General features: G+C 44.6%; 2 protein-coding genes across 3 annotated transcripts in view; both read left to right on the forward strand.

Moving 5' to 3' along the window:
* The first annotated feature begins 11,603 nt into the window (after positions 1 to 11,603).
* LOC138959549 (retinoblastoma-like protein 1) lies at positions 11,604 to 54,435 on the forward strand. The gene is made up of 23 exons (XM_070331073.1): positions 11,604 to 12,043; positions 12,222 to 12,355; positions 14,375 to 14,575; positions 15,664 to 15,728; positions 28,228 to 28,353; positions 29,264 to 29,424; positions 29,697 to 29,761; positions 30,561 to 30,732; positions 38,991 to 39,160; positions 39,644 to 39,725; positions 40,331 to 40,489; positions 41,258 to 41,340; positions 41,767 to 41,887; positions 43,439 to 43,534; positions 43,766 to 43,901; positions 44,361 to 44,596; positions 45,328 to 45,456; positions 45,819 to 46,070; positions 46,898 to 47,021; positions 48,046 to 48,203; positions 51,923 to 51,982; positions 52,506 to 52,667; positions 53,809 to 54,435. Exons 1-23 carry the CDS (start codon positions 11,906 to 11,908, stop codon positions 54,004 to 54,006), a joined length of 3,228 nt encoding a protein of 1,075 aa, XP_070187174.1. The 5' UTR covers positions 11,604 to 11,905; the 3' UTR covers positions 54,007 to 54,435.
* A 16,954-nt stretch (positions 54,436 to 71,389) lies between these two features.
* LOC138959557 (RING finger protein 151-like) overlaps positions 71,390 to 71,844 on the forward strand; it is a 28,944-nt gene continuing 28,489 nt past the window's right edge. The window contains exon 1 of one of the 2 annotated variants that reach the window (XM_070331086.1): positions 71,390 to 71,844. This exon is cut by the window's right edge and continues 2,067 nt beyond it. The gene's annotated coding sequence lies outside the window, so the exon portion shown is untranslated. The other variant, XM_070331096.1, reaches the window with a different exon arrangement.

The raw sequence follows: 71,844 nt of genomic DNA on the forward strand, positions 1-71,844 counted from the left end.
GAGCTTGTTTTTAATCCAAATATAACATGTTTATATGTTTTTGGAATCAGAAAATGACGAAGAATAAGATGAAATTGTTTTTGGATCATTTAATAAAAAATAATTTTAATTACAAGTTTCCGACTTTTAATGACCAAACTCACTCATTAGTTTTTAAGCCACCAAGCTGAAATGCAATACCAAACCCCGGCCTTCGTCGAAGATTGCTTGGCCAAAATTTCAATCAATTTGATTGAAAAATGAGGGTGTGACAGTGCCGCCTCAACTTTTACAAAAAGCCGGATATGACGTCATCAAAGGTATTTATCGAAAAAAGGAAAAAATATTCCGGGGATATCATTCCCAGGAACTCTCATGTCAAATTTCATAAAGATCGGTCCAGTAGTTTAGTCTGAATCGCTCTACACACACACACGCACAGACACACACACACACACACACACACACACACACACACACACACACACACACACACACACACACACACACATACACCACGACCCTCGTCTCGATTCCCCCTCTATGTTAAAACATTTAGTCAAAACTTGACTAAATGTAACAAGTCGCGTAAGGCGAAAATACAATATTTAGTCAAGTAGCTGTCGAACTCACAGAATGAAACACAATGCCATTTTACTCGTAGCATCGTCAGGCCACCGCTCATGGCAAAGGCAGTGCAGTGAAATTGACAAGAAGAGCGGGGTAGTAGTTGCGCTAAGAAGGATAGCACGCTTTTCTGTACCTCTCTTTGTTTTAACTTTCTGAGCGTGTTTTTAATCCAAACATATCATATCTATATGTTTTTGGAATCAGGAACCGACAAGGAATAAGATGAAAGTGGTTTTAAATTGATTTCGAAAAAAAAAAATTGATAATAATTTTTATATATTTAATTTTCAGAGCTTGTTTTTAATCCGAATATAACATATGTATATGTTTTTGGAATCAGCAAATGATGGAGAATAAGATAAACGTAAATTTGGATCGTTTTATACATTTTTATTTTTTTTTTACAATTTTCAGATTTTTAATGACCAAAGTCATTAATTAATTTTTAAGCCACCAAGCTGAAATGCAATACCGAACCCCGGGCTTCGTCGAAGAGTACTTGACCAAAATTTCAACCAATTTGGTTGAAAAATGAGGGCGTGACAGTGCCGCCTCAACTTTCACGAAAAGCCGGATATGACGTCATCAAAGACATTTATCAAAAAAATGAAAAAAACGTTCGGGGATATCATACCCAGGAACTCTCATGTCAAATTTCATAAAGATCGGTCCAGTAGTTTAGTCTGAATCGCTCTACACACACACACACACACACACACAGACACACAGACACACACACACACACACGCACATACACCACGACCCTCGTTTCGATTCCCCCTCGATGTTAAAATATTTAGTCAAAACTTGACTAAATGTAAAAAGAGAAAAAGCCTAACGGTTTTGAGGTTTGTGTTTCTGCAACTGTTTTGACATGTGAAAGTTATCTAGAGAGGGTGAATACAGCCAATGCAATTGTTCTGAGCGCTCTAGCGCCGCCGTTAGTTTGTCAGAACAGGAGGTGGTCCATATTTGGAGCCGGTCCATATTAGGAGCCCTTCCACTACACCTTTCCATAGCAACCACCTGTCCATAACGACCACTTTTGGTATGTCCCTTTGGTGTTCGTTATAGACAGATTTTGGTATGTCCCTTTGGTGTTCGTTATAGACAGCTTTTGGTATGTCCCGTTGGTGTTCGTTATAGACAGCTTTTGGTATGTCCCTTTGGTGTTCGTTATAGACAGCTTTTGGTATGTCCCTTTGGTGTTCGTTATAGACAGCTTTTGGTATGTCCCTTTGGTGTTCGTTATAGACAGCTTTTGGTATGTCCCTTTGGTGTTCGTTATAGACAGCTTTTGGTATTCCCTTTGGTGTTCGTTATAGACAGATTTTGGTATGTCCCTTTGGTGTTCGTTATAGACAGCTTTTGGTATGTCCCGTTGGTGTTCGTTATAGACAGCTTTTGGTATGTCCCTTTGGTGTTCGTTATAGACAGCTTTTGGTATGTCCCTTTGGTTTTCGTTATATACAGCTTTTGGTATGTCCCTTTGGTGTTCGTTATAGACAGCTTTTGGTATGTCCCTTTGGTGTTCGTTATAGACAGCTTTTGGTATGTCCCTTTGGTGTTCGTTATAGACAGCTTTTGGTATGTCCCTTTGGTGTTCGTTATAGACAGCTTTTGGTATGTCCCTTTGGTGTTCGTTATAGACAGCTTTTGGTATGTCTCTTTGGTGTTCGTTATAGACAGGTTTGACTGTCATTTCATAACTGATACCTATGTCAATCTGGAAAAAAATGTGAATTCCGCCCAAAAAAAACTCCAGTTCCCCCTCAACACAGGCAGCACCCGGGCTGCATATATTTGGTATTTGACCAGGGACTATCGGCGTGGAATGATTCATGCCATGGCCGGGTGGTTTACATTTTCGAACGAAGGCTTTTTTATCTGTAGTCTGTCTACCCCTTACAACTAACCACCGGCACCACCTCGTCACATCCCACAATACTCATGTTATGACCTATCCCATCCTACCCCTTACAACCAACCACCAGCACCACCTCGTCGCATGCCACAATACTCATGTTATGACCTATCCCATCCTACCCCTTACAACCAACCACCCGCACCACCTCGTCACATGCCACAATACTCATGTTATGACCTATCCCATCCTACCCCTTACAACCAACCACCACCACCACCTCGTCGCATCCCACAATACTCATGTTTTGACCTATCCCATCCTACCCCTAATTACAACCAACCACCACCACCACCTCGTCACATCCCACAATACTCATGTTATGACCTATCCCATCCTACCCCTTACAACCAACCACCACCACCACCTCGTCACATCCCACAATACTCATGTTATGACCTATCCCATCCTACCCCTTACAACCAACCACCAGCACCACCTCGTCACATGCCACAATACTCATGTTATGACCTATCCCATCCTACCCCTTACAACCAACCACCACCACCACCTCGTCACATCCCACAATACTCATGTTATGACCTATCCCATCCTACTCCTTACAACCAACCACCACCACCACCTCGTCGCATCCCACAATACTCATGTTATGACCTATCCCATCCTACCCCTTACAACCAACCACCACCACCACCTCGTCGCATCCCACAATACTCATGTTATGGCCTATCCCATCCTACCCCCACCCTTACGGTACACCTTCCAAATCCGCACCACCGTTTTTGTTTTGCTCTCATTCACTTTGTCTTATCTGTATGTTGTCGGCCCGCTTCTTCCTTCTTTTTCTGATTACCTCCCTTGACTTCGGTGTCTATTCCCACTTGGGGCAGATAAACACGTGCTGTGTTCCCTGGCAAAATGCCCACATCACGAGAGTTGCCGCATCTTGCAATCTCTGGTTTAGTTTTTTGTTTCATGCAGATTGTCATAAACAAACACTTGTGTTAAAGTTCACTGAGCTAGCGGTGAACTTTCAGTGCTGAGAGGATTGATGGCTTGACTTTTTTCTCGCAGCATTTAGTCATACAACGCTCATTTAAAACAAATAGCTTAAAACGAAATTTCTGCATAATACGATCTTTGTCATAACACACTTTGTCATAGCACACTTTGTCATAACACACTTTGTCATAGCACACTTTGTCATAACACATTTGGTCATAACACACTTTGCGATCACACACATTGTCATAACACATTTTGTCATAACATACTTTGCAATCACACACATTGTCATAACACACTTTGTCACAACACACTTTGTCATAACACACTTTGTCATAACACACTTTGCCATCACACACATTGTCATAACACATTTTGTCATAACATACTTTGCCATCACACACATTGTCATAACACACTTTGTCATAACACACTTTGTCATAACACACTTTGCCATCACACACTTTGTCATAACACACTTTTTCATAACACACTTTGCCATCACACACATTGTCATAACACACTTTGTCATAACACACTTTGTCATAACACACTTTGCCATCACACACATTGTCATAACACACTTTGTCATAACACACTTTGCCATCACACACATTGTCATAACACACTTTGTCATAACACACTTTGCCATCACATACATTGTCAAAACACACTTTGTCATAACACACTTTGTCATAACACACTTTGCCATCACACACTTTGTCATAACACACTTTGTCATAACATACTTTGCCATCACACACATTGTCATAACACACTTTGTCATAACACACTTTGCCATCACACACATTGTCATAACACACTTTGTCATAACACACTTTGCCATAACACACTTTGCCATAACACACTTTGCCATAACACACTTTGCCATAACACACTTTGCCATAACACACTTTGCCATAACACACTTTGCCATAACACACTTTGCCATAACACACTTTTGTTGAGCACACGGCTGATGCACTGTCTTCCTGACACAAGAGCAACGGCCGATCAGTGATTACTCTTCATCAGTGCCAGGGCGGAATTAAAGAGAGAGAGAGAGAGAGAGAGAGAGAGAGAGAGAGAGAGAGAGAGAGAGAGAGAGAGAGAGAGAGAGATTAGTCTTCGTCAGTTAGGGTTAGGGTTAGGGCGAAGAGAGACAGAGAAACAGAGAGACAGAGAAAGAGAGAGAATCCGAGAGATGGACAGTCAGAGAAAGAGACACTGGAGAGAGAGAGAGAAAGAGAGACAGATAGACAGACAGAGAAAGAGAGACAGAAAGACAAAGAGAGAGACAGACACTGAGAGAGAGAGTCTGAGAGATAGACAGCCACAAAAAAGGACATTGAGAGAAAAAGAGAGAGAGAGAGAGAGAGAGAGAGAGAGAGAGAGACAGACAGACAGACAGACAGACAGACAGACAGAGAACAGACGGACACAAACAGGCAGACAGTCCTTTTCAGTTTCCAATTCATATCAATAAACCTTGTTAACAATGTTAACCCCCCCCCTCCCTCAATCCATTATATTACTGCAACTCCCCCCCCCCCCCCCCCCCCTCAAAGCCTGTCGTTTGAGTCCCACATTTTGTCCCATACTCCTGCACTGACACGGTAGACCCGGTTTTACGCTTCATTGGTCTGATAACTTCGTTATTCATGTTCTCTCTGTTTCACGCTAGGTTGGTTTCATTGAAGCCCCGCGTTCGTGTGTCAAGTACATTCGATTCCCAGCGATATCTGAGACGTCCGGTTTTAGTTACGATGGAGATTTATCTGCTTCTATCTATATATATATACGACTAGTGTCTGTGTGTCTGTGTGTCTGTGTGTGTGTCTGTCTGTGCGCGATGCACGGCCAAAGTTCTCGATGGATCTGCTTCAAATTTGGTGGGCTTATTCAGAGAGACCCCGGACACAACCTCATCGATGAGATATTTCAACACGTGCTCTCAGCGCGCAGCGCTGAACCGATTTTGGTTCCACCTCAGCTATTTTGGTTCCACCTCAGCTACCCGGGCCCCCATACCGACACACCATAGCCGCTACACCACATCACAACGCCAAAGTTCTCGGTGGATCTTTTTCAAATTTGGACACCGTATTCAGCTACACCCCGGACACAATATCATCGATGAGATATTTCAACACGTGCTCTCAGCGCGCAGCGCTGAACTGATTTGGGTTTTTGTGTTCATTTCACCATTATAAGTAACTCTTCCTTATCTTCTCCAGTGTTTGGCGTTTATCTCCCTTCCTTCGTGTGGCTTTCCCGTTCAGTTGTAAGTTACTACTATTTTTAGAATGTCACTGCGCTGTCCACTGCGCTGAGCGTCTTCGGATATTCCCGGCGTTCTGTTACTGTTACTATTTTTAGAAGGTCAACGCAGTGTACAGAACGTAAATTGGACCCGTAAATTATCCTCACTGTAAAAGTGCAAAGGTCGAATCCATTTATAGCCACGCGAAAAATACACTGTCATCTATCTCTCTATAGATACGGCTTCTCTGTGTTTTTGTGTGTGTGTGTGTGTGTTTGTGTGTGTGTCTCTATGTGAGCAACACCTGTGCATTGTTCAGTTCTGTTTGTGATGTGGTCTGGCGGCTTTTGTGTCATTTTATGTACTGGCCTTCCTTTGAGAAGCCATAACTTGCTCAGTCCTGTTTGAGTGGAGTTCGCCTCCAAAGGTGATTAACACGGTTACATTCGTCGACAAGGATGGGACTCGATATGGTCAGGAATGGCATAATGGCCACTGAATCATTTTCGTGCTGTTCCCATTCCACGAATCTGGGAGGGACCTAAGCTTGGCGGGTCCATTGTTCGGACCCGGCGAAGCCGGCGTACGGCTCTAAGTACTTCTTCCCGGCGAAGCCGGCTACCCGGCGAAGCGGGTATTCATTCTAGTCTATATATATATACGACTAGTGTCTGTCTGTCTGTCTGTCTGTCTGTTCGCGATGCACGGCCAAAGTTCTCGGTGGATCTTTTTCAAATTTGGACACCGTATTCAGCTACACCCCGGACACAACCTCATCGATGAGATATTTCAACACGTGCTCTCAGCGCGCAGCGCTGTGCGCGCTGAACCGATTTTTTTTTTTCGGGATCCACTACCAGTAACTCTTCCTTATCTTCTCCAGTGTTTTCAGCCGCGATTATCTCCCTTCCTCCGTGTGGCGTCAATCCATATTCCCGTTACTACGTTACTATTTTTAGAAGGTCACTGCACGTTACTATTTTTAGAAGGTCTCCAGTGTTTTGCGCGTTTATCTCCTTTCCTTTGTGCGCCGGCGAAGCCGGCGTACACCCGGCAAAGCCGGGTCCCAGGCGCAGCCTGGTATTCGGCTCTACTTCTTCCCGGCGAAGCCGGTACCCGGCGAAGCGGGTAATCATCTAGTTGTGTATATATATATACGACTAGTGTCTGTCTGTGTGTCTGCCTGTCTGTTCGCGTTGCACGGCCAAAGTTCTCGGTGGATCTTTTTCAAATTTGGACATCGTATTCAGCTACAGCCCGGACACAACCTCATCGATGAGATATTTCAACACGTGCTCTCAGCGCGCAGCGCTGTGCGCGCTGAACCGATTTTTGGCTCACGTAAGTGTAGCCTATGCGATGATAAACTTTGTCTGTCTGTGCGTGCGTGCGTGCGTGCGTGCGTGTGTGTGTGTGTGATAGAAACTTTAACATTTCCGAGTCTATGGATTACGTCAGTCTCGGTCAAAAGTGTTTGAGGTGTGTGATAGAAACCATTTGAAGACGTCACATTATGACGTAAGAGGGTTAGACGTCACGCAAAGGAATTACTGAACGTCTCGGTCATTGTTATTGTGAGCGGGCAGAGACTACTTGGCAGATCCAGGGTCTCGCTTTCTTGCACAGTTTCACCTATGCTTACTGTGTGTGTGTGTGTGTGTGTGTGTGTGTATGTGTGACGGAGTGATTGAGTTTGTGTTACTGTTTGTCGATTTCTTACGTGAGCCTTGAAGGCTTCGCCTCTTGTTTTTATTGTCGGGATCCACTACCAGTAACTCTTCCTTATCTTCTCCAGTGTTTTCAGCCGCGATTATCTCCCTTCCTCCGTGTGGCGTCAATCCATATTCCCGTTAGAAGGTCACTGCACGTCACTATTTTTCGAAGGTCTCCAGTGTTTTGCGCGTTTATCTCCTTTCCTTCGTGCGCCGGCAAAGCCGGCGTACACCCGGCTTTGCCGGGTCCCAGGCGCAGCCTGGTATTCGGCTCTACTTCTTCCCGGCGAAGCCGTTACCCAGCGAAGCGGGTAATCATCTAGTCGAGTATAAATGGGTTATGTCACTGTCAGGAGAAGCTGTTTTGCATGTCATGTATTCTAATGTACGCACACTCAGCGTATCATGTTCTCCCTGTCTGCCTGTCTGTGTCAGTGTGTGTGTGTGAGTGTGAGTTGTGTTGTGTTGTGTGGTGTGGTGGTGTGGTGTGGTGTGGTGTGGTGTGGTGTGTGTTGTGTTGTGTTGTGTTTTGTTTTGTTGGGAGATAAGATATTAGCAGGTCTGCACATAATTTGACCTTGGAGATCGGAATAAGCACCACCATCAACCCATCAGCCGCGGTCGGGATTCGAACCCCGAACATTCCACACGGAAAAGCGACATCCTAATCACTAGGCCACGTGCCCGTCAATGTATTTCAGACACCCGCCAACGAGCAATCATGGACTGGACAGACTTGCAAATGAAACGACAAGGTATAGGCTACATTAATTGTTGATGCAAGCAGAATACTGTTACAGGCTGCTTTTCGCCGTCGACATTAAATTTCTACAAGCAAGAGATGGAGCTTTCAATTCACCCCGAAGTGGAGCGTGTAAATGTATGAAGCATTATGTGGCCCGGGGAGTGTTTATTTTCCCTGTTGTGACAACGACGCACCACTCCCCCCCCCCCCTCCCCTCCCCTCCCCTCCCCTCCCCCTCTGCGCTGGGACTTTCCTGGTTTGATTAAGCCATCGATATCAAGTGCTTGGTGCAAACCGAGTTGAAATCACCGTCTGATTTGTCGGCTCTGGTTTATCGCAGTCTCCAGAGCATGGGCAGTGGTTGCAATAAGAACTTACTTGTACTTTGACGCTCTCACGTGCGCAAGCACGCGCGCCGGAACATATATATGAATAGACACACCGTGTACAAACACACAGGCAGACCCGTCTATAGCCAACCACCCCCTCCCCACCCCGCCACACACACACCTCTCTCTCGTCTCTCTCACACACTCACACACCACAGGCCAACAGACAGACAGATGCACGCGCGCGCACACTCACTTACACACACACACACACACAGGCTGACACACACACACTGACACACACAAACGTACCAGAGAGAGAGAGAGAGAGAGAGAGAGAGGGGGGGGTGATGACATCATAGGTCCAAGAGTAACAGTGGTCGACCAGACAGCCAAAATGGCCCGGAGAAGGCCCAATCGCACCCCCACCCCTCCCCACCCACATTCCCACCTCCCGAAGACTAGTCTGCTCTGGCACTATAAGTATTATTGTCTCGACCAACCACAGCAAACACATCACAAAACCTCTCACAAAAGAGTCTTATTGTCTCTCACCTATAAGGGAAACGATCACGCCTTGAGCGAAAAAAAGTCCATGGGAAATTCGATCTGTATCTGCTCAGCAGAGAAACGGGTATATAAGAACGAGTGAGGTTAAACAAATCCATGGAAAATCCGATAGATCTGTATCTGATCAACGGAGAAACTCGTACCAGTAGGCTGTAATGGTCTGTCAGCGAGATAGCATGACACGGCTTGGGCCTATTAGTTCCGCCACGCACAGTATGAAACCAAAATTGTTTCTATTCTTTTTTTCTATTTTGTTACCTGATGGCTGATATGAAACAGTGCCACCAGGGATTTAAAGAAGATGTCACTTTCACACTTGCTATACTTACGAGTTTTTCTCCACTGAGATAGAATGACGTCGCTGCCTGATCAGCCGACGTGTCAGAACGTGGGCTTGCTAAAGAAACAAGCGACAATGAAAAGACAAGGTCACTATCAAACACACATGATATACACACAAATAGACAGACGCACTGTCTTCAGAAATCGATTGTCAGAGCCATTAAATGTCACACACACACACACTCTCTCTCTCTGTGCTGACAAGGGACAGAAGGAGAAGGAGAGGATAGTATCAGACAATGAAAAGTAAACGGAAATAGCAACAACAACAAAAAGAAAGAATAAAAAGCACGAACCAAAAATTTAACAATAATTCGGGCAGCCCCTTTAAAGACAAGGCTGGCAAATGCAAGGGGTAAGTAAATAGACTGCTGAAAATGTTCGTGTCAGGTTTTACTGTCTTCGCTTCGAAGGTGTCAGCGGGGAGTCGGTCTTGTTGATAAACTTCACACACTGAAATGGGATAGGCGGCCTAAGACCAATTTCCATTCAGTGTATCCTATGCCAACCTTGACCCGTGACTCTATAAGTAGAGTATCCGACGAAGTAGCTGGCATTAAACGTGATCATGGACGTTTCAAATCACGTTGGTTTGACTGAAAAGTTGTGTTTTCAACGTAACACCAGATTCATGTCTATGCAATAAAATTTTACGTTATCAAAGAGAAAAGGGCTGCACGTGGGGCTAGTCAAAGTTGCAGTGTACGGTCATCTATTATAGTGTATGATCCCGCGACACCCCCCCCCCCCCCCCCCGAAAAAAACAACAAAAAAACCAACCAGTACCGGTGCCCACAGGCCGAAAGACCGACTGAAAAAAACTCGGAAACAGACTGACTGAGTCAGTCGTATTCTGTAGAGTCTCTGATCTGACTGAGATATAGCCGCTTGTTCTGTTGCTCTAAAAAAAAAAATCAAAACAATCATGACTTAGTGCGTGTCAGTGTGCGTAAGAGGGGGGGGGGGGGGGGGCACACGCATAGTTATCATGTGTTGGCCAGAACCTGAACTCCGCGTATCTTGACAAACTTGCTCCGGTCGATGCCGTAGACCACACGAGATAGTTGATACTTTCAGATGAGCCTGAGTGTTTTTGTCATTGTGCACAAACTTTAAACGATATGAAAAACGTGGTCCACCTTAATTTTCATCCTCCGTCTGTTCTGTCAAACTCAATTAAAGCTTTGTAATCATTTTTCAGATGAATATCTTGTCACGTATAAAATGGGGGAAAACGTTTTTTTCAGGTCAGCCCGTCACGGTGGAGTGAACGAGGGCCGATCACCGGCAAAAGACTGACTGACAGGCCCGGTGTGACGCCGTCATCTTGGCCCCGCCGTCATATTACCCCCTCGATTTATACTCGAGACTAAAATGTTGTTTCCTGGTAAAATTAATGAAGTGAAATTATTTAAGGACGAAAAGCATGTCAGTTTCTTGCATGTGAAGAAAATTGGTGGTGAAATTTAATCGATTTTACAAAAAAAATCGATTTCTTCGAAAACGCGTGTACCTGGAGTGGTTACGTCCCTTGAATGAGAAGGGAAACATTTTAGGATGAATCCAATTTCCAACACAACATTGGTGGGACAGATTTGGCCCCATGAATGTAAGGTACGAAGGTCGCTCATCAGTAGGCCTACTATCGAAGTGTGTGTTTTTTGGTTCAGTGTGGAGTTTATACAAGATCAACCGGAGGCCGAGAATCGAAATATATAACCACGGGGAAAGATCAGTGTCATCGTCACACTGTGACCGGCACGTGAAAACGGTTTGGCAGGAGCTGACCAGTCTGTATCACTGCCGGTGTGCCTGGGCTGAAACAGATCCAGGTACTGAGGCGGGCCGTGCCAGCCGCAGTAAAGTCAGTGTCAGTCACAACAAAATAGTCAGTTTCACTCTCAAAGCACGGAACACGCCGCACCGCGGCGATACAAATATTGGAAAACTGACCGATGAGCACCGAATCAGTCGGCAGAACGTTTGCAAAACGGCTCGAGACTCTTCATGTTTGCAGCAGTTTGATATGGTGCAGTCACGATGCTCAAACAGAGCACAGCAAAAACGAATCGCTTTCAGTTTGCCGCTGTCAATCATCCAACTCGCTGAAACTGACTGACTAACTAGCGGCGCTATCCCCTGATGTCAGTCAATGCCCGATATTCAACCGCAAAACTTTACTACCACGTAAAACAAAAACTCTGTTTCCTTTTGCAAGTGATTACAACGCTATTGTTCTAGGGTTGTAACTGTAGTCCCGTTTAAAAGAAGTTTAGCGGCTGCCGCCCTCTGTAGCAGTCTACTGGGAACATGTCGCTGAGTTTCCCGCCACTGCCGCTTCGTTCAATCAGTGCGATTTGTGTGTGTGGAGTGCGCACGCGGCTAGCGTAGTGGCAGCCATTGGCGAGAATCTAGACCTCGCTTTGTTGTGAAAATCGCCTCAAAATGGGGTTGTCGGAGGAGGGAGAGGAGAGTATTCTCCACAGATTTGAGGAATTATGTCTCGACTTGAACATGGATACCAACGCGAAAGAGGAAGCATTGCAGAATTACCAGAGGATCCAGACAAACTTCACTCTGGAGGTGGGTTTTTGTTTGCTTCCTCTATTTTGGATGGACGCAGCCATGTTGGGGAGTTAAATCGCCTGTTAGCACTCAGTTTCCGCTGGTTTTTGCGAGCTCGTAGCTCGTTTGATCCTTGACATTTTGGTGTAATAAAAGCATGGACAGGTAGATGAATATCTTGTTTTTGTATTTTCAGGGCGATCAGCTTCACTGGTTGGCATGCGCGCTCTACGAAGCGTGTCGAAGGAGTATGGTGCCGACAGTGGGAAGAGGAACGTTAGAAGGCAACTGCGTCTCCCTCACACGATTGCTGCGATCAGCAAAATTTAGGTGAGGAACCCTTGCTTGAAATTGGAGTATTTGAAAACCTTGGCCTTGCATGAGAAACTTTTAAGGTTTGAGAGACTGATTCGTTTTCCGATCGAGGCAACTTGACACAGCTGTGCGCATCTACTGTTGGGCAATGTCAGTTTCGTATTGTTTATCAATATCAGAGATCGAATGTAAACAAACACTGGGGAGGGGGGGGGGGGGGGGGGAGGGGTCGAGATGTCGATCGGCCGGTGCTCTCTCACTCTCTCTCTTCTTTCTCCGCGACTTTTTTTATGTGGAATCAATAGCACTACTGAACAGATGATTAAATGGCGAAGTTTTGGATGGTTGATTTGTTGTATGAATTGAATCAGTCGCGCTCCCAGTCCTATAGAACAGTGAATAACCTCACAACATAAACTGTTGAGAGCCAGTTAATTACTATAGCCGTCAGTCTTCAGTGTCTGGAAAAAGTCGGTTTGTAAATGATTTGTAATATTTTGTAGGACTGTGATTGTCGCCTGTCAATGTGTCATGCTTTTTTCTCCAAAGCAAAGCGTGTCAGTTTCTTACAACTTACTCAAGCATCAGCACTTTGTTTCCTGTCTCAGTGTCTGTTATTTATAGTGTGTGACACTGACACAGAGTGAAACTGTCTTTTTAAAAATAGAACAGTTCTTCTTCCGAATCATGAACTGCGTCCTTTTGGACGTTTTAAGTTCAGTTACTTTAGTTATGCTTTGGGCGTGGTGGTAAGACGTCGGCCTCCTTATCGGGAGGTCGTGAGTTGAAATCTCGGTCGCTGCCGCCTGGTGGCTTAAGAGTGGAGATTTTTCCGATCTTCTAGGTCTGTGCAGACCTGCTAGTGACTAAACCCCCTTCGTGTGTACACGCAAGCACAAGACCAAGTGCGCACGGAAAAGATCCTGTTATCCATGTCAGAGTTCGGTGGGTTATAGAAACACGAAAATACCCAGCATGCCTCCCCCGAAATCGGCGTATGCTGCCTGAATGGCGGGGTAAAAACGGTCATACATGTCACAGTAAAAATCCACTCGTGCTAATAAACACATGAGTGAACGTGGGAGTCTAAGCCCATGAACGAAGAAGAAGAAGTTATGCTTTGTGTTATTGCAAACCCACATGTATGATTTTATTTTGTAACCTGTGTATACATGTATTGATGTAACTTTTACACCAAAATTAACAAAGTCTAAAACCCACTTTTGTCTTAGGCCAAAAAAAATAATAGGTGTGGTTACGGTAACATAGCCAAAAAAAATAGGGTACGAAGGTAGGCAATCTTTTTATTTTTACTTTTTTTTCTAATGTGTACAAATTAAACCTACTTGACAGGGAAATAAGTGTGCGACTCGGGCGCTTTCGCTTTCATTGCGTTTTCTGCACTCGTTTTTTGTTTTTTTGTTTTGACAAATGTACTAAAATGTTATAGGGTCGGCCCCTAAAAATAGGGTAGGTCGGGTTACCGTAACCACACATATTATTTTTTTTAGGCCTTACCTATTTGGTTTAAACAAGTTTATTTAGTAAATTTCATTAGAATATTGCCGCATACATGAAATAAGGAACATGGAGCACAACAAGCTAGGCTTATGAGCGTACTCTTAAAAGCAAATGAAATTACCTTGGTTTGAATCAGTCAGGTGGGTTAAGGGTGGAGATTTTTCTGATCTCCCAACTTATGTGCAGACCTGCTAGTGCCTTATCCCCCTTTGTGTGTACACGCAAGACCAAATGCGCATGGAAAAGATTCTGTAATCCATGTCATAGTTTGGTGGGTTATAGAAACACGAATTATATATACCAAACATGCATTCTCTGAAATCAGTGTATGGCTGCCTAAACGGCGGGGTATAAATGGTCGTAGACTCATACGCGTAAAATTACTTTTAAAAAAACACGAGTGAACGTGGGCGTTTCAGCGCAGAAACAAAGAACTCGAAGGAGAAGATACTGTAACATCTGGAAACATCAAGTCTTCCCACTCATCATACTCGATTGCATGTGTGTTCCCAGTCTGATCCAGTTCTTCAACAAGATGCGCAAATGGTCGGACATGGCCAACCTCAACCAGGAGTTCAGGGACAAGGTTGACCGGCTGGAGCGAAACTTTGCTGTGTCCACCGTCATCTTCAAGAAGTTTGAGCCCATCTTTCTCGACATCTTCAGGGATCCCGCCACAGACATGCCCAGGCAACAGCGCAACAAGAAGCAGAGGTAGGTTGCAAAGACAATCAGTACAATGGAACCCCTCAATTAAGACTCCCTCCCTTTTAAGACCCTGTTTTCTCAGATTTTGTGTTCAAAACCTCTGTAAATTTACCCCCATTTTTAGACTGCCTCCCTTGTTAAGACCTGATTTACTCAGATTTGTGGAGGTCTTTAAAGGGGGGTTCCACTGTACTGGTGACAGTTGAAGCACTTGAAGTGACGGGCGCAGTGGCGTGGTGGTAAGACGTCGGCCTCGTAATCGAGAGGTCGGGAGTTCGAATCCCGGTCGCTGCCGCCTGGTGGGTTAAGAGTGGAGATTTTTCCGATCTCCCAGGTCAACTTATGTGCAGACCTGCTAGTGACTTAACCCCCTTCGTGTGTACACACAAGACCAAGTGTGCACGGAAAAGATCCTGTAATCCATGTCAGAGTTCGGTGGGTTATGGAAACACGAAAATACCCAGCATGCCTACTCAACGAAATCGGAGTGAAGCTGACTATGCTCTCACTCTCAGAGTATAGTGTGGGGAACCCAAATGGGCAAACGAGCTCACACGTAACCAGACAATTCTGGAACGCTGAAGAAGAAGAAGAAGAAGCACTTGAGGTAACTGGTATGAATGCTAGATTGGTGGAGGGATGCTGGGTTTGACTGTACTGAGTAATTGTTGAGTTGAACATCTTGTCAATGTCATTCTTGGTGTTGATTTGAACAGAACAGGCTATCTTGCGCTGCATCCAGTTTCAACTTTCATCTGTTGAGTTTGTTATTATTCATTAAGAATGAGATGATTTCTTCTTTGATTTATCAAGTAATAATCAGTTATACTTTGTAACTTAGATGAAAAACAACAATTGGTAGTAGGACTGTGATTTACTGGTCAGGAAATGGTGAAAGAATATACTTGATATTAAATACATACATGTACAACACAGACCTGCTATGGAAACATTTAGTTTCATGTGAATTATGGGACTCTGAATTGACATGGTTGATTATTACATAAAATATATGTATTCTGACTTCAGATTAGTATGGTAGTGCTACTGCTAGTGTACTGATCTAGACTCTGTAGATCTTCTTTTTCCTCCAGGCGCCTGCCGTGCACAGTGACTGAGGTCTTCAACTTTGCCTGGACCATGTTCGTCCAAGTCAAAGGTCAGTGTGCTGTAGTTAGTCCTTGTCTTGTTCACAAGTCAAAGGTCAGTGTGCTGTAGTTAGTCATTGTCTTGTTCACAAGTCAAAGGTCAGTGTGCTGTAGTTAGTCATTGTCTTGTTCACAAGTCAAAGGTCGGTGTGCTGTAGTTAGTCATTGTCTTGTTCACAAGTCAAAGGTCAGTGTGCTGTAGTTAGTCCTTGTCTTGTTCACAAGTCAAAGGTCAGTGTGCTGTAGTTAGTCATTGTCTTGTTCACAAGTCAAAGGTCAGTGTGCTGTAGTTAGTCATTGTCTTGTTCACAAATAGTTTCAACTTCACAATTTCTTTTCATTTACTCGATTATCCCAATGCTGGGGAATTTGGATGGCTTCCTCCCAGTGGAAAGCTCTGTTTGTTTGTTTGTTTGCTTAACGCCCAGCCGACCACGAAGGGCCATATCAGGGCGGTGCTGCTTTGACATTTAACGTGCGCCACACACAAGACAGAAGTCGCAGCACAGGCTTCATGTCTCACCCAGTCACATTATTCTGACACCGGACCAACCAGTCCTAGCACTAACCCCATAATGCCAGACGCCAGGCGGAGCAGCCACTAGATTGCCAATTTTAAAGTCTTAGGTATGACCCGGCCGGGGTTCGAACTCACGATCACGGGGCGGACGCCTTACCACTAGGCCAACCGTGCCGGTCAGTGGAAAGCTAGCAATACTAGCAGCAACAAGAGTGGCGCTACCCAGGTGTGTGTGTGTGTTTAGGTGTAATCAGCCACGTACACTTATGGCAGAATGGCCGAGGTCTTTTACGTGATACGGGTGTAGGACATGGATACCATCTCTGAGTCTTCACATCAAGTTGAGCCGTGTGACGGTGTCCGTCCCGGTCTGGATTCAAACCCGTGACCCCAGGATCACAAGTCAAGTGCTGTCCTAGTTGAGCTACCCGGGCCCCTAGGATCACAAGTCAAGTGCTGTCCTAGTTGAGCTACCCGGGCCCCTAAGATCACAAGTCAAGTGCTGTCCTCGTTGAGCTACCTGGGCCCCTAGGATCACAAGTCAAGTGCTGTCCTCGTTGAGCTACCCGGGCCCTCAGGATCACAAGTCAAGTGCTGTCCTAGTTGAGCTACCTGGCCCCCCAGGATCACAAGTCAAGTACTGTCCTAGTTGAGCTACCCGGGCCCCCAGGATCACAAGTCAAGTGCTGTCCTAGTTGAGCTACCCGGGCCCCCAGGATCACAAGTCAAGTGCTGTCCTAGTTGAGCTACCCGGGCCCCTAGGATCACAAGTCAAGTGCTGTCCTAGTTGAGCTACCCGGGCCCCTAGAATCACAAGTCAAGTGCTGTCCTAGTTGAGCTACCCGGGCCCCCAGGATCACAAGTCAAGTGCTGTCCTCGTTGAGCTACCCGGGCCCCTAGGATCACAAGTCAAGTGCTGTCCTCGTTGAGCTACCCGGGCCCCTAGGATCACAAGTCAAGTGCTGTCCTCGTTGAGCTACCCGGGCCCCAGGATCACAAGTCAAGTGCTGTCCTCGTTGAGCTACCCGGGCCCCAGGATCACAAGTCAAGTGCTGTCCTCGTTGAGCTACCCGGGCCCCAGGATCACAAGTCAAGTGCTGTCCTAGTTGAGCTACCCGGGCCCCCAGGATCACAAGTCAAGTGCTGTCCTAGTTGAGCTACCCGGGCCCCCAGGATCACAAGTCAAGTGCTGTCCTAGTTGAGCTACCCGGGCCCCTAGGATCACAAGTCAAGTGCTGTCCTAGTTGAGCTACCCGGGCCCCTAGAATCACAAGTCAAGTGCTGTCCTAGTTGAGCTACCCGGGCCCCCAGGATCACAAGTCAAGTGCTGTCCTCGTTGAGCTACCCGGGCCCCTAGGATCACAAGTCAAGTGCTGTCCTAGTTGAGCTACCCGGGCCCCTAGGATCACAAGTCAAGTGCTGTCCTCGTTGAGCTACCCGGGCCCCAGGATCACAAGTCAAGTGCTGTCCTCGTTGAGCTACCCGGGCCCCAGGATCACAAGTCAAGTGCTGTCCTCGTTGAGCTACCCGGGCCCCAGGATCACAGGTCAAGTGCTGTCCTCGTTGAGCTACCCGGGCCCCAGGATCACAAGTCAAGTGCTGTCCTAGTTGAGCTACCCGGGCCCCAGGATCACAAGTCAAGTGCTGTCCTCGTTGAGCTACCCGGGCCCCTAGGATCACAAGTCAAGTGCTGTCCTAGTTGAGCTACCCGTGACCCTAGGATCACAAGTCAAGTGCTGTCCTCGTTGAGCTACCCGGGCCCCTAGGATCACAAGTCAAGTGCTGTCCTCGTTGAGCTACCCAGCCCCCAGGATCACAAGTCAAGTGCTGTCCTCGTTGAGCTACCCGGGCCCCCAGGATCACAAGTCAAGTGCTGTCCTAGTTGAGCTACCCGGGCCCCTAGAATCACAAGTCAAGTGCTGTCCTAGTTGAGCTACCCGGGCCCCTAGGATCACAAGTCAAGTGCTGTCCTAGTTGAGCTACCCGGGCCCCTAGAATCACAAGTCAAGTGCTGTCCTAGTTGAGCTACCCGGGCCCCCAGGATCACAAGTCAAGTGCTGTCCTCGTTGAGCTACCCGGGCCCCCAGGATCACAAGTCAAGTGCTGTCCTCGTTGAGCTACCCGGGCCCCCAGGATCACAAGTCAAGTGCTGTCCTCGTTGAGCTACCCGGGCCCCCAGGATCACAAGTCAAGTGCTGTCCTCGTTGAGCTACCCGGGCCCCAGGATCACAGGTCAAGTGCTGTCCTCGTTGAGCTACCCGGGCCCCAGGATCACAAGTCAAGTGCTGTCCTCGTTGAGCTACCCGGGCCCCAGGATCACAAGTCAAGTGCTGTCCTCATTGAGCTACCCGGGCCCCAGGATCACAGGTCAAGTGCTGTCCTCGTTGAGCTACCCGGGCCCCCAGGATCACAAGTCAAGTGCTGTCCTCGTTGAGCTACCCGGGCCCCAGGATCACAGGTCAAGTGCTGTCCTCGTTGAGCTACCCGGGCCCCAGGATCACAAGTCAAGTGCTGTCCTAGTTGAGCTACCCGTGACCCTAGGATCACAAGTCAAGTGCTGTCCTCGTTGAGCTACCCGGGCCCCTAGGATCACAAGTCAAGTGCTGTCCTCGTTGAGCTACCCGGCCCCCAGGATCACAAGTCAAGTGCTGTCCTAGTTGAGCTACCCGGGCCCCTAGGATCACAAGTCAAGTGCTGTCCTAGTTGAGCTACCCGGGCCCCTAGGATCACAAGTCAAGTGCTGTCCTCGTTGAGCTACCCGGGCCCCTAGGATCACAAGTCAAGTGCTGTCCTCGTTGAGCTACCCGTGACCCAAGGATCACAAGTCAAGTGCTGTCCTAGTTGACCTACCCGTGACCCTAGGATCACAAGTCAAGTGCTGTCCTAGTTGAGCTACCCGGGCCCCTAAGATCACAAGTCAAGTGCTGTCCTCGTTGAGCTACCCGGGCCCCTAGGATCACAAGTCAAGTGCTGTCCTCGTTGAGCTACCCGGGCCCCTAGGATCACAAGTCAAGTGCTGTCCTAGTTGAGCTACCCGGGATCACAAGTCAAGTGCTGTCCTGGTTGGGCTACCCGGGCCCCAGGATCACAAGTCAAGTGCTGTCCTCGTTGAGCTACCCGGGCCCCAGGATCACAAGTCAAGTGCTGTCCTAGTTGAACTACCCGGGCCCCCAGGATCACAAGTCAAGTGCTGTCCTAGTTGAGCTACCCGTGACCCAAGGATCACAAGTCAAGTGCTGTCCTAGTTGACCTACCCGTGACCCTAGGATCACAAGTCAAGTGCTGTCCTAGTTGAGCTACCCGGGCCCCTAGAATCACAAGTCAAGTGCTGTCCTAGTTGAGCTACCCGGGCCCCCAGGATCACAAGTCAAGTGCTGACCTCGTTGAGCTACCCGGGCCCCTAGGATCACAAGTCAAGTGCTGTCCTAGTTGAGCTACCCGGGCCCCTAGGATCACAAGTCAAGTGCTGTCCTCGTTGAGCTACCCGGGCCCCAGGATCACAAGTCAAGTGCTGTCCTCGTTGAGCTACCCGGGCCCCAGGATCACAAGTCAAGTGCTGTCCTCGTTGAGCTACCCGGGCCCCAGGATCACAGGTCAAGTGCTGTCCTCGTTGAGCTACCCGGGCCCCAGGATCACAAGTCAAGTGCTGTCCTAGTTGAGCTACCCGGGCCCCAGGATCACAAGTCAAGTGCTGTCCTCGTTGAGCTACCCGGGCCCCTAGGATCACAAGTCAAGTGCTGTCCTAGTTGACCTACCCGTGACCCTAGGATCACAAGTCAAGTGCTGTCCTAGTTGAGCTACCCGGGCCCCTAGGATCACAAGTCAAGTGCTGTCCTCGTTGAGCTACCCAGCCCCCAGGATCACAAGTCAAGTGCTGTCCTCGTTGAGCTACCCGGGCCCCCAGGATCACAAGTCAAGTGCTGTCCTAGTTGAGCTACCCGGGCCCCTAGAATCACAAGTCAAGTGCTGTCCTAGTTGAGCTACCCGGGCCCCTAGGATCACAAGTCAAGTGCTGTCCTAGTTGAGCTACCCGGGCCCCTAGAATCACAAGTCAAGTGCTGTCCTAGTTGAGCTACCCGGGCCCCCAGGATCACAAGTCAAGTGCTGTCCTCGTTGAGCTACCCGGGCCCCCAGGATCACAAGTCAAGTGCTGTCCTCGTTGAGCTACCCGGGCCCCCAGGATCACAAGTCAAGTGCTGTCCTCGTTGAGCTACCCGGGCCCCCAGGATCACAAGTCAAGTGCTGTCCTCGTTGAGCTACCCGGGCCCCAGGATCACAGGTCAAGTGCTGTCCTCGTTGAGCTACCCGGGCCCCAGGATCACAAGTCAAGTGCTGTCCTCGTTGAGCTACCCGGGCCCCAGGATCACAAGTCAAGTGCTGTCCTCGTTGAGCTACCCGGGCCCCAGGATCACAGGTCAAGTGCTGTCCTCGTTGAGCTACCCGGGCCCCCAGGATCACAAGTCAAGTGCTGTCCTCGTTGAGCTACCCGGGCCCCAGGATCACAGGTCAAGTGCTGTCCTAGTTGAGCTACCCGGGCCCCAGGATCACAAGTCAAGTGCTGTCCTAGTTGAGCTACCCATGACCCTAGGATCACAAGTCAAGTGCTGTCCTAGTTGAGCTACCCGGGCCCCTAGGATCACAAGTCAAGTGCTGTCCTCGTTGAGCTACCCGGCCCCCAGGATCACAAGTCAAGTGCTGTCCTAGTTGAGCTACCCGGGCCCCTAAGATCACAAGTCAAGTGCTGTCCTAGTTGAGCTACCCGGGCCCCTAAGATCACAAGTCAAGTGCTGTCCTCGTTGAGCTACCCGGGCCCCTAGGATCACAAGTCAAGTGCTGTCCTCGTTGAGCTACCCGTGACCCTAGGATCACAAGTCAAGTGCTGTCCTAGTTGAGCTACCCGGGCCCCTAGAATCACAAGTCAAGTGCTGTCCTAGTTGAGCTACCCGGGCCCCTAGAATCACAAGTCAAGTGCTGTCCTAGTTGAGCTACCCGGGCCCCCAGGATCACAAGTCAAGTGCTGTCCTCGTTGAGCTACCCGGGCCCCTAAGATCACAAGTCAAGTGCTGTCCTAGTTGAGCTACCCGGGCCCCTAAGATCACAAGTCAAGTGCTGTCCTCGTTGAGCTACCCGGGCCCCAGGATCACAAGTCAAGTGCTGTCCTCGTTGAGCTACCCGGGCCCCAGGATCACAAGTCAAGTGCTGTCCTCGTTGAGCTACCCGGGCCCCAGGATCACAGGTCAAGTGCTGTCCTCGTTGAGCTACCCGGGCCCCAGGATCACAAGTCAAGTGCTGTCCTAGTTGAGCTACCCGGGCCCCAGGATCACAAGTCAAGTGCTGTCCTCGTTGAGCTACCCGGGCCCCAGGATCACAAGTCAAGTGCTGTCCTAGTTGAGCTACCCGGGCCCCAGGATCACAAGTCAAGTGCTGTCCTCGTTGAGCTACCCGGGCCCCTAGGATCACAAGTCAAGTGCTGTCCTCGTTGAGCTACCCAGCCCCCAGGATCACAAGTCAAGTGCTGTCCTCGTTGAGCTACCCGGGCCCCCAGGATCACAAGTCAAGTGCTGTCCTAGTTGAGCTACCCGGGCCCCTAGAATCACAAGTCAAGTGCTGTCCTAGTTGAGCTACCCGGGCCCCTAGGATCACAAGTCAAGTGCTGTCCTAGTTGAGCTACCCGGGCCCCTAGAATCACAAGTCAAGTGCTGTCCTAGTTGAGCTACCCGGGCCCCCAGGATCACAAGTCAAGTGCTGTCCTCGTTGAGCTACCCGGGCCCCCAGGATCACAAGTCAAGTGCTGTCCTCGTTGAGCTACCCGGGCCCCCAGGATCACAAGTCAAGTGCTGTCCTCGTTGAGCTACCCGGGCCCCCAGGATCACAAGTCAAGTGCTGTCCTCGTTGAGCTACCCGGCCCCCAGGATCACAAGTCAAGTGCTGTCCTAGTTGAGCTACCCGGGCCCCTAGAATCACAAGTCAAGTGCTGTCCTAGTTGAGCTACCCGGGCCCCCAGGATCACAAGTCAAGTGCTGTCCTCGTTGAGCTACCCGGGCCCCTAGAATCACAAGTCAAGTGCTGTCCTAGTTGAGCTACCCGGGCCCCTAGGATCACAAGTCAAGTGCTGTCCTAGTTGAGCTACCCGGCCCCCAGGATCACAAGTCGAGTGCTGTCCTCGTTGAGCTACCCGGGCCCCCAGGATCACAAGTCAAGTGCTGTCCTCGTTGAGCTACCCGGGCCCCTAGAATCACAAGTCAAGTGCTGTCCTCGTTGAGCTACCCGGCCCCCAGGATCACAAGTCAAGTGCTGTCCTAGTTGAGCTACCCGGGCCCCTAGAATCACAAGTCAAGTGCTGTCCTAGTTGAGCTACCCGGGCCCCCAGGATCACAAGTCAAGTGCTGTCCTCGTTGAGCTACCCGGGCCCCTAGAATCACAAGTCAAGTGCTGTCCTCGTTGAGCTACCCGGGCCCCTAGAATCACAAGTCAAGTGCTGTCCTAGTTGAGCTACCCGGGCCCCTAGGATCACAAGTCAAGTGCTGTCCTAGTTGAGCTACCCGGGCCCCTAGAATCACAAGTCAAGTGCTGTCCTAGTTGAGCTACCCGGGCCCCCAGGATCACAAGTCAAGTGCTGTCCTCGTTGAGCTACCCGGGCCCCCAGGATCACAAGTCAAGTGCTGTCCTCGTTGAGCTACCCGGGCCCCCAGGATCACAAGTCAAGTGCTGTCCTCGTTGAGCTACCCGGGCCCCCAGGATCACAAGTCAAGTGCTGTCCTAGTTGAGCTACCCGGCCCCCAGGATCACAAGTCAAGTGCTGTCCTCGTTGAGCTACCCGGGCCCCCAGGATCACAAGTCAAGTGCTGTCCTCGTTGAGCTACCCGGGCCCCAGGATCACAGGTCAAGTGCTGTCCTCGTTGAGCTACCCGGGCCCCAGGATCACAAGTCAAGTGCTGTCCTAGTTGAGCTACCCGTGACCCTAGGATCACAAGTCAAGTGCTGTCCTCGTTGAGCTACCCGGGCCCCTAGGATCACAAGTCAAGTGCTGTCCTAGTTGAGCTACCCGGGCCCCCAGGATCACAAGTCAAGTGCTGTCCTCGTTGAGCTACCCGGGCCCCTAGAATCACAAGTCAAGTGCTGTCCTAGTTGAGCTACCCGGGCCCCTAGGATCACAAGTCAAGTGCTATCCTAGTTGAGCTACCCGGCCCCCAGGATCACAAGTCAAGTGCTGTCCTCGTTGAGCTACCCGGGCCCCCAGGATCACAAGTCAAGTGCTGTCCTCGTTGAGCTACCCGGGCCCCTAGAATCACAAGTCAAGTGCTGTCCTAGTTGAGCTACCCGGGCCCCTAGGATCACAAGTCAAGTGCTGTCCTAGTTGAGCTACCCGGGCCCCTAGAATCACAAGTCAAGTGCTGTCCTAGTTGAGCTACCCGGGCCCCCAGGATCACAAGTCAAGTGCTGTCCTCGTTGAGCTACCCGGGCCCCCAGGATCACAAGTCAAGTGCTGTCCTCGTTGAGCTACCCGGGCCCCCAGGATCACAAGTCAAGTTCTGTCCTCGTTGAGCTACCCGGGCCCCCAGGATCACAAGTCAAGTGCTGTCCTAGTTGAGCTACCCGGCCCCCAGGATCACAAGTCAAGTGCTGTCCTCGTTGAGCTACCCGGGCCCCCAGGATCACAAGTCAAGTGCTGTCCTCGTTGAGCTACCCGGGCCCCAGGATCACAGGTCAAGTGCTGTCCTCGTTGAGCTACCCGGGCCCCAGGATCACAAGTCAAGTGCTGTCCTAGTTGAGCTACCCGTGACCCTAGGATCACAAGTCAAGTGCTGTCCTCGTTGAGCTACCCGGGCCCCTAGGATCACAAGTCAAGTGCTGTCCTCGTTGAGCTACCCGGCCCCCAGGATCACAAGTCAAGTGCTGTCCTAGTTGAGCTACCCGGGCCCCTAGAATCACAAGTCAAGTGCTGTCCTAGTTGAGCTACCCGGGCCCCTAGGATCACAAGTCAAGTGCTGTCCTCGTTGAGCTACCCGGGCCCCTAGGATCACAAGTCAAGTGCTGTCCTCGTTGAGCTACCCGGGCCCCCAGGATCACAAGTCAAGTGCTGTCCTAGTTGAGCTACCCGGGCCCCTAGAATCACAAGTCAAGTGCTGTCCTAGTTGAGCTACCCGGGCCCCCAGGATCACAAGTCAAGTGCTGTCCTAGTTGAGCTACCCGGGCCCCCAGAATCACAAGTCAAGTGCTGTCCTAGTTGAGCTACCCGGGCCCCTAAGATCACAAGTCAAGTGCTGTCCTAGTTGAGCTACCCGGGCCCCTAAGATCACAAGTCAAGTGCTGTCCTCGTTGAGCTACCCGGGCCCCTAGGATCACAAGTCAAGTGCTGTCCTAGTTGAGCTACCCGGGCCCCTAGGATCACAAGTCAAGTGCTGTCCTAGTTGACCTACCCGTGACCCTAGGATCACAAGTCAAGTGCTGTCCTAGTTGAGCTACCCGGGCCCCTAAGATCACAAGTCAAGTGCTGTCCTAGTTGAGCTACCCGGGCCCCTAAGATCACAAGTCAAGTGCTGTCCTCGTTGAGCTACCCGGGCCCCCAGGATCACAAGTCAAGTGCTGTCCTAGTTGAGCTACCCGGGATCACAAGTCAAGTGCTGTCCTGGTTGGGCTACCCGGGCCCCAGGATCACAAGTCAAGTGCTGTCCTCGTTGAGCTACCCGGGCCCCAGGATCACAAGTCAAGTGCTGTCCTAGTTGGGCTACCCGGGCCCCAGGATCACAAGTCAAGTGCTGTCCTAGTTGAGCTACCCGGCCCCCACATTGTCCTTTCATTACTGTCATTTGATCTTCACATGTCACAGTGACATTCTTTTGACTTGGGAGCCATAATGAGGCATACGTTTCATGGGTGACTAGAATATTTATGAACAGTATCCCTTTCTGTAAGTTGTTAATGTGTTGGGGATCTGGCAGCTCAGTTGTTTGAGCACTAGAAATCCTCAGGTCACAGGTTCGAATCCATGCCGGGTTGGATACATGTCAACTTTATGTGTTGTGTCCAAGATAGTAGCCATCATTCCATGTCCCACCACCACAGTAATGGTGGCTGATTACAACCGAGTTGTGCAACTCTTTTTGGCTCACGTAAGTGTAGCCTATGCGATGCTAACTTTTGTCTGTCTGTGCGTATGTATGTATGTGGTAGAAACTCTAACATTTGAAGACGTCACATTACATTGACGTCACATTATGACGTAAGGGGGTTTGACGTCACGCGAAGGAATTACTGAAAGTCTCGGTCATTGTTTTTTTGAGCGGGCCGAAACTAGTTGGCAGTCGTGTCCCTGTAAGTAGGCTACATGCAGACAGACAGATCTCGATCTAGTGTCTCGCTTTCTTGCACAGTTTCACCTATGCTCTTTCTGTGTGTGTGTGTGTGTGTGTGTGTGTGTGACGGAGTGATTGAGTTTGTGTTACTGTTTGTCGATTTCTTACGTGAGCCTTGAAGGCTTCGCCTCTTGTTCCTGCTAGCTTTCCAATAGGAGCAAGTGACACACATTTCCCAGCAATGAAGAACAAGTCGCGTAAGGCGAAATTACTACATTTAGTCAAGCTGTGGAACTCACAGAATGAAACTGAACGCACTGCATTTTTTCACAATGACCGTAGTCCGCCGCTTGTGCAAAACGGAGTGAAACTGACGAGCCTGTTTAGCGCGGTAGTGGTTTCGCTGTGCTGCATAGCACGCTTTTCTGTGCCTCTCTTCGTTTGAACTTTCTGAGCGTGTTTTTATTCCAAACATATATCTATATGTTTTTGGAATCAAGAACCGACAAGGAATAAGATGAAATTGTTTTTAAATGGATTTCGGAAATTTAATTTTGATCATAATTTTTATATTTTTAATTTTCAGAGCTTGTTTTTAATCCAAATATAATATATTTATATGTTTTTGGAATCAGGAAATGATGTAGAATAAGATGAACGTAAATTTGGATCGTTTTATATTAATAAAAAAAATTATTACAATTTTCAGATTTTTAATGAGCAAAGTCATAAATCAATTTTTAAGCCACCAAGCTGAAATGCAATACCGAAGTCCGGCCTTCGTCGAAGATTGCTTTACAAAAATTTCAATCAATTTGATTGAAAAATGAGGGTGTGACAGTGCCGCCTCAACTTTTACAAAAAGCTGGATATGACGTCATCAAACACATATATATCGAAAAAATTAAAAAAACGTCTGGGGATATCTTACCCAGGAACTCTCATGTAAAATTTCATAAAGATCGGTCCAGTAGTTTACTCTCAATCGCTCTACACACAGACACAGACACACACACAGACAGACAGACAGACACACATACACCATGACCCTCGTCTCGATTCCCCCTCTATGTTAAAACATTCAGTCAAAATTTGACTAAATGTAAAAAAGAGAGAAAAAATGTTGGGTTTTCCCCAGCACTCTTCAACACCTTCAAGCTGTTACATGCCATAACACTTTGCATTGTCAGTAGGGAGCCCGTTCAACTAATGAAGTCATGCCTGGTGCTCTGTTGAAAGTCTGTGTAAAGTAAACGTCACTTCAAGCTGTGGATATATTCAATGTTTTCACAAAATTTTATTTTTCTTTGTGCTGTGGTTATTGGTAAATTTTGTGTTCACAGAGATGTGTCTTTCTTTTGTTTGTGGCTGTAATATGTTAATAATTGAAGCCTTGAGCGGTGTATATGTGTCACTGTGGGGGGGTAACCTTGGCAGCTTGTAATATTATTAGCACACGTGTGTTGCAAGGTTTTGTTGCTGTTGGTTTTCTTTCTTTTGTGTGGCTGCAGTAGGGTAGCAACTGAAGCTTTTTACATTTAGTCAAATTTTGACTAAATGTTTTAACGTAGAGGGGGGAATCGAGACGAGGGTCGTGGTGTGTGTGTGTGTAGAGCGATTCAGAGTAAACTACTGGACCGATCTTCATGAAATTTTACATGAGAGTTCCTGGGTATGATATCCCCAGACGTTTTTTTCATTTTTTTGATAAATGTCTTTGATGACGTCATATCCGGCTTTTTGTGAAAGTTGAGGCGGCACTGTCACGCTCTCATTTTTCAACCAAATTGGTTGAAATTTTGGTCAAGTAATCTTCGACGGAGCCCGGACTTTGGTATTGCATTTCAGTCTTGGAGGCTTAAAATTTAATCAATGAGTTTGCTCATTAAAGTTGTCATTAAAATCGATTTTTCGCAAACAGACTTAAAATTGATTGCATCGTATTCTTCATCACATTCTGAATCTAAAAATATATACATATGTCATGTTTACTCTTAAAATGTGATCACAATTAACGAAAATAGAATAATTAGTCTTACGATTAAAATGTAAGAAATCGATCCAAAAATGATGTCATCTTATTCGTGATCATTTCCTGATTCCAAAAACATAGATATGATAGGTTGTATTCAAAACAAGCTCAGAAAGTTAACAAGAATACAGAAAAGCGCGCTTTTCTGCTTAGCACAATACGCTACCGCGCTTATCTGGCGTGTCAATATCACTACGTTTTGCACGTGGAAGGTGAGCGATTTCCTTCACGCGGGGATTGACGAAGCTGTACTGTCTTGGTGAAAAAATACAGTGCGTTCAGTTTCATCCCGTGACTGAGTTCGACAGCTTGACTAAATGTAGTAATTTCGCCTTACGCGACTTGTTTTTTAATGTGATTGTGAATGTTGGCAGGTAACGTTCCTGACAGTGATGACCAGTTTTCACAAAATTATGTTTTTCTTGTGTTGCAAGGTTTTGTTGCTGTCGGTTTGTGTGTGTGTGTGGCTGCTGTAGGGTAACAAGTACAGCTACACTCTCGACACTGACCTGTCAGTTCACTCAAGCTTTTAATTAGATGTGTGTGTGACTGTTGACAGGTAACTTTCCTGCGATCAGCGATGACCTGGTCAACTCCTACCACCTGTTGCTGTGCTGTGTCGACTGGTTCTTTTAATTAGATGTGTGTGTGGCTGTTGACAGGTAACTTCCCTGCGATCAGCGATGACCTGGTCAACTCCTACCACCTGTTGCTGTGCTGTGTAGACTGGTTCTTCGCTAACGCTCTGCTGGGGGCCAGGAAGGATCTTCTCAAGCCAGACTTTGCAGGTATGTGCTCAATGCAGTGGAACACCCCTTTTAACCGCCTAATTTAAGACCCCCTCACTTTTAAAACCCTGATTTTCAGGCCATCTGTCAGAACTTCTGTACATGTAGCCCCATTTTAAGACCCCCTCCTTTTTAAGACCTGATTTTCTCAGATTGTGGAGGTCTTAAACTGGAGTTCCACTGTAGAAGAGCTTTGTCTTGGTCGCTGTCTAGGTTCATGGAAAGACAGCCTTTTTTCTGAAAATGTGTTCAAATAGGTTTAGTGGTTGTTTTGTTTGAATAACTGCGTGTGTGGGGCTGGGAAAAGCTGAAAGTGAAGTAGAATAGTGGACGGTTACAAGGTTTAGTATGGGGACAAGTCTGAAAGTCTTCTTTCTGTAAATTCTGAATCCCTATTCCTGCTGTCCGTAAACACCTGTTGTTTTGTTGTCAGAAGTCTTGTGAATTGAGATGAATGTGTTGAGAGTGTGGGTGCATGTATCTATCATCATCCCAGTGCTGTTTCCACACTCTCACTCATGGGATAATAGGTCATGTAGACCTGGACGAAAATATTTAGAGGTCCAATAGCCCTGGCTTTGTTTAGTAGATAAAATTGGTGGTCAGAAGTTTGGGACGGTTGACCTGCAAGAGTTGGAGCAACACGACAGATTAAGATAGTGTGCGTCAGTGGCCCAGGACCCAGGTCTGACAACAACACTCCATCAGTGGCCCAAGACCCAGGTCTGACAACAACACTCTGTCAGTGGCCCAAGACCCAGGTTTACAACAACACTCCGTCAGTGGCCCAAGATCCAGGTCTGACAACAACACTCCAAAGAACTTTGTACATTTTTGTGAGTACTTGACTGAGCAATCTCTACAAAAAGAGAAGAAAATGGATCCTGAATTTGTGTATGTTTGTGACCAGGTCTGCCAGAGAACTATAACAGTCGCGAGTGGAAAGCGCCGGCGGAGGCCCCGTGTTTGATGGACCTGCTGTGTGCCAAGCACGACGGCCTTGTGGTGGAGGCCAAGACCATCAAGGAACACTGGTGGAAGCCGCACATCAAGAGACTCTTTGAGAAGAAGGTTGGTACACATTGGACAATTTCTCAACAGAAAAACTGAAAGACAGCTAACGTTCCAGAATCAAGAATTTAAAAAAACAAACAATATGAAACGTTTCTCAGATTGGCAGTAGATTGGGTCTTAAAAATGGGGTTCCACTGTAATGAAACTGGATTTTGCACAAGGCTGTCTTGATTCACAAGGTGGAGTGCTTTAGCTCTTCTCTGTGTGTTACAGTCCAAACTGAGAGTTCTGATGGTTTTCTGATGGTTGCCCCGTCTCTATGTTGACAGGGGCTGAAGGGAAAGGCAGACACACTGTCATCCATCCTGGAGATTGGAAACTTTGAAGCCAACGTGTAAGTCTGTCGTACATAGTGTGTGTGTCACTGCAAACTGGGTGTGAGCATCTGTGTTTAGATTTGAGAACAAGTGTATCATATGTTCTGTTCACCTTGTTTTTCCACAGTGCTTATGTCACCAAGAGGACCCCCCGCAGGTTAGGGGGAAGAATTTACCCGATGCTCCCCAGCATGTCGTAAGAGGCGACTAACGGATTCTGTTTCTCTTTTTACCCTTGTTAAGTGTTTCTTGTATAGAATATAGTCAATTTTTGTACAGATTTTAGTCAAGCAGTATGTAAGAAATGTTAAGTCCTTTGTACTGGAAACTTGCATTCTCCCAGTAAGGTAATACATTGTACTACGTTGCAAGCCCCTGGAGCAAATTTTTGATTAGTGCTTTTGTGAACAAGAAACAATTGACAAGTGGCTCTATCCCATCTCCCCCCTTTCCCCGTCGCGACATAACCTTCGTGGTTGAAAACGACGTTAAACACCAAATAAAGAAAGAAAAGAAAGAAATGTCACCAAGTGATTTGTGGTTGTTCTTTTGTTTGCATGTCCATGTTGGAATAAGAGTGCATACTTGTGAGGAGTCTCCTTCTTCTTCTTTCTTTCTTCTCGTTCATCGTGTTACAAGTCAGACATTCAAGGGTATCAGAGTAAATGTTTTAGCTGTGTCATATTCCGTGCACATGTTTTTGTCAACTTCCATCCGTTTCAGTGTATTTCCTATCATCTTTCCTTCTCAAGACATCATAATCCATTCTTCAAGTGGAAGTTCATCCCACCGTTCCATGATTGATTTGTCTCACAGGAAAGCCATCAATAACGCCTACGAGGAGTACGTTTTAAGTGTGGGGGATTTTGACGAGCGCATTTTCCTGGGTGAGGATGCAGAAGAGGAGATTGGAACACCTGGGGGGCAGCGGGTGGCCAACTTGTCGGACGAAATGCATCGCCGGTCGCTCAAGCAACATGTGGAGGAGGTGAGTTGAGTGAGAGAGGGTGTGTGTTGCTGTTTTGTTATCACATAGGGTGTGTGTCATTATAAGATGTTTGGTGGCTTGTTGACAGACCAGCTTTTTTGTTGGTCCAAGGGGACCATGTCGTCTTTTGTTTCATCTTTATCGACCAAGGCCGAAGGCCGCGGTTGATAAATATGAGACAAAAGGCGATATGCTCCCCGAGGACCAACAACAAAATGCTGGTCTGACAACAAGCAACCAAACATCGTTTTTGTCATCGTTTTGGTTGTGCAACAAAATGCACAATAACCCACAGGAATACGAATTTTTAGAATCCAACTTTTTAGAATCCAACTCCGGGCCACAAAGCATCATCACAGTAGCACGAGATAACACGTCAAACTTGTATGTGACGTCAAACGTAGCTTGTTGACGCTTTTCTTCCAGTCTGAAAATGTACAGAGCTGCGATCATACCTGTGAGTTCAGTAAGTGTTGAGCATAGTTCTTTTCTTTTAAGTGTTTATGACATTTCGTTGTGGATTTTGCGATTACAGAGATAAGTTGCAAATTGACCATGAGTCGCCGCTGTTATTATCAATATTGATTGGGTCTTTGAGAGTGAATGCTTACAATCGTTGTCCTCGGAAACACAAATCCAAAGCCACGATGGTTCCACACATCAAACAATCAGCCTGATTGGCTTTTACTTTGACAATCCACGTTTCACCTGAAAGCTCAAACCCATTCACCACCTCGATTTATTGCATGGGGAACATGAGATTTATTTCCCAGGTGTTTGTGAATGAAAACTCGTGAAAATGATGACAATGTGTGTTGCTGTTTTGTTGTTATTATAGAGGGGGGGGGGGGGGGGGTAGGGTCATTCTGTGTTGCTGTTTGTAGTTGCGAAAATTTGCTTTTGATACACAATTTGCTTGTGCCTTTGTGTCTGTCTTGTGATTGTGTTGTTATTACATCATTTTTTTCTGTGTTTGTGTCACTCTATGTCTGCAAATAAACTTTAGACTAGCAGTCAGGCCCGGCTTCGCCCGGGTGTTTCTGCTCTCCCCTCTCTCAGAAACCTCTCAAATCTTATTCCAATGTGGATAAGAAAAATGACAGTGTGAGCTCATACATTTGGATGTATAGGCAAGGCAAGTTTCTATTTGGTTCAACGTGTTCTTCGTGATTTGTTTACCCCTTCTCACACCCACTGTAGTTACTGTCTGATCAAAGCACGCATACCTCATGAGTGAGCGCGTCATACCTTTTTGAACAGGGGAGAGAAATCTGTAAATTCTCGTGATCTTTCACTGAGGCGATCGTTTCGTAAACATTATTCGCGATGATCTGGAAGGCAGGGAGGGGGAGCAGGGGGCAGGGTTAGTGTGTGTGTGTGGGGGGGGGGGGGGGGGGGCAGCGCGATGATAGCGGGCGGGGGGTAACCCTTGAGAATGACACAGTATACTGGTTTGATGAGAGTTACCTCCCTTCCGTGGGTGACAAACCATGACTTACCTCCCTTGCACTATATAGACTGTATTGATAGATGGGGAGGGTAATTATCCGAGGAAGGAAACAATGTCTGGAGAAACTAAAACCCAGGTGCACATTTGTGGGTCCAGGGCAGTGTGCATGCAAAATATCTTGTGCTTATCTTTTGCCATCTCTGAGGTATGGCGACCACAGACAGACAGACACACACACACACACACACACAGACAGACAGACACTCTCTTTTATTTATATGTATAGATCATCAGCTTTAACATGTGAGTTTTTTTGTTAGTTTAAGAGGTGACTGTCCTTGTCTTTTCTTGTCTCGTCTTGGACCTTAGTCTCTTCCTCAGATATATGTAAGGAATGTGAAGTTTCAGTTTTCCTGTTGTGGGTGCTACAATAAGGGAGACGTTTGTGCTGAACATTGAAAAGGATTGCATAATTTAAGAAAGAAGATGCTGGCATGCAAATCAAGGTGCTAATACTAGTATGAGAACTCCTCAGTTTTGGGTACATTTAGGGTCAGCTGCAAAGTGAAATACCTAACATTTGGGTTACTACGAATACTATTTTTCCTTGTAGCAAATTCAGGCATGGGGTTACTCATTTCTCTTGAGATTCTTTGGTTGAAGTAAAATTGTGAAATACCATGTAAAAGTAATATGGTGTTTAATTGATAGGAAAAGAATGGAGGTAGTGAGTGATCGTGATACGTTTCTATTACCTACCACAAAGGCACACATTTCATTCAGGTTTGCCTAACCTGCAGTAGCGGTGTCTTTGTGTTCCATTCTGCCAAGCCCAATAAACATCCCTTGGAAGATTTGCATAAATGTCACACATAAACCTTCGGTTACTTTTCTGTTGCTGCTCTTGCAAATTTCGTTTCATGACATATCTCTTTTTCGGCATTAATCTTTCTCCCATGGCGGCAATAAATCTGTAACGTTGATATCCCGCACAAGACCTCCCCGGAGAAATGCGACTCTTTTCCGCTGGTTACATGGCAGGGATGCAAAATAGCCGCCAAACGGCGAAAAAATCGCCGTTTTTACTTTTTGAAATCGCCGTTTTTCATGCACAATCGCCGAAAAAAAAGAAGAGGAAAAATGTAAACCGAGCATGCCTCTCGGTGTTTATTCTCAAGCGGGCGAATCCGAAAGCCGTATTCTTAAACGGGCGAAGCTGTAAACCGTTTGTCATTTCCAAACACGTGAGCGCGGGCGCGTTAACTTGTGCCTTCCCGAAAAATGGCTTCGTGCATGAAGTTCGTTGAACGCGGGTTTGAAAAGAAAATCAAGGAAAACGCAAAGAACGAGTGGAAATGGGAGTGGTTGGACAGAAACGTCAACGAGCAAAGAGTAGGCGATGTCATCCGCAAAATTGAAAAAGCCGGAAACGCATTTTGTGTGGCGTGTTCGAAACCAGTGGTGTATGGCAGCCGCGGCTTTGTGGCCATTGAAGAACACATTCGACTCAGATATTCTTTGCATAAATAAGTAAAGTGAATTCTGAATGGTTGTTAAGCTTCTTCTAACATGACTGATGAGGTCTGCCTGAAATGAACACAATTTCCATGCACTGGGGCCTATTGCCCCGAGGAGCCTAATGCCCCGTTTGCCCCTAACTAATTGTGGACACACACATTATCACTTGCAATGCTTAATCAATACTCACAGCATAGACAGTAAGAATGTTTTCATTGTGTGACAAGGTTAAGAGACTATTTTTAAAGTTTTTCTATGACAAAATCCAGATGTTTTTATTTTATGCCAGATGCCTTCAATTTGTTCAAGCTCATTTGTGCCAAGAGTTTAGAGAAGGTGTTTAGTGGCTTCAGTGACAGTAAGGATATAAGATCTGCATTGTGTACCAGGGATTTGAGACTATGACTGCTAAGACACAACCATTTTTTTAATTGTCTGTCAGAGACAAAGTTTTAAAGTTTCAAATACATCCAAAGCAAAGGGATTTTTACAGTTGCCATTACAGACTTTGTGACTTGCCAATGTCATCTTGTCAGTGCCATGGATTGATACAGCTTGCAGAGTGAGTCAACATATCTCTGTCTCCCTGTCCCTCTCTTTCCAAGTAATGTCATGTGGCTGCTTTGTACAAGTATATGATTGTCCATATTTTCAATGATCAGAAGACAGAACACTCTAGTCTAATGACTGTTCATTTGGTAAAAATATTAGTGGTACTAAACTCTATAGTCTGTAAGCAGTAATTTTTCTAAAGTAAATTTAGTAAAACAGTAAGTATTGTACATTATTTTAGACACTGTGAATATAAGGTTTTTTTTAGGGTAATATTGCCGTTTATGCATGTTTTTGGTCATTAATTTGTTCATAATGCTTCAGCTTCAGGGGGCGCTGCCTGGACCCCAATGGGGGCCTTCCGCGGCCCCCAGACCCCCGCCACTTTTCCTCTTTTTTTGCTTTTTTTGTTTGCATCCCTGCATGGGTATGGCTAATTTACAAAGGGAGGAAAGAGCCACAATTTACAGCATCAAGTTTCACCTCTTCATGCGGCCGTGACAGGTAGAGGGGAAAAACAGATTCGAAAAATTATGCCTGCATTACCCCCCACAGTGAAATGGATTTGTTCCAAGTAATCTCTCTCTCTCTCTCTCTCTCTCTCTCTCTCTCTCTCTCTCTCTCTCTCTCTCTCTCTCTCTCTCTCTCTCTCTCTCTCTCTCTCTCTCTCTCTCTCTCTATCTATCTCTATCTCTATCTCTATCTCTATCTCTATCTCTCTCACCGTGATTGTAATTTAAAACATGGAATAGGCCCATTTCTCCTCTGTCAGTTGTTTCCAGAGATTGTAATTGTGTAAAGTAAATCATTGAATGACAGAAGGGACATTGAGTACTGGTTGAGCTCAGATGATAAGGAGGTAAAGTGACAAGCAAACAAAAGAAAATTTACTCAGTTGGTTCTTATGCCTCTCTGTTAACAGTACTTAAGTTATAACTTAGCTAATAGAGTGGGTGGGGAATGGTGGCTGGTTTATGGTTTTTAACATGCTCAGAACTAAGTACCTAAGTTCAAATGCAGAATTGAGCAGGCAAAAGAGAAGTGGGAAAGACAGTTAAAGCGTAGGTGTTATGAGGTTGACTTGTTGTACATGGAAAGGGGTTGTGTTAGATGGAAGGGGGTTGTGCTAGTTAGCTGAGTATCACAAAATAAAGCTCTAGGAAACGTGGTGTAGAGAAGACATTACAGGTTTTCTGTCAGTGGATGAGTATCTTCTTGGTACAATGTCCAGTAACGGAGGAATCATTGTTTCACTCCTTACCGTGCCAACCAGATAGTATGGGAAACACTCAGGTATGAGGAAAAAGGTGGAGACAACAGTGGCTGCTTTGAAAAGTGTGTGTAAAGTTACTTTGAGTTTGATCTATTTATAAGTTTAAGTTATTCTAAAGTTAATGAGAAGGGGGATAGCAGCACACAAAAACCCTGCTTCCTCTTTTAACATTCTTCAAACAACAGGCAAATAGCAGCTAATATTTTCCTCTTAGATTTGCCCTTAAGCTAAACTTGAAGGACTTTTTGTTTTCAATGTGAGATACAGTAGAACCCCCCAATTTCATGGGTGGGAGTTCCTCCGTCTCAGACGGATTTCCGTCTCAGAGAAATTTTGACAATTTTTTTTGTTTTTTGTTTTTTTTGCGCCCTCATTGATAGTCATCTCATACTGTGTTATGCCAAATGGACTGATAGTGCACTTTTTGTTGTTTCTAATGCTTGCCAGGTCCCTAAAATTTTTAGTTTTTGTTACTTTTTGTATCTCCAACAAGGTTCTTATTTATCAGAATTAAACTCAGGAGAGGCCAGAGAAACCCTTTTAAATTCATAAAATTCGTTTTCGGCCGGGGGCCTTCGCCCCCCTGGACCCCCCACCAGGGCGCTGCCCCTGGACCCCGCCGGGGCCTTGGCGGCCCCTGGACCCCGGCCTTAAAAAAAGTTCAGTCTTGGAACAATTTTGGGCTCCCACCCATGCAATTTAAGACTTCCTCCCTTTTAAGACCCTGTTTACTCAGACTTTCTGTTCATAACCTGTGTAAAGTTACCCCCATTTTAACACTTTCGCGACGGGAGGTGACTAGAGTAGTAACAGCGCTGATACGCCCACGGACGGGAAGTGACTATTTTAGTAACAGACATACAAGGTACACGACTCGTGATTGCTTCCCGGTTTTTGAAGCTTGCAATAAATTGAGTTGTTTCCCTTGATACACGTGACTTGCTCTCCGCCATGTGCAAATTAGAGAAGATTTGAGTGGTTTTTTCGAACAAAAAAAATGAATCGAAGGCGAGCCTTGTCACGGGAGGAGATTCTCCGGATGTTGGATCTTGAGGATCCTGTAGATCATGATTCCGACGTGTTGTTTTGGCCTCAAGAAAGCGATAATAGCAGTGATATTGAGGAAGAAACAGTCCTGTTGTTGCTAGTATGAGTCGGCAAACTACACGTGGTAGGGTGGTACTGCATGGATCTTCGAATTGTGTGGTTGCAAGGGGGGCGTGGCAGCACTGATAACAATGGATGGCTGGAGCCTCCTAATCCTTTTGGAAATGTTCATAGGTGTACAGTTGGGACTTTGTTGTGAAAATGTGACTTATATTCAATATGGATTACCTAGACATCATTTGGTGAGTGTCACAGTTTTGTTTCATTTGAGTCAGGATGCTGTGAGTGAATGCGGGATTTGCTTGTTTTTTTCTTTGTACTGTCTCCTTATTTCTGTGTAGAATTTTAACAATATTTCAGCTAATTCATAGGTTTTACACCTTGTTTGGTTATAAAATTATTTATAATACTTTCTGTTAAAAAATAACTTTTAAAAAAGCAGTGGAAAAGAAAACACACACAAAAAAACGTTAAAAAACACAAATTATCCCCCTTTCACCCCCCCTTTGCTAAAACAAATCGCGTGACAAACTTATAAATAGCACGACTGAACTGGGCATCCATTTTTTAATTAGTACACAAAATTTGGTGGTGATTGGACTTAATTCAAGCTTGCTAGACAGATTTCTTTACAGTTACTGTTTTTTGGGAAGTTTCTTGGTGGCAAGCTTGGGCAGGCAGGACGTTAACGCCGTGGCAATGCTAGTCACAATAGTGTTAAGACTCCCTCCTTTTTAAGACCTGATTTTCTCCGATTTTTGGAGGTCTTAAAAGGGGGGTTCCACTGTGTTCATTCCACATGGGTAGCTGTTTCGGCAGACAAATAAGGTGCCTGGAAGAAAAAAGCTTGAGTCTGACAACAGAATTCAAAGGACGAAAAAAAAGAGAAGAAAGAAAGAGAATAGAGCTGTGTGATGTGAAGTGCTCAAGAGGGCTAACTTCCTGTCGAGTGGTGGTGGAAGTTTTGGCCTTGACCCCATGAAAGGAGGAATGACGAAACCTGCAGGGAAAGAGTACAGTTTGAGATTGAAGCCAAAGAGAACTTGGTTTCAAAAGAAGTTTCTGTGGGTAGTTTGTTTCATAGTAGCTTGTCAAAGAATGGATTGCAGACTTGCGTTCTCATGTTGGAGTCTAAGCAGAGTGAGACTGGAGGATGGGGCATTTCAACTGAAGGGGGGGGGGGGGGGGGGTGCGCAAGGGTACGCAGTGCTTTGATTTAATTTGAGATAATGGATCAGCTTGCAAAGTGGAAAGTTTGTTGGCTTGTTCTTTAAAAAAAAATGTTAACTGTCAAGGAGTGTGCACGACACGAAAGGTTAGGGTACCTTGCCCTTTTCTGGAATGAAAAGGAAATGTAGGCGTGTGCAGTAAAGATGTCATTTTGCATTCTTTTCTTTATTTATGGTTCTTTTCTTTGTATTCAGTTGCTCTTCCATGTGTTTTTGTGCTTGTTTCAAGACAGAACTTTGTCGTTAGTTCTGCATTGAGAAGATATTGTTTTACATTCCTCTGCTGTGACATTTATTTTGTTTGTACTCAATTGCTCTTCCAGATGCTTCTGTGCTTGGTTCACAACAGAACTGTGTAACTAGTTCTGCTTTGTGGATTTATATGTATTGTGGATGTAATATGTATTGTGGATGTAATATGTATTGTTGTTTAGAGAAGAGAAGACAAAACAATGTGAAAAAGACCAAAGAAAAGTTACATGTAAGAAGAACCATCTTTTGTCTTCTGATGTTTTGTTTTGTTTACAGTCAAATATGTAGCCTGAGCGGTTAAAGAAAAGTAGAAGTTGGGTTTATTTTCTCTCTGACTGTTTCTGCCTGGAAGTTTACAGATGTATTGATTCTTGGCATGGCCATCAAATAGACGTTGTCTGGGGCTGTACAGTCAAACCCCTTCCCTCCAGTGAAAGACCTCCAACAATCCAGACATGAACAGGAAATCAAGCAAAAATAAGGTCTTAAAAGGGGGGGTCTCAAAGTGTGGGGCCATACATTTCTTCGTTCACGTTCACCTTTTTTACCGTTTTTGAGGGATGCATGCTGGGTATATTTGTATTTCTATAACCCACCAAACTCAGACATGGATTACAGGATCTTTTCCGTGCGCACTTGGTCTTGTGCTTGCGTGTACACACGAAGGGGGATAAGGCACTAGCAGGTCTGCACATAAGTTGACCTGGGAGATTGGACAAATCTCCACCCTTAACCCAGCAGTTGCGGCCGGGATTTGAACCCACGACGTTCCGCATACGAGGCCAATGTGTTATCCTCTAGGCCACTGTGCCCGGTCTTACTTGTAATGTTGACCAGTACATTTAAGTTGGTGACCGCAGTGTTTTGTGCCTTACAGACGCGCAGCCTGGCCCCGGCCACACCACTGACTGGTCGTCGCTACCTGAAGGACAAGGACCAGTGTCAGGTGACGCCCGTCTCCACGGCAACTCAGAGCGTCAGTCGCCTCCAGGCCTTGCTGTCGGGGCGAAAGACTTGCCCTTCGGATTACTTACTGGAAGAGTTCAAGTGAGTGTTTACAATTTGTTGCCTTCATGCTATATTTTCTCTTTGGGTACTTTTGATCACCTACTGTTTATTTTTGTGCAAGCTAAGCTTCAGAGAAGGAAGGCATACATGTGTTGATGCTTTAAAGAATCTTTCAAATCATTTAGTTTTTCCGAGAAATGGGTTTAGCTGTGACTGGTAGTATCAGCTGTAAGGCTTTTTCAGTATCTGTTCAGGCTGAGTGAATAGAATGTCTTTCGGTGTTTTTGCAGTCATAATTGGGTGAGGGTTGGGTTGCTATGAAACGGACCAGTCTTGTTGGCAAACTGGAGTCAGTTTTACTACACTTGTATGTCATTGAGATGAACAAAGGCTTATTGTAAAACCAAATGTGCGAGTAGACAGAGTTGATCTTCTGGTGCAACTTGTTGTGTTGCTAAGAAATCTGAAACAGATAAACTGCAATCATTGCAAAATGTTTTCATTGTTGTGTCTGTTTTGCAGGAACTGCAGCAAAAATCCCTGTGAGGAAGTGGTGGCCAGAGTGAAAGAGATGGGAGAGACGTTCTGCATGCATTATGTTCAGGTCAGTACGTGAGGACGTGGTCGCCAGAGTGAAAGAGATGGGAGAGACGTTCTGCATGCATTATGTTCAGGTCAGTACGTGAGGAAGTGGTCGCCAGAGTGAAAGAGATGGGAGAGACGTTCTGCATGCATTATGTTCAGGTCAGTACGTGAGGAAGTGGTGGCCAGAGTGAAAGAGATGGGAGAGACGTTCTGCATGCATTATGTTCAGGTCAGTATGTGTACTGACTGGCTGGGTTTTGTCACAAATATTTCTGATTTGCATGATTTACATGCGGTAAGTGAGAAGTCAGGCTCAAAGGTTAAGTAAAGATAATTTTAGTCAAGAAAATGTGATGCATTCTCGGTTGCTTTGCTTGCATACTTTTCATGAAATCGCAAAAAATACAAAACCGTGGTTTTAATGGTGCCACTTTTCACTTTTTTTTGTCTGTTTGGGTCTCACATGCTGTTTAGAGATTTCTCATATTTTTCTGACTTCTTGTGCGTTCATGGGCTGAAATTCCCACGTCCATTCATGTTTTTGTGCACGAGTGGGTTTTTACGTATTTGACCGTTTTTACCCCGCCATTTATTCTGACTTCTTATTTCACGTGTGTGTTTCAGCCATCAGATTTTCACCCCGGGGCTCACATAGACTTTGCGCGTAAGAGACTTCAGCTGGGGGAGAGCCTGTATTTCAAGGCACTGGACTCCATCGTCATGACGGAGAAAAGACGTCTGTCTTCATCGGGGAAGGATCCCAAAGAGAAAATTGATCTCACGGTATGTGGTGTGGATGTCTTTATCACAGTGGTTTGTGGGAGGGGGGGGGGTGTTATTGAGGGGGGGGGGGGGGAGTTATTGAGGGGTACAGTGGAACCTCCATGTGAAGACCTCCAAAAATCTGAGAAAATTAGGTCTTAAAAAAGGGGGAATCTTAAAATGGAGGTAAATTTACAGAGGTAATGAACAGAAACTCTGAAAAAGTATGGTCTTAAAAGGCAGGTTCCACTGTATTGTAGGAGCAACAGTGTCATCTTTAAAAGAATGTTCATGTTTCTGCTCTCTCAGCATTTTCATTCCTTTTTGTTAGGGGGGGGGGGGGGGGGGGTGGGTGGTGTTATTGGGTGGTGTTGAGTGAGACTGGGAGCAACTGTGTCACCTTCAAAAGAATGTTGATGTATGTGAAGTAGCTGTCCCTTTGGTTCTCCTGGCTGTTGAAGGTGCCATATTCTCTGTCATTTCCACCTGCTATTGTCTTGTGCTATGTTGGTATTTTGTTTAGATGTTGTACATGCTTATGTATTTGGCTCTGTTTTGGGGGTGGATTTTTGGAGGATTGAGATGAATCATTCATGTGTTGTTAAACGTGTCTGTGCAGGGATTGCTGAGTCACGACCTGTTCCACCGCTCACTGCTGTCTGGAGATCGTCATCTTTCATGTGTTGTTGTCTGTGTCTGTGCAGGGCTTGTTGAGTCACGACCTGTTCCACCGCTCACTGCTGTCTGGAGATCGTCATCTTTCATGTGTTGTTGTCTGTGTCTGTGCAGGGCTTGTTGAGTCACGACCTGTTCCACCGCTCACTGCTGGCCTGCTGTCTGGAGATCGTCATCTTTTCCTACAACTCGCAGAGGTTAGCCCATTTTTAGAAATCCGTGAAAGTCAGGTTTGAAAGAGGAGGGCGTCTTACAATGGAGATACAGTAGAACCCCCTTTTAAGACACCCCCCCCCCCCCCTCTTTTGCCCTCCTAAAGAATCAAAAAGTATTTTGCCCTATCACCCTGTAGTGATTTTACAAGTACAGCGGTCATCTAGTTTTATATCATGTTTATATTCTCTAATGTGCACTGTTATTATCTTTTGCTGTCCTACAGAATTGAATAAGTGCTTAAAATGTTTTTGCCCTGTGATTCTCCAGTGATTTTTCCAAGTACAGGAGTCACCAATTTTTATAACATTCGTACATTTGTTCTTTGTTTCTCTATTGAGTTCCTCTCATTGTCATGGTTAAATTCCTCAGGTTTCATCATGGTTGATTTTTTCATTTGTGCTTTGCAGAATGTTTCCATGGATAGTGGACATTTTTGAAATGTTGCCATACCACTTCTACAAGGTGATAGAAATCATGATCCGGGCTGAGGAAGGGTTATCAAGGGACGTCGTCAAGCATCTGAACCACGTAACTATCTTCTTTATTTCCCTCCACTAACTTGAAGCTTTTTGGGCAGGTTCCATTAAAAGAATAATTTGAAGTCGGAGATGTCATATTTTTCTCCTGGGAAGTATCAGCAGTGATTTTTCAGCTGTCAACGGTAATGAGATAAGGGGGTTGTGTGGTTCCATTGAGTTCTGGAATTGACACAGTGGAAGTGACGTCACGTACAGAAAGAAGAGAGATTCAGTCAGTAGGACGGTGAACCTCACACCGGAAATGAGGTTGTTGCCTGTCTCTGAGTGAGTGAAGGTTATTTAGGCCGTTTTGATGGCAGTTCCTGTGGAACTTTTCCTGGCATGATATTTTTCTGTCGGTTGGTGTAGAGCTGCCAACTGTTATGCAGACCTGTTTACCAGTACGATTTGGGCGTATTTTGTACGCCAAATTATTATCAGTACGCAAATACGCGACACACGCACAAAATACGCATAAGAAAAAGTCTAGAATACGTTTTCCGGTCTTGGTGTGTTGATTACGGGATGGTACAACTGATACTGGTTTCGGTTGAAGGGAGATAACCATGACAGCGAGTCTTCAGCTGTGGAAACCTTGTTCAGTTGTTGGCACGTACGATCTTCTGGACAATAGTGGCAAAATAAAGCGGTAAAATGTGCCAGTTTCGGATGACTGTACCAAGTCTAAACAGCAGAATCAGCAGATTTCCTTGGAGAAATATAAGAAAGAGCCAGGAATTGTGGAGTCTACTATGGGAAAAAGTCATGCACACTGCAAGTATTGTAAATCAGATTTCTCCGTTGCCCATGCTGGGAAATATGACATCGAACGACACTGCAGTTCCAAAACTCACATGGACAAGGTTGCTGCAAAGAAATCCGCTGAAAGCTGCCAAGGAATTTATGAAATTCATTCCCGCAAAGCAAATCCTGCCAGAAGAAAAGGCTGTAGTCCGTGCTGAAGCAATGTTTTCTGAGATGATTGTAAAAATGAACTTGCCACTGTCAACCGCAGATGTTATTTCACGAACTTCATCTTTTCATTATCAATCTGTTTGGAAGACACTGGTTATAATGCTATAAACTGACAGGTAAAAAAAATTGTTTTATCCCTGTTGTATCGGAAGGAGTTAAATTCTGAAGATGTTCACAAGACATGCTATTCTTACACAAACATGTTTGCACCCACGCGTACGTTTTCCCTAGCCCATATGGCTTTGCTTGCAAAGTACACCAACTTTTTGAAAAATACACTCGACTTTTTGAAAAAGTACTCTTGCCTCAGGTTTAGGGTAAACAGGTCTGTGTTATGCTTTCAGCATATACTTTCAGCGTAGTATGCTGCAGGTAGTTGGAAGTTGTGAAATACCTCGCATAATAGACATAAAGACTTAAGTATTATGTTGTGTGACAAAACACCATTCAGAATCAGACAGTTGGGAGTTGTGGAACGCCTAGCATTGAGTGCTACGTTGTGTGACAAAACACCATTGAGAAACACATAGCAGAGAGTTGTGGAAATCCTAGCATTAACTGAATGTGAAGGTGTGTGTCTGTGCAGATCGAGGAGAGCATCCTGGAGTGCTTCGCGTGGCGCAGTCAGTCGCCGCTGTGGGACGCCATCAAGGAGTGCACCTCCGTTCCGTCGTGCGAAGACGTGAGTGGTTCTTCCTACGTATCCCTTCTTCTGTGTTCATGGGCTGCAGCTCCCAGGCACACTCAGATTTTTGCAAGAGCTAGTTTTCACAAGTATGGACTTTTTTTCCCTGCCATTTAGGGGGACTTACTTACTGCCCGTAATGCCGGTTGGTTTGATTTCAAAAAGTACTTTTATAGGCAGTACAGCTTGAAGTTGATGATTGACTTGTGGATGATGTGTTTCATGTAGGTGACGCCATCCACACAGCCCGCTGAGCCGCGTGTGACAGCGGTGACCACGTCCCCAGCACAGCACCCCAGGGTTCGATCCCTAGTGTCGGAGGGCTTTACCCCCAGACCTCAAGCACGCTCCATCCTACCTAAAGGTACACCCCGTATCTTTTATATTATGACATAGTTTCCGTCAAAATGTGGAACGAAAAGCTTGTAAGTTTAACTTGAGCGGGTTATTTTGCTGCTCACTTCCAAGAAATGAAGATACAAGTTTTTTTCTGAAGAACTTTTCTTCACTTTAGAAAGCAGTTGGAGCTATGAGGTTTATCACCACAAGGGCAACATAATAAGGGAGCTTACTATTGTTTTAGTTCCAAAACCACACGTCGTGCGAAGAAGAAGAAGTTCCAAAACCACAATAATTGAAATAGGAGTGTTGCGACGATAAAGTCCATTGCAGCTAACTGTTTAACGCGTGAAAGTTCTTCTGTTGGCGACAGTGCATGTTGGTTACGCTAGGATAATTTGTAGGTAAACATATAATTGTGTATGAGTGTGTGAGTATGCTTGAAACTGAATTTGTGCTCATAGCATTCTGTGTTCCTCTCCAGACCCCTCCTGTTCCCCCACAGGCCTCTCAGCAGCCGATATCTTCAGCTCCCCGCAGCCAGGCAGCGCCAAGCGCCGACTGTTCCAGTCCAACACCACCGTCAGCAAGCCAGCAGAGTCGGTGCTCATCAAGCAGCTCAATGCCGGCATGGGCGACACTGTTGCGGCAGGTACACGCAGCGCTGTGCAGCAGGGGACACCCCAGACCATCATGGCTGTCACCAGCGACGGCAGACAGGTGGGTGCTTGTTAGATGCTGGAAGAGGAGGAGGATAAGATTTGTATATAGTCCAGTGAGGTTACCCTCATGGAGATTTGGGCTGCTTTCTCTCTGGGGAAAGCGAGCTGCCATGCAGTACGGTGCTGCCCATTTATTATTCTTTTCCTGCATGTGTGTGTTCACGTTTCCAAGCCCTGACACTTTCGCTGTGAACTTGGGTTCTTTATCGTGCACATGTGTGCACACTGGGGTGTTCGGACACCGAGAAGAGTCTGCACAAAGTTGACTGGGAAATAAATCCCTCTCCGAACTTGGGGATAGCGACAATTGGTTTTGAAGCGAGAGCCGCTGCCACTTTAGCTATTTCCCCGCCCAGCTCAGGGTTTTGTGTTGTGCACTGATGTAGTGTTGGGTTTTCAGAAAATATGTTTTTTTGTGAAAGATATCGGAATGCTATTTGGGAAGAAGATTCAACTTGTCTTCTCACAATTATATAGTTTTCTTTCAAACATAGATTGGTATTTTATCCTTGTCAGTCAATCATTTGCTTTTAAACGAAACAAGTGTAGAAAAAAGTGATTCTCTTACAAACACCCTTGACAAGTAATTCCTTTGAGTGTTTAGTTACCCATAAAAGACATTGGTATTATTACTGGTTTTCAACTCTTCCCTTCCATGTCTGGTGTTTTCTCTAGCTGCATAAGACGTATCTTCAGAAATAAATTTCGTTTGTTTTTTATGTGTTGCAGATTTTGATACCGATGAACATGCTGCAAGCTCCGGGAGGTTTGGGGAACATCACAGCCACAGTCACACGGTCCCCCAAGAAGTCCATCAAGCCGAAGAAGACTGGCTCTCTCGCTCTCTTCTTCAGGAAGGTAAGTCCATCAAGCCTAAGAAGACTGGCTCTCTCGCTCTCTTCTTCAGGAAGGTAAGCATTGCAAGGCTTAAAGACATACGAAATTGATTATAAAAAAAACCCACAAAACAACATGAGGTTCAGCACAGAAAGTGTGACAAAACAAGGTGTGACAAAACAAGGTGTGACAAAACAAGGTCTTAAAAGAGAGGGAGTCTTAAATTGGGGGATCTTAAAAAGGGGTTCCACCGTACAGTTAAAAGCCTCTTTCGTTTAGCTCAGGGGCACATTTTATTCTTCGAGGTTGCTGTGCATATCAGGAAAATCATCTTGGGAATCACTTCTCTCGCTAGAAGATCCTTAACTCTCTCTTTGTGACAGGTGTACCATCTAGCTGGCGTGAGACTGCGCGAGCTGTGCGACCAGCTGCTGGTACAGGACGAGGACCTTCGCAGCAAGATGTGGACGTGCTTCGAGCACGCGTTGACCCAGTGCACCGACCTGATGTGCGACCGCCACCTGGACCAGCTGCTCATGTGTGCCGTCTACATCATGGCCAAGGTCACGGAGAGGCCGCTCAACTTCCAGGACATCATGAAGTGCTACCGCTTCCAGCCCCAGGCACAGAGTCATGTGAGTAGGGGGGGGGGAGGGGGGGGTGGGGTGTTGAGGGGTGTGTGTGACATGAAGTGCTACCGATTCCAGCCCCAGGCACAGAGTCATGTGGGGGGGGGGGGGGGGGGGGGGTGAAGAGCTACCGTTGAAAACCGTAAAATGCTGTGCTGCAGACATTTGCATTTGGCTCCTCTCCAGAAAAGTGAAGTCAATAACAACCACAACAACAAATGAAAAGGCTGTTTGATACTATGCAGTTTCCTTGTTTAGCTCCCAATGTACCACAAACAACAAATGAAAAGGCTGGTTGATACTATGCAGTTTCCTTGTTTAGCTCCCCTTGTACCACAAACAAAATTTTAAAAATCTACAGTGATACCCTTTCAAAACCTTTACCACAAAAAAAAAGGGAGACAACCAGGTCTTACAAGGGAGGGAGTCCTAAAATGGAGGTGAATTTACAGATGTGGAAGACTAGAGTCTTATAAGGGAGAGAATGTACCGATGTGGAAGACTAGAGTCTTACAAGGGAGAGAATGTACAGTACAGATGTGGAAGACTAGAGTCTTACAAGGGAGAGAATGTACAGATGTGGAAGACTAGAGTCTTACAAGGGAGAGAATGTACAGATGTGGAAGACTAGAGTCTTACAAGGGAGAGAATGTACAGATGTGGAAGACTAGAGTCTTACAAGGGAGAGAATGTACAGATGTGGAAGACTAGAGTCTTACAAGGGAGTGGTCTGAAAACAGGGAGTGTTAAAAGAAGGTTCCATTGTGCTTGAAAAACTTGATTCCATGGCTAGAGTACAGTAACATTTGTGGTTTCAATTGATCTGTTGCCAGGTGTATCGCAGCGTGTTGCTCACGGGACGCAAGCGGCACACTTCAGGTAGCAGCAACGGTAGCGCCACGAGTCGCTCGTCCACACCCACCAACGACGACAACAGCAGGGGGGAGAGGGAACGCAGTAAGTCCTGGTTCCTTACCAGTTGCTTTGTGATCTTGATTTGCTGGTGAAAGAATGGGGCAAAGTGTTATACAGTGGAACCTCCCTTTTAAGACCTTCAGAAATCTGAGAAAATCGGGTCTTAAAATGGAGCGAGTCTTAAAATGGAGCGAGTCTTAAAATGGGGGTGTATTTACAAATATAAAATCTGAAAATTAAGGTCTTAAAATGGAGTGAGTCTTCAATTGAGGGTTATTAAAAGTTGGTTTTTTCTGTAACAGGAATTTTTTTAATTCTAATAAGTTGTTGCTTGTAATGGAGCGGTGCAGATTATCTTTTTAACATCAATTTTCTGAAGGCTATGGTTTGTTGTCGGTCATGCAAGGATGCAAAGTGTCTGTCCAATGAGATTTTTTTTTAAGTCGCACTTAATTTTGGGGGAAAATTTAAAATATTATGCCATGAGTTTTTTTCCAAAGCCATGATTATTTTTCAAAGAGTGAATGTGTAAAACAGATGCATGAACAAGTTTTGATTTTGAGGAATCTTAGTAAAACAAAAATGCTGGCCTCTTTCTGTACACAAGCAAGGAAGCAGTCACATGGGTGGGAGTTCCTCCGTCTCAGACGGATTTCCGTCTCAGAGAAATTTTGACAATTTTTTTTGTTTTTTGTTTTTTTTGCGCCCTCATTGATAGTCATCTCATACTGTGTTATGCCAAATGGACTGATAGTGCACTTTTTGTTGTTTCTAATGCTTGCCAGGTCCCTAAAATTTTTAGTTTTTGTTACTTTTTGTATCTCCAACAAGGTTCTTATTTATCAGAATTAAACTCAGGAGAGGCCAGAGAAACCCTTTTAAATTCATAAAATTCGTTTTCGGCCGGGGGCCTTCGCCCCCCTGGACCCCCCACCAGGGCGCTGCCCCTGGACCCCGCCGGGGCCTTGGCGGCCCCTGGACCCCGGCCTTAAAAAAAGTTCAGTCTTGGAACAATTTTGGGCTCCCACCCATGCAGTCAACAGTGACATCTTTATGTTTATTTCAGGGAGGTCAGAAACACTGGCCAACATGCGATCCTCGTCCACCCTGCCTGTCCCCCAGCCCAACAGCCAGCCCCCCACCCCCACCCGACTGGGGGGACCGGGGGGAGCCTTCGACTTCAACACAGAGGAGAGGGGCGATCTCATTCAGTTCTACAACATGGTGAGTTGGAAGAAACAAACTCCGGGATAACTCTGTCGGGTTTTTATGGGTTGTCAAAGAATGAATACTCTAGTTTTTATGGGTTGTCAAAGAATGAATACTCTAGTTTTTATGGGGTGTCAAAGAATGAATACTCTAGTTTTTATGGGTTGTCAAAGAATGAATACTCTAGTTTTTATGGGGTGTCAAAGAGTGAATACTCTAGTTTTTATGGGTTGTCAAAGAGTGAATACTCTAGTTTTTATGGGTTGTCAAAGAATGAATACTCTAGTTTTTATGGGTTGTCAAAGAATGAATACTCTAGTTTTTATGGGTTGTCAAAGAATGAATACTCTAGTTTTTATGGGGTGTCAAAGAGTGAATACTCTAGTTTTTATGGGTTGTCAAAGAGTGAATACTCTAGTTTTTATGGGTTGTCAAAGAGTGAATACTCTAGTTTTTATGGGTTGTCAAAGAGTGAATACTCTAGTTTTTATGGGGTGTCAAAGAATGAATACTCTAGTTTTTATGGGGTGTCAAAGAGTGAATACTCTAGTTTTTATGGGGTGTCAAAGAGTGAATACTCTAGTTTTTATGGGGTGTCAAAGAGTGAATACTCTAGTTTTTATGGGGTGTCAAAGAATGAATACTCTAGTTTTTATGGGGTGTCAAAGAGTGAATACTCTAGTTTGTATGGGTTGTCAAAGAGTGAATACTCTAGTTTTTATGGGGTGTCAAAGAATGAATACTCTAGTTTTTATGGGGTGTCAAAGAGTGAATACTCTAGTTTTTATGGGGTGTCAAAGAGTGAATACTCTAGTTTTTGACTCACATGCGAAGCAAAAGTGAGTCTATGTACTCACCCGAGTCGTCCGTCCGTCCGTCCGGAAAACTTTAACGTTGGATATTTCTTGGACACTATTCAGTCTATCAGTACCAAATTTGGCAAGATGGTGTATGATGACAAGGCCCCAAAAAACATACATAGCATCTTGACCTTGCTTCAAGGTCAAGGTCGCAGGGGCCATAAATGTTGCCTAAAAAACAGCTATTTTTCACATTTTTCACATTTTCTCTGAAGTTTTTGAGATTCAATACCTCACCTATATATGATATATAGGGCAAAGTAAGCCCCATCTTTTGATACCAGTTTGGTTTACCTTGCTTCAAGGTCAAGGTCACAGGAGCTCTTCAAAGTTGGATTGTATACATATTTTGAAGTGACCTTGACCCTGAACTATGGAAGATAACTGTTTCAAACTTAAAAATTATGTGGGGCACATGTTATGCTTTCATCATGAGACACATTTGGTCACATATGATCAAGGTCAAGGTCACTTTGACCCTTATGAAATGTGACCAAAATAAGGTAGTGAACCACTAAAAGTGACCATATCTCATGGTAGAAAGAGCCAATAAGCACCATTGTACTTCCTATGTCTTGAATTAACAGCTTTGTGTTGCATGACCTTGGATGACCTTGACCTTGGGTCAAGGTCACATGTATTTTGGTAGGAAAAATGTGTAAAGCATGTGAGTCGTATGGGCTTTGCCCTTCTTGTTATGGGTTGTCAAAGAGTGAATACTCTAGTTTTTATGGGGTGTCAAAGAGTGAATACTCTAGTTTTTATGGGTTGTCAAAGAGTGAATACTCTAGTTTTTATGGGTTGTCAAAGAGTGAATACTCTAGTTTTTATGGGGTGTCAAAGAGTGAATACTCTAGTTTTTATGGGTTGTCAAAGAGTGAATACTCTAGTTTTTATGGGGTGTCAAAGAGTGAATACTCTAGTTTTTATGGGGTGTCAAAGAGTGAATACTCTAGTTTTTATGGGGTGTCAAAGAGTGAATACTCTAGTTTTTATGGGTTGTCAAAGAGTGAATACTCTAGTTTTTATGGGGTGTCAAAGAGTGAATACTCTAGTTTTTATGGGGTGTCATAGAGTGAATACTCTAGTTTTTATGGGGTGTCAAAGAGTGAATACTCTAGTTTTTATGGGGTGTCAAAGAGTGAATACTCTAGTTTTTATGGGTTGTCAAAGAGTGAATACTCTAGTTTTTATGGGGTGTCAAAGAGTGAATACTTTAGTTTTTATGGGTTGTCAAAGAGTGAATACTCTAGTTTTTATGGGGTGTCAAAGAGTGAATACTTTAGTTTTTATGGGTTGTCAAAGAGTGAATACTCTAGTTTTTATGGGGTGTCAAAGAGTGAATACTCTAGTTTTTATGGGTTGTCAAAGAGTGAATACTCTAGTTTTTATGGGTTGTCAAAGAGTGAATACTCTAGTTTTTATGGGGTGTCAAAGAGTGAATACTTTAGTTTTTATGGGTTGTCAAAGAGTGAATACTCTAGTTTTTATGGGGTGTCAAAGAGTGAATACTCTAGTTTTTATGGGGTGTCAAAGAGTGAATACTCTAGTTTTTATGGGGTGTCAAAGAGTGAATACTCTAGTTTTTATGGGTTGTCAAAGAGTGAATACTCTAGTTTTTATGGGGTGTTAAAGAGTGAATACTTTAGTTTTTATGGGTTGTCAAAGAGTGAATACTCTAGTTTTTATGGGTTGTCAAAGAGTGAATACTCTAGTTTTTATGGGTTGTCAAAGAGTGAATACTCTAGTTTTTATGGGTTGTCAAAGAGTGAATACTCTAGTTTTTATGGGTTGTCAAAGAGTGAATACTCTAGTTTTTATGGGGTGTCAAAGAGTGAATACTCTAGTTTTTATGGGTTGTCAAAGAGTGAATACTCTATACTCTAGTTTTTATGGGTTGTCAAAGAGTGAATACTCTAGTTTTTATGGGTTGTCAAAGAGTGAATACTCTAGTTTTTATGGGTTGTCAAAGAGTGAATACTCTAGTTTTTATGGGGTGTCAAAGAGTGAATACTCTAGTTTTTATGGGGTGTCAAAGAGTGAATACTCTAGTTTTTATGGGTTGTCAAAGAGTGAATACTCTAGTTTTTATGGGTTGTCAAAGAGTGAATACTCTAGTTTTTATGGGGTGTCAAAGAGTGAATACTCTAGTTTTTATGGGTTGTCAAAGAGTGAATACTCTAGTTTTTATGGGGTGTCAAAGAGTGAATACTCTAGTTTTTATGGGGTGTCAAAGAGTGAATACTCTAGTTTTTATGGGGTGTCAAAGAGTGAATACTCTAGTTTTTATGGGTTGTCAAAGAGTGAATACTCTAGTTTTTATGGGTTGTCAAAGAGTGAATACTCTAGTTTTTATGGGGTGTCAAAGAGTGAATACTCTAGTTTTTATGGGGTGTCATAGAGTGAATACTCTAGTTTTTATGGGGTGTCAAAGAGTGAATACTCTAGTTTTTATGGGGTGTCAAAGAGTGAATACTCTAGTTTTTATGGGGTGTCAAAGAGTGAATACTCTAGTTTTTATGGGGTGTCAAAGAGTGAATACTCTAGTTTTTATGGGTTGTCAAAGAGTGAATACTCTAGTTTTTATTCCTCGCTGAAGACTGGCCTGTGATGTCTAATAGAAAAGTTTGCCTCAGTAAAAGCAAGAGCATTAATTCTTTCACAACCGATACAAACCGACAGTGTGATTTCCAACCTGTCTATTTCTGTGACAGAATCTGAGAGATCATTCACTTACTTTTATGTGGTTGGGGGGGGTGGGGGGGCACTTGAAAGACTGCTACTCCTTTGCAGAAGGCACTGTGTTATTTTCTATTTCTTAACGAATTCTCATTGATTGCTTGATTTACCAATGTAACTTTTCTTTTTTTACAGGTTTTTACAGACCGGATGCGCAAGTTTGCTCTAAAATTCTCAACGCAAAATCAGTCAGGGGTAAGTTGACGTAGGCATGATCTCCCTTTGAAGAATTGACATAAGCTGTACCACACAAAATAGAGCAGACACAGGACACAAGACAAAGCAGTTCAAACACCAACTCATTCCTCTTAAGAGTAAGATCAGAGAGAAATTCTTTTGTATTTCACAATCGCTTGATAGTGAAATCTCTGTGTATAAAGTCAAGAGCAAATATGTGTACTCATACTTCAAAGGCATGCAAGAATATGAGCACAACACTACTGATGTGAACCAACTTCTGAAAGGATGTCATGTGAAAATCAAAAGGCATCCTTTTGCATATTTTCTGATTGTTCTAGAAATGACAATTATGAAACATACAAAGTGTTCTTGCCTTGTCAGACAAATCTTCTTGCCTTTTAAGACAAATCTTCTTGTCTTGTAAGACAAAATCTTCTTGCCTTGTAAGACAAAATCTTCTTGCCTTGTAAGACAAATCTTCTTGCCTTGTAAGACAAATCTTCTTGCCTTATAATCGGTTTTGATTCCCCACTTTCAGGATCAGCCCAAGTTGTCCCCCTTGCCTCAGATGCGTTCCCACAAGGCGTCGCCACGCAGGGTGTCCAACAAGCACGAGGTGTACATCTCTCCGCACAGGACAGCCGTCACCAAGACAACGCCCAAAGGGATGTCCTACTGCATCAACAAGTCACCTGCAAGGGTAGGTGTTGAGATCTTCGTAGCGTGGGACTGAATTACATGTAGATTTCTACCAACAGAGTTGAACTTTCTGCTCTGTCATCAAGACAAAAGGAGGCTCTAATGGCAACAGTTGACTCAGTGCGTTATTTGACAGGTCCTTTTATTGAGTCACTTGAGAAAAAGTGACTCTATGTAATCGGTCAGTGTTAGTCTGTCCGGCCGGCCGGCCGTCCGTAGACACCACCTTAACGTTGGACTTTTCTCGGAAACTATCAAAGCGATCGGGCTCATATTTTGTTTAGTCGTGACCTCCAATGACCTCTACACTTTAACGATGGTTTCGTTGACCTTTGACCTTTTTCAAGGTCACAGGTCAGCGTCAAAGGAAAAATTAGACATTTTATATCTTTGACAAAGTTCATCGGATGTGATTGAAACTTTGTAGGATTATTCTTTACATCAAAGTATTTACATCTGTAGCCTTTTACGAACGTTATCAGAAAAACAAGGGAGATAACTAGCCTTTTCTGTTCGGCAACACACAACTTAACGTTGGGCTTTTCTCGGAAACTATAAAAGTGACCGGGCTCAAATTTTATGTGAACGTGACTCATTGTGTTGTGAATAGCAATTTCTTCCTGTCCATCTGATGCCTCATATAATATTCAGAACTGCGAAAGTGACTCGATCGAGCGTTTGCTCTTCTTGTTCCTTATAGTTACACTGTAAGACAGATGGACAAGTGCGCTGGTCATTTACTGCATTTTACACAAGCCAGGGAACTTGTTCAGCTTTTCTGCCGCTAAAGGAGAAGAAGTTTTGCTTTTCTACTGTTCTTTCTCCAGAATGACTGTTCACATTATATTTTATATGGTTTTTTTTTCTCCAGAATGACTGTTCACATTAGATTTTATACGGTTTTTATTTCTCCAGAATGACTGTTCACATTAGATTTTATACGGTTTTTATTTCTCCAGAATGACTGTTCACATTATATTTTATACGGTTTTTATTTCTCCAGAATGACTGTTCACATTATATTTTATACGGTTTTTATTTCTCCAGAATGACTGTTCACATTATATTTTATACGGTTTTTATTTCTCCAGAATGACTGTTCACATTAGATTTTATACGGTTTTTATTTCTCTCTGTTTTAGGACTTAATGGCGATCAACAAAATGATTCGCATGGGCGAACCCAAGATCATGACGCCGCTGAAGCGTACGCTGGAAGTTGACCGTGACGAGGATTCACTGGAAAGTCCGGCCAAGGTTCCGTGTCTGTCCGGCAATCCCTTCATGCGCCGTCTGGCCGACGTCAATCTGGACAGACAGGAGGCCCAGAACCACTCCTAGGGCTCGCACTCTTTACTTTACAGTGGAACCCCTCTTTTAACACTAACAAATGTGAGAGGAAAAAAATGAAGGTAGATTTGCACATGTTACGAGCAGAGACTCTGGACCCCCTCTTCTAAGAAGACCGAAAATCTGAGAGAAAAAATCAAGGTCTTAAGAAAGAGTGAGTGTTAAAATGGAGGCAGGTTTGCAGATATTTCGAGCAGAAAGTCTGAGGAATCGGGCCTGAAAATGGGGAAGTTTTCAATTTGGGTGGTCTTGCTCTAATAAAAGGGGTTCCACTGTATTATCACTTCTTTTTTGTTCTTTCTCTCTTTGATGTATCGTGTATGTCAAGGACAGTTGACAATTGTACAAAAAATGAAAAATTGGCGTAAGCTTTTTTTATTTGTCTGTGACAAGTGGGGGGATAAGATGGAGGGGATAAGATGGAGGGGATAAGATGGAGGGGGGTAAGATGGAGGGGATAAGATGGAGGGGATAAGATGGAGGGGATAAGATGGAGGGGATAAGATGGAGGGGATAAGATGGAGGGGATAAGATGGAGGGGGATCAGATGGAGGGGGAAAGATGGAGGGGAGAAGATGGAGGGGAGAAGATGGAGGGGGGTAAGATGGAGGGGGGTAAGATGGAGGGGGATAAGATGGAGGGGGATAAGATGGAGGGGGATAAGATGGAGGGGGATAAGATGGAGGGGGGTAAGATGGAGGGGATAAGATGGAGGGGGATAAGATGGAGGGGGATAAGATGGAGGGGGATAAGATGGAGGGGGATAAGATGGAGGGGGATAAGATGGAGGGGGATAAGATGGAGGGGGATAAGATGGAGGGGATAAGATGGAGGGGATAAGATGGAGGGGATAAGATGGAGGGGGATAAGATGGAGGGGGATAAGATGGAGGGGGATAAGATGGAGGGGATAAGATGGAGGGGGATAAGATGGAGGGGGGTAAGATGGAGGGGGATAAGATGGAGGGGAATAAGATGGAGGGGAATAAGATGGAGGGGGATAAGATGGAGGGGGTGAGGAAGTGCTGTGGTTTGTGTACAGTGGAAGAGCGTGAGCTTCATTTTATGGACATGTATGCGATGGAATCGTTTTAATTTCCTTATTTAATACTTTGAGAAAAAAGTCTCAATAACACAAGCAATAGTAGAAGTGGAAGTATCTCGGTTGAGTTCTGTCGGTTTGACGACTTTTTGTTCATAGTGGACATTGCTGTACTTCAGACTCAAATTATCAGTGCAAATTAGTTGGGTTTTGCACATTTTACGTGCAATTTGCACAAGTGAACTGAATGCTAAAAATGAACTGAGATCTACCATACACAATGTGATTTCTTTTACTGCCAAGCTGCTTGTGTGCTCTCAAGAGAGATAATCCAAATATGTTATTTTTAGGGGGGAGGGGGGTTATGCACAGATTATATATTATCATCTTAAGATGATTTAAACAACTCATTGCATTCTACTCTACTGTAATCTGTATTATTACCTTATGTATGGATTGCACACTGGATTTCCCTTTGAGCCATGTGACATCACAGGCCGACTAAAACTTGTATTAGGCGGCTGACTGAGACTTACAAAACAGTGCATGTTTGTGTGTGTTCAATCGTAAAAAAAATAAAAGGAATTTTATGTAAAATGGATTGATATATAAATGTTATTTGTGTTTTTGACCAAAATCAACAGATCTTTGTAAAATGTCATATTTTGGTCTACAACACAACTAATGTAGAATGGAAAGGAATTTCAAACTGTTGATACAGATATAATCCTGGGTTGATACAGATATAATCCTGGGTTGATACAGATATAATCCTGGGCAGAGTGCATTTTGCTGCATTGTGGGCCTCTCTGCTCAACTTGAAAAGAACAGTTTCTCTTCAGAAGTTTTTAAGCTTGCGACTTGGAAAAAAAATCAGAACTTGCAGAATGTCAAACACATATGGAATTCGTGGGAAAGTTTTTGTAGGAAATGGAGTACTGATGCACAGTGAAATAACAGGTGTATATGCTTGTACTGCTTGTACTGATTGTACTGATTGTACTGATTGTACTGATTGTACTGCTTGTACAAATCTTTGCTTTTCACTATTGTCTTACTCTTTAGCTTTTGAGCTTTGTGAATTATTTAGATTGCTAGACTTTTTGAGGAAAGAGTATTGATAACTGAACATGTTGAAACGTTTGTGTGAAATGGCAAGTTGCTGGACCAAAACTTTGTCAGTTGTTGGAACTGAGGACCGATACATTACTGCATCAGTTTGAGCCGTACGGGGGGGGTGATTGCGATTGCTGGATATCAGTGATATGTTATATTATTGACATATATATGAAATGTTATGCATGCAGTTTGTAACCGCCTAAAAATAAAATCCATTAACCCCGTCACTGAATGAAAGGAATCAACTTAATCTGCATCAAGCAGTCTTGCAGACCCCACAGACTTTAAAGAGCTACGCTACGCTAACTTGGTTTTTGTGTCCCCAGAACTTGTCTATTTGGGACATGACATGGTTATATGCCAGGACTTGTCTATTTGGGACATGACGTGGTTATATGCCAGGACTTGTCTATTTGGGACATGACGTGGTTATATGCCAGGACTTGTCTATTTGGGACATGACGTGGTTATATGCCAGGACTTGTCTATTTGGGACATGACGTGGTTATATGCCAGGACTTGTCTATTTGGGACATGACGTGGTTATATGCCAGGACTTTGAAGAGAGGGGTCCTCATTTGGCCTGTATGGTCCACTGGACCCAAAAAGCAACAACTAACTAACTAACTAACTTTGAAGAGAAAAGATGTCAATTAATTTCAGTGTGCGTCCTGTCCAGTTTTTGTGCGTTATAAAAGTTGCTGTAGTAGCTGGGTTAAGGTTAGGGTTAGTCATCCAGCAATCGCTGATGGATCACTGACGGACGCAGTCATCCAGCAATCGCTGATGGATCACTGACGAACGCAGTCATCCAGCAATCGCTGATGGATCACTGACGGACGCAGTCATCCAGCAATCGCTGATAGATCACTGACGGACGCAGTCATCCAGCAATCGCTGATGGATCACTGACGGACGCAGTCATCCAGCAATCGCTGATGGATCACTGACGAACGCAGTCATCCAGCAATCGCTGATGGATCACTGACGGACGCAGTCATCCAGCAATTGCTGATAGATCACTGACGGACGCAGTCATCCAGCAATCGCTGATGGATCACTGACGGACGCAGTCATCCAGCAATCGCTGATGGATCACTGACGGACGCAGTCATCCAGCAATCGCTGATGGATCACTGACGGACGCAGTCATCCAGCAATCGCTGATAGATCACTGACGGACGCAGTCATCCAGCAATCCCTGATGGATCACTGACGGACGCAGTCATCCAGCAATCGCTGATGGATCTCATTCTCTTTGAAATGCCTCTGGCCAGAAGAGACATGTTGAAAACCACGCATTTCATACCATTTGCAAGTTACATTACTATCACCTGAATTCACTGGTCATTCTTTAACATTGTAGGACTGGACTGTGTTTTTAGATTCCGTCAAGTATAACTCATACCATTTACAATTTGGAGAATGATATAACATTGCATTTATCACCCAACTCGACTGGTCATTTTTGAACATAGGACTGGACAGCCTGTTTCTTTTGATTTTATCTAGTAGGACACAAGTGGTCATATTTTTAACAGCAGGAAAGAAGTTTTTCTGTTCTGATTTCGTTTTATTAGAGCATTATCATTACTGAACTGCATCGTGTGCATTTTATTTTTATTGTCTCCCGCAGTGGGGCACTGCGGTTATGAAATTAAAGGCCCCTCCTGTTTTTGGAACCGCAGGAGCTTTCTAGTTTGCTGTTAGGTAGATTTTTGGTTCCTCTTTCCTGTCATGCTCTCTTTTTCTTCATGAATTCTTTTCTTTTTTCTGCCTTCTTGCTCATTCACCTGTATTTTTTCCAAAAATCTCTTCTCTTGCCGCTTGTCTCGCGATTCATGTATAGTTTAATCTGTTAGTGTTCTGATGTAAGTCCAGCAGTAGATAGGTTAAGCCTATTTTAACATACTGGAAACTGGTAATCTTCCAGTAGGTATTAATTTAGTTTTACTAAAGCCTGCTGGGACACAAGTAATGGGTTAGTGCATTTGTAAACAGGAATCGCTTGACAAGTGGCCCCCTTCATCCCCCCCTTCCTCGTCCTGATATGGCTCTGTGTAGTCGGCTGGACGTTAAGCAACAAATAAACAAACAAACAAACAAACAAATTTTTATTGTCGTGAAGGTTGTAAAGATCACGCGGGAACATCCTCATATGGTCATCGGTCAATCATGTGGAATGTCTTGACGCAGCCATTGGTCGATCAGACTGTCTGATATGTATCATTATTACTTTTGAAGTGTAGATGCTTTGCTGCTCTAGTACCAGTTACAATATCTTGCTTATGACTCAAATGTGTTTCTCCTTTCTTTTGAAATAAGCAGACCGTTTGTTCACTAAAATAAACAAGGCTGGCTAACTCAGTGCAAACAGTATAGTTTTCATTTGTGTCATTCTAATTTGGGAGGGGGAAAATGCCAAGCAATCTACTGGTTAAAAAGAAAAGCTTTGCAAAGTGTTTTGGACTGAGGCTTTGCAACGTGTTTTGGACTGAGGCGTATGCAGATGTTTCAAGTAAGAAGGCATGAGAATATTTTGTACATCTTGAAGACTAGTTTCTATTTTTGTTTGCAACATGTCGACACTGCCACCAGATGTGGACTCGTGATCTGTCTCCACACATTCTCCTGTTGTTATATACTGTAACCAGCATACCATTCACTGGTTTGAAGCTAGCAAACATTGTGCAGTTACTAGAATTTACAGCTTTTGTGGCCTATCTTGTGACAAAACAATACATGTATCCAGTTAGCTGTTGGCTTGTTTGAAAACTTTACTGCGCGGTGCTGTTGGATTTGGTGTTTTGTTGTCAACTAGGGGAAAACGGATGTTCAAATACATGTTTTCGGTTGGGAGTGAAATCTGTGTTAAATAAATGTGTGTCGTTGGGGTAATAGAGTAGATATATACGATCTTTTCACGCAAGAGATACGATCTTTTCAAGCTAGTGGTAGATCAGAACACATAAGCTGATTTGTGTTGAGAAAATGTGAAACGATTTTTTGACAAAAGGATTGAAGGGCAGCGGAGCAGGAACTGTGATATAGAAATAATGTTTAGGATTTACTCAGTTTAATTGTATGCATGTCATAGCCCTTTGTTAGATGTTGCAATTTCTTGTGTCCTGCGTTTTGGTAAGGCGTGCATGGTTTGTTGAAAGATTCAGAAAATGAAACACTGAAATTGAGCTGCAATTTAGGAGATCCCTCACCTCCTTTTTGACTCACATGCGAAGCAAAAGTGAGTCTATGTACTCACCCGAGTCGTCCGGACGTCCGTCCGGAAAACTTTAACGTTGGATATTTCTTGGACACTATTCAGTCTATCAGTACCAAATTTGGCAAGATGGTGTATGATGACAAGGCCCCAAAAAACATACATAGCATCTTGACCTTGCTTCAAGGTCAAGGTCGCAGGGACCATAAATGTTGTCTAAAAAACAGCTATTTTTCCCATTTTTCCCATTTTCTCTGAAGTTTTTGAGATTCAATACCTCACCTATATATGATATATAGGGCAAAGTAAGCCCCATCTTTTGATACCAGTTTGGTTTACCTTGCTTCAAGGTCACAGGAGCTCTTCAAAGTTGGATTGTATACATATTTTGAAGTGACCTTGACCCTGAACTATGGAAGATAACTGTTTCAAACTTAAAAATTATGTGAGGCACATGTTATGCTTTCATCATGAGACACATTTGGTCACATATGGTCAAGGTCACTTTGACCCTTATGAAATGTGACCAAAATAAGGTAGTGAACCACTAAAAGTGACCATATCTCATGGTAGAAAGAGCCAATAAGCACCATTGTACTTCCTATGTCTTGAATTAACAGCTTTGTGTTGCATGACCTTGGATGACCTTGACGTATTTTGGTAGGAAAAATGTGTAAAGCAGTTCTTAGTGTATGATGTCATTGCTATGTAAAGGTCAAGGTCAAGCATGTGAGTCGTATGGGCTTTGCCCTTCTTGTTCATCATAAACTGTCCAGGTTTTCTTTGTTTGCGACCAGTTCAGTCATTGCAACAATTTTGTTTTCTGGTTTGCTTTGCGGGTCAGCTTTTTATGAACATTTTTACATCCAATTGTCGGTTAGTGAAACATTAGATCTGCATTTTTCTTATTTAAAGTATTGATGACCTGCGCAAAGCATAAAAGACTAAAGTCATCACTGGTAAAAGTGTATACGCATGACTAAAACTGTTGTAATACATGTATATTCAGGTTGCAGCATCTGTTGATTAGTTTTCACAGTAGGGATAGAAACAATTCTACTTGATGTTCATTGTCAGTGTCCGTGGCCCTGTCCATTGCATATCTACAGTTTTTAAATACATGTACATGTAAGGGAATAACCCGCGGTTTTTTCTCGTTCCCCCCCCTAGGGATCTGGGAACGATGGAGGGTACTTGTGTCAACTAAAAGACTAAGTTCTTGATGGTAGATTGTCATTAGTAGTGTCCAGCAACAATTGTTCCCAAATGTTAGGGGGGGCTAGTAGGGATGGAGATGTTTTAAGGAGACATCTCCGAGTCTGTAGCTTGTGTTGCTCACCCTGGCTTTGTCTGCTCTGCGTTGAGCAAACTGATGTTCCTTTCCTTCCAACACATGTCACAATCTTTTAGAAATAGAACTGTGACAGTGTTATTCAGTAGATTTTCTTTCTAGCTGTGTAGCTGGCACTTGTTATTCCGTCACCACTGTATAAATTACATGTCATCATTTGGGTCCTGCACCTGTCAAAATGGATCATTGTCATTTGCCTTGAAGCATGTGTAACATATTTACGACTGGTACAGTTTATTCTTTATGTTCTTTTTCTCTAGTGTTCTTTTGGTTCTTTAAAAAAAAATAATTTGATAATCTCCAAGGTTGGAAAAATCTAGACTTGGTGGTGAATAGTGCATATGTAACAACCGTGTGAAGGTGATTTGCAACACAAGCGCCTTTGTAACTTGGTTTGGCTCGGCAATATAAACGCTATTTGACAAACGCTGTTTGTGACTTGGTTTGGCTTGGCAATGGGTTCATCCAATCAAGAGAAAGAGCCCTGTCTGGAAAGTTGATGTGCCCGTTCAGAGCATGTATTATTAGCTTTTTGTATTTTAAATCCTGCGTTACTGTGTAGTTGTTGGATCTCAAGAAATACGCACAATGAAGATATTCTGGGTAGCAGTGACTGAATATTTACTGCAGTGTTTAACTTGCTAATGACATACTTACCTCATTTATTTGATTTTACAAACCTGTTTTATGGAAACAAGGAGAGTTGCAGATTTTAAACGCTATTGTCATATTTGGGTCTTTGGGAAAGACAGGTCACTATGATATTTATACGTGTATTATCAGTGTAAGAAAATACAGTTCAGAGACATCCTGCTTGCTGCCGCGTGAGCAGAGAAAATTCTCCCTCTTTATCTTCACTGGGCGGGCAGCAAAACCCCTCCACGCGGAGGTGTTTTCAGACAGGTCAGACACTGGGTGAATACACCCACAGTTTATTTTTGTCTTATCACTTTCCTCATCCACGAAGTTAGAACTGTGTTCTGTCTGAAGGAAGCTGAACAAAACTCACTGTAAGTTAGAACTGTGTTCTGTCTGAAGGAAGCTGAACAAAACTCACTGTAAGTTAAGCACACTGCAATTTATTCTCTCGTACACATGGTAACCGTATAAAGGAACATGTATGGATGATTCATATGTCCATTTCTGCTGTTTTTCTCTTAAGTATTCTGGTGTGCAGCTAGCTTACTGCAAATGTTTTCAAAGCAATGCTTACCTGGTAAATGTTTGTTTGTTTGTTCGTTCATGGGGTGAAACTCCCACGGCTTTTACGTGTATGACCGTTTTTACCCCGCCATTTAGGCAGCCATACGCCGCTTTCGGAGGAAGCATGCTGGGTATTTTCGTGTTTCTATAACCCACCGAACTCTGACATGGATTACATGATCTTTTTCGTTGCGCACTTGGTCTTGTGCTTGCGTGTACACACGGGTGTGTTCGGACACCGAGGAGAGTCTGCACACAAAGTTGACTCTGAGAAATAAATCTCTCGCCGAACGTGGGGACGAAGTCACGCTGACAGCGGCCAACTGGATACAAATCCAGCGCGCTACCGACTGAGCTACATCCCCGCCCACCTGGTAAATGATTTTCATAAAGCAATGGCGGAGATGGATACAAAAATCCAAAAACAAATAGACTGCTAAAAACATATTATTGGCCGAGGTGCTTGGGGGGGGGGGGGGGGGGGGGGGTAGGATTTGTGTTTGTATTTTACCTAGTTTTAAGTGAAGATACCAGAAAAGAAATCGTAAGCCACTCAGTTCTACTGGTGTTGATTGCATCTGATAGTGTTTCATATCAAAATAAAGCTGTTGCTATATCAAAAAACAAGAATTGTAGGTTATTGGAATGTTGAATTATTGACAAAACAAAACGTTACATTTACAGTATGTCGACCCTGTGGAGATTTGGATTGCTGTTGCTATATGTTGGCACACTTTATTTCGGCTGGTTGCCGTTACGAAATAAATTGTTGTTGTGTGTAATCTTTGTGACATGAAGGTAATACTGGTTTGTGTAAAAGCGTATGCGATCCCTGAGAGGAGTCGCCATCAAAGGAGAAGAAATTATGAATAATTAATCAGTTTGACAGAACGTGAGGAAGCTGACGTGTTTGAGTGAAGGGTGAGGGAAGCTGAATGACTGGCGCAAGACTGCAGTGAGAGTTAAAAAAAAGAAACATTTATAAGATAAAACGTTTTTGTTATGATTTTAAAGGCTGTTTTATTATTTATGTACATGGTTATCTTATTTTATTGTGAAATCATGATAATGACCATGTATGCATGAGTTTGTACATACTTTATTTTGTAGCCATTATATTTTGTACATAAGTGCTATTTTAGACTTTAGGCGGATAACCATGTGAATGTATAACATGGCACTTTTTGTTCCTCGCACCACAATCTTCATGGAAAAATAAACATACAAGGGCTCAGAGAAGTTGTTTGTGCTTCTGTTTGAAAGAATCACTCTTCTGACTTAGAATGGTCTTGCCCCTGGGCTCTAGAAAGGGGATCTTGCAACCATTGTTCATCATTGTGAATATTAGAGAATAAAGACTAAATCTGTGATGATGACTGGCATTGTAAGGAATTAAAGGTCAAAACTCGGATTAAAGGGACGGGGATCTTTCTCGAAAAATCATGTACACAGCGTCTACCCCCCCCCCCCCCTCTCTCTCTCTCTCTCTCTCTCTCTCTCTCTCTCTCTCTCTCTCTCTCTCTCTCTCTCTCTCTCTCTCTCTCTCACACACACACACACACACACACACACTCACATTGTCTCCTCTTTCTCTCTCACACACACGCACGCACGCACGCACACACACACACACACACAGGACAAGAGTAAGACTTTTCTCAGAGACCAGAAGAAACAATTCCCAAGTCATGACGGCAGCGTAAAAGCAAACCAGAGCCTTGCACTTCCAGCAACGCCCTGCAGCAAAAAAAAGCTTTCTTCCTCTCTGGGACCCTGTGGGCAAAATGGCAAATGTCAACACAAATGTCTCTGCTATCGGTTATCACAGCAGAAACCCAAAGACGCGTAAAAACATGCGGGAACGACTCACTGAATGGTAAGAGAGAAACTGAGAAGAAAACGAAGTTGAAAAACAAGAGAGATAATCCAAAGACGTTAAAGATACCCTCCCTTTGGTGTGATCGATCATGTAAGCCTACATGCTCACATATCTGTCCAAATAAAATGTCTTGTTGGTACCTCCCGTGTTTAAAGACAATTTGTCACTAGGGATAGCTTCTTAAAAATAAAAAATAAATCATGTAAACTGAGGATTATCAACAGAGCAGAACTATCAAATGCCTTTTTCAAATGAAATGTCTTGTTGGTAGCTCCCGTGTTTGAAGACAATTTGTCAATAGGGATAGCTTCCTAAAAAAACACAAATCATGTGAGGATTATCAACAGAGCTCGAATATCATGTGCCTTTTCAAATAAAATGTCATGTTGGTACCTCCCGTGTTTAAAGGATATTTGTCACTGGGGATACTGGATAGCTTTTTTGAACAACAAATCACGCAAACTGAGGATTATCAACAGAGCTGAACTTTCAAATGCCTCTTCAACTAACATTTCTCAGTCCTGTTTACATGTACGTCACTTGGGCCAGCTTCTTTAGAAAAACCATGTAAACTGTGGATTATCAACAGAGCTGAACTATCAAATGCCTCTTCAAATAAAATATCTCCTTGGTACCTACCATGTTTAATGGCTATTTGTCACTAGGGGTAGGTTCTTTTAAAAAAAATCATGCAAACTGTGGATTATCAACAGAGCTGAACTATCAAATGCCTCTTCAAATAAAATATCTCCTTGGTACCTCCCGTGTTTAAAGGCTATTTGTCACTAGGGGTAGGTTCTTTTAAAAAAAAGAATCATGCAAACTGTGGATTATCAACTACAGAGCTGAACTATCAAATGCCTCTTCAAATAAAATATCTCCTTGGTACCTCCCGTGTTTAAAGGCTATTTGTCACTAGGGGTAGCTTCTTAAAAAGTCAAAAAATCAGGAGGATTATCAAGTGCCTTTTCAAATAACATTTCTCAGTCCTGTTTACATCTATTTTGTCACTGGAGATAGCTTCTTTTAAAAAAAAATCATGTAAACTGAGGATTATGAACAGAGCTTGACTATCAAGTGCCTTTTCAAATAAAATGTCTCGTTGGTACCTCCTGTGTTTAACGGCTGTTTGTCACAAGGGGCGGTTCTCTTTGTGTCGCTGTAGCCGTGTGGGAATCGTCAGACCCTTTGTCAAGGCGTGTGGCGGAATCCTTTCCAGGCCAGCCATCTGTCTCGGTTTATACCGGCACAAACACAAAGAAGTCAATAAACTGATTAAAGTGCGAGTCACTCAAGATACTGAGTCGGTATCATTCCTTGGAATGACATTCGTGGTATTAAGATACGGCCCTCAGTCTTGACTCATCATTAGTTTAATAATGAGTACACCAACTTGATTGAAGTGTTTTTTTCTGATAATCCGTGTGGTTTTAACATCTTAAAGAACGGTATTCCGGCCTGTTTATGATCGCGTTATGTAATGTGGGACCGCTGCACTATTGACTCCATTAATTTGACAACTGAGTGTCAGTCATGACGCGTGAGTGAGTGCATTTTATTTGTGTAGGCCTAGTGCGTGGGATAATGTGTTTTCATGACGCGTGAGTGAGTGCATTTTATTTGTGTAGGCCTAGTGCGTGGGATAATGTGTTTTTATGACGCGTGAGTGAGTTTATTTTATTTGTGTAGGCCTAGTGCGTGGGATAATGTGTTTTCATGACGCGTGAGTGAGTTTATTTTATTTGTGTAGGCCTAGTGCGTGGATAATGTGTTTTCATGACGCGTGAGTGAGTGCATTTTATTTGTGTAGGCCTAGTGCGTGGGATAATGTGTTTTCATGACGCGTGAGTGAGTGCATTTTATTTGTGTAGGCCTAGTGCGTGGATAATGTGTTTTCATGACGCGTGAGTGAGTGCATTTTATTTGTGTAGGCCTAGTGCGTGGGATAATGTGTTTTTTCATGACAGGGTTGGTGAAGGACAGAAGGAAACTTTGAAATCTTGAAGAGTTACAAACGCATTCTTTCTTCTCGTTCTTTACTGTACTACTCTCTCCATAACTGTCTCTCCCTCTTTCTTTCTCTCTTTCTCTCCCTCTCTCTCTCTTCCCCCACCTCTCTCTCTCAGTCTCTCTCTCTCTCTCTCTCTCTCTCTCTCTCTCTCTCTCTCTCTCTTCCTCTCTCTCTCTTCCTCCACCCCTCTCTCTCTCTCTCTCTCTCCCTCCCTCTCTCTCTCTCTCTCTCTCTCTCTCTCTCTCTACCTCCTCTCTCTCTCTCACTCTCTATTTAATGATTAGTCTCTGTACATGTTAAAAGGACAGACTGATTGGAAGATAAGGCTAAGCCTAAAACCATTATCCTTTAATAGTGATGTTCTGAGCTCTCTCTCTCTCTCTCTCTCTCTCTCTCTCTCTCTCTCTCTCTCTCTCCGTCCCTCTCTCCCTCTCTCTCTCTCTCTCTCTCTCTTTCCCCCCATCTACCGCCCCCCCCCCCCCTTCTCTTTGATGAGGGTATCCGACTCACCGCGGAAATACAGTGACTCAGCCTTTGAAAGTAAAACGGTGCAAATGAATTTGATACTGAAACTGAAACCGATCGGCTAGGAAGAAACCGCGCTCAGCTACATGCGGTTGCCGGGAAACAAGCTTTTGTCTTTTATTTTATTTATCTCCTTCGTATCCAAGGAGCCGGGTGCTATTCGAATTTATACCACAGTGGGCGCAAAGAATTATCAGTGCTGAGTCAGTTGGGTCTTCTATGAGATAGGCCTAACCGGTGTTGCGACTCAGTGACGTGTGTGTGTCAGTGTGGCTCGGTGGCTAGCTGTTTCACGAGTCAAGTTGTCTGTTTCTGTAATCTTGTAACGGAATCATAAGCTGCTAATATGTGCGTGTGTTTGATAGTGTCGCAAAGAGAAAGTTGGACTCGGTGTGAGCGTCAATGTGTATAAGAAGGCGAATTGTCAGATACTGCGGTGTGTCAATTTAATAACTGAGGAGATAGCAGGAAGAACTTGAAGTTGAACGTCGACTTACTGACAAAATCCCACAAAAATGGGTAAGCACAACGCTCTGTGTGTGTGTGTGTGTGTGTGTGTGTGTGTGTGTGTGTCAGTGTGTGGCGGGTCTGTCTGTGTGTGGGTCTGTGCAGTATGTGTGTGTGTGTGTCTCTCTCTCTCTCCCTCTCTCTCCCTCTCTCTCTCTCTCTCTCTCTCTCTCTCTCTCTCTCTCTCTCTCTCCCTCTTTATACATTGATCAGTTGAACAAAAAACAAACTTCAGACGAGGCGCGTGTGACAATCACATATATTTTCTTCTGATCTTTTTTAAAAATAATACTTGTCATGTGTGCACATTTTATGAACAATGTTTAACGAAACAGAGAGAATTGAATTGAACTTTATTTAAAAAGGATTAAGATTTAAGGCTACGCCTTTTCTTACAATCTGTCCTTGGGACGCATAGACACACAATTATATAAATAACAAATTGAAAATTAAAAAGTTAAAAAGTTAACCAACAAAAGGAGGTCTTCTTCCTCTTGTCGATCACTCAGATGGAAACGCCGGTTCTCCGCGCAAATGTTGCCGTGCGCTGTAGGTCGTCCCGACTGCCATAGAGCTTCCCTTGCACCGTGGTAAAAGGAGGTCGGAAAGAGACATAAAGAGAGAGAGGTGGGGGGGGGGGGAGTTGGGGGCCTCAAAGAGACACAAACAGTAGATGGATGTTAAAATGTATAAGCGCCTATCAGTGACATTAATAATCACCAGGAATCATTCGGCAGAGTGGTCTACAAGGGGGAATTTAATGCACTGTGAAAAGGTAAATTATCATAGTAAAACCCGTCGGGAATCCTTCGGAGTGGTCGTTATCGAGAGGTGGCCGTTATCGAGAGGTGGTCGCCAAGGCAGGTTGGACTGTATATACACATGTATGACGCTCCTCTTCAGTAAGCATCAGTAACATTTGTGGCCAACTTTCATTCAGCTTGTTTCAGTTTAGCATGTTCAGTAATTGTATCACACCCACAAAGTGAGATCGTAATTAATTTGATTTTATCAACACTGTGAGTGGCCCCCCAATCGCAGCCGATCGTGTTTGAGGAGACCTAATTAACTTGTCAAACGAACGGATATTCGGTATTGATCAGCGAACACCTTAAAGCCCCCACACCATTAATTACGGCTGTCAGTTTGAGGACCACATGACAACAACACTTGACAGTGCTGATGAGTGCTGTGATTCGGTGCAGGCGTTACTCTGTGTGTGTTTGTTTGGAGGGGGGGAGGGCATAATATTATGCGTGTGTGTGTTTGTGTGTGTGCGTGAGTGTGTGTGTGCCGTGTGAGTGGTGTGTGTGTGCCACGGGTGTGTGTGCCGTAACGGTGTGCGTGTGTGTATGTGAGTGCCTGCACTGCGTGCTTGCATGCCAGTGCGCGCGCGTGTGTGCGGTTCATGTATGTGTGTGTGTCTGTGTATGTATGTGTTCGTGCGTCTGTACGTGCGTGTGTGCGCATGTGCGTGTGGGAGTGCGTTCATGCGTGACTGTCTGTCTGTCTGTGTGTATTTTCTCAGTTCAGAGTTAGTATCTTCACTTAATGTCAAACGCAAGCTTCACGCTGGATCTAAGGCTTGTAGGCTACTGGCACGTCAACAAGCTAACACATTGAGGGATAAGGCTTGTACTGGCACCTCAACAAGCTAACACATTGAGGGATAAGGCTTGTACTGGCACCTCAACAAGCTAACACATTGAGGGATAAGGCTTGTACTGGCACCTCAACAAGCTAACACATTGAGGGATAAGGCTTGTACTGGCACGTCAACAAGCTAACACATTGAGGGATAAGGCTTGTACTGGCACCTCAACAAGCTAACACATTGAGGGATAAGGCTTGTACTGGCACCTCAACAAGCTAACACATTGAGGGATAAGGCTTGTACTGGCACCTCAACAAGCTAACACATTGAGGGATAAGGCTTGTACTGGCACCTCAACAAGCTAACACATTGAGGGATAAGGCTTGTACTGGCACCTCAACAAGCTAACACATTGAGGGATAAGGCTTGTACTGGCACGTCAACAAGCTAACACATTGAGGGATAAGGCTTGTACTGGCACCTCAATAAGCTAACACATTGAGGGATAAGGCTTGTACTGGCACCTCAACAAGCTAACACATTGAGGGATAAGGCTTGTACTGGCACCTCAACAAGATAACACATTGAGGGATAAGGCTTGTACTGGCACCTCAACAAGCTAACACATTGAGGGATAAGGCTTGTACTGGCACCTCAACAAGCTAACACATTGAGGGATAAGGCTTGTACTGGCACCTCAACAAGCTAACACATTGAGGGAAAAGGCTTGTACTGGCACGTCAACAAGCTAACACATTGAGGGATAAGGCTTGTACTGGCACCTCAACAAGCTAACACACTGAGGGATAAGGCTTGTACTGGCACCTCAACAAGCTAACACATTGAGGGATAAGGCTTGTACTGGCACCTCAACAAGATAACACACTGAGGGATAAGGCTTGTACTGGCACCTCAACAAGATAACACACTGAGGGATAAGGCTTGTACTGGCACCTCAACAAGCTAACACATTGAGGGATAAGGCTTGTACTGGCACCTCAACAAGATAACACATTGAGGGATAAGGCTTGTACTGGCACCTCAACAAGCTAACACATTGAGGGATAAGGCTTGTACTGGCACCTCAACAAGCTAACACATTGAGGGATAAGGCTTGTACTGGCACCTCAACAAGCTAACACATTGAGGGATAAGGCTTGTACTGGCACCTCAACAAGCTAACACATTGAGGGATAAGGCTTGTACTGGCACCTCAACAAGCTAACACATTGAGGGATAAGGCTTGTACTGGCACCTCAACAAGATAACACATTGAGGGATAAGGCTTGTACTGGCACGTCAACAAGCTAACACATTGAGGGATAAGGCTTGTACTGGCACGTCAACAAGCTAACACATTGAGGGATAAGGCTTGTACTGGCACCTCAACAAGATAACACACTGAGGGATAAGGCTTGTACTGGCACCTCAACAAGATAACACACTGAGGGATAAGGCTTGTACTGGCACCTCAACAAGCTAACACACTGTGGGATAAGGCTTGTACTGGCACCTCAACAAGCTAACACATTGAGGGATAAGGCTTGTACTGGCACCTCAACAAGCTAACACATTGAGGGATAAGGCTTGTACTGGCACCTCAACAAGATAACACATTGAGGGATAAGGCTTGTACTGGCACGTCAACAAGCTAACACATTGAGGGATAAGGCTTGTACTGGCACCTCAACAAGCTAACACATTGAGGGATAAGGCTTGTACTGGCACCTCAACAAGATAACACACTGAGGGATAAGGCTTGTACTGGCACCTCAACAAGATAACACACTGAGGGATAAGGCTTGTACTGGCACCTCAACAAGCTAACACACTGTGGGATAAGGCTTGTACTGGCACCTCAACAAGCTAACACATTGAGGGATAAGGCTTGTACTGGCACCTCAACAAGCTAACACATTGAGGGATAAGGCTTGTACTGGCACCTCAACAAGCTAACACATTGAGGGATAAGGCTTGTACTGGCACCTCAACAAGCTAACACACTGAGGGATAAGGCTTGTACTGGCACCTCAACAAGCTAACACATTGAGGGATAAGGCTTGTACTGGCACCTCAACAAGCTAACACACTGTGGGATAAGGCTTGTACTGGCACCTCAACAAGCTAACACACTGTGGGATAAGGCTTGTACTGGCACCTCAACAAGCTAACACACTGTGGGATAAGGCTTGTACTGGCACCTCAACAAGCTAACACATTGAGGAATAAGGCTTGTACTGGCACCTCAACAAGCTAACACATTGAGAGATAGGAACCATTGAATCATCTACATCGTTCATTTTAAACGATCAATACTTAACTTTAGGACTTTTTGCACATTACGGCATGAACTAGGTCTAATGCTTCAGCCTTTAAACCCGACAAGCACTGAACTGAGTCATCAGTTTGTTATTTGGAATACATTGTCAAGTGAACTGTGCATGCGTTCTCGAAACTTGAACCTTCGGCTATGTGACGCATTCAGGTTGGTGTGAATGTCGATTAATTTAATGTCCTTGTTTTTCATCACACACACATACACACACACAAACACACACACACAAACACGCACACACACACACACACACACACACACACACATGTACATACACACAAAAACACGCACACTCACGCACACATCGACACACACACACACAATTATATACACTCACCCACCACACACACACACCGGCACACACACACACACACCGGAAAATCAGTGACCGGCACACCGTCGACAAACACACTGATGACAACTTTAACTGAAAAAAAAAAGAGGAACGAAAGATTTCTAACAAGGTAAACAGAATTGAACAAACGAACCTACAGTATTTGCATTTATTTTAGAATGTGCCTTTTTTTGTGTGTGCAATTCACAGAGCACAATGAATTCCAAATCACTGTAACAAATTATTATGCAGCTAAGCATAAGGCGACACATCTTGTTCGTTTCTTTCTATTGTGTTCACACTGAGGGTTAACCTCGGCTTTAAGAGATTAGGTTTTAAGACTAATTCATTATCACAAAGCCAACAAGAACAAAAGCTGCCGGCCGGCACACGCAGACCTCTTCATTCATTGGCTGATGACGTCACGCATGAGTCAGCTGCGCACTACAGCCGGCGAGGTTGATCAGTAGCAGACGACAATTTTTTGCTGCAGCAGACGACAATGTTGCACCGCTCGATTCGAAGGACGTGATTTGGTCTTGATTCGTTGTTTCTCCTGTCCAAGAGGTCAACAAATTTGCTGCGGTTAATTTTCACGTTTGCTAAATATTGTCCTGTGGTGCAGGCATTTTAAGTTTTTCAACCAGTCAGTGCTGCTCTGTGGTTCAAGCTTTTGCCGGCATCGTCATATCAGTCGGCTGAGTCAATCA

Source organism: Littorina saxatilis, linkage group LG1 (assembly GCF_037325665.1).
Source record: "Littorina saxatilis isolate snail1 linkage group LG1, US_GU_Lsax_2.0, whole genome shotgun sequence".
Lineage (NCBI taxonomy): Eukaryota > Metazoa > Mollusca > Gastropoda > Littorinimorpha > Littorinidae > Littorina > Littorina saxatilis.

What these genes read in the sequence shown, in the direction of transcription:
- LOC138959549 (XM_070331073.1), top strand. Translation starts at nt 11,906, where the DNA reads ATGGGGTTGTCGGAGGAGGGAGAGGAGAGTATTCTCCACAGATTTGAG. An exon ending in TCAAGCAACATGTGGAGGAG is followed by an intron (nt 30,733 to 38,990) that starts GTGAGTTGAGTG and finishes TGTGCCTTACAG; the next exon opens with ACGCGCAGCCTGGCCCCGGC. An exon ending in ACGCTCCATCCTACCTAAAG is followed by an intron (nt 43,902 to 44,360) that starts GTACACCCCGTA and finishes GTTCCTCTCCAG; the next exon opens with ACCCCTCCTGTTCCCCCACA.